Below are 69,579 nucleotides of genomic sequence, written 5' to 3'. Positions count from 1 at the left end.
TGCTGGAAGCCGAGCTACCCAGCCTGAGTGGCAGGGCCCGGGCTGTGGACGGACTGGTGACTGCAGGGCGGCCCGCCGACAGTGAAGCTTCTGGTACTCCCGCTTTTAGGTAATTTGGCCTTAAAACTACCTGGGGTATTGTCTGTTGGGGAATGGCCCTTGGCAGGCCCCCTGGAAGAAAAAAAAAAACCATTAGGGAAGAAAATAAGATTCCGCAAGACATTGTGCGGCCTTACGTTTAGCCCTTGCCATTCCCCATGGAGACTCCTCTACTTACGGGAAGGATAGCCTCATGCATTTGCCAGCAAAGGCGGCCAACGAAGGAGAGACATATGGATCCGAAAGCCCCACTCCGGTAACTAAGGAGCGTATCTATGGATACAGGTCACTCTGACCCCTAGACCCACCTGGCCCCCCGGAGGCATTCCAGATGGTGATTGAACCTAGTCGGTTAAAGTACAGAATGGTTCATTGGTTCCTAGGTGCACTGTCTCTCTGAGAATGTATAAGGCGTGGGTTTCTAAGGCCCTCTTGGCCCCCTTCCTGGCACCTCGGACCCAGGCGAACGCTTTTGTTCTTTAAAACCACGAAGGGTTCAGGGAAAAAACTAAGAGGTTATGTCCCTGTAACTGTTCCACTTGAGGTGTTGAGAGATAAATGGCCTTTCGTGAGAACAGCAAAGCAAATGCTTTACACATTATAGATAAACATAGATACATGATAAAAATAAAAGAAATTAATCAATAAGCAAAGGGCAGGAGGGGACGTTACGACAAAACAATCATGTTATTCCTTATTGGGTGATTATACAAAGGGACAATTTTAGAATTGGGTAATGTTAGAAAAACATAGATGACGTACAAGGAAATCATTCGCATATATAATGCCGCGTTTACTGCAATAAATCGGCCAGTTCAACACACTGCTGTTGTGTGTCCATTTTTATTTTAGTTTTTTATTTTAGTTTTTTGTTTTTGTTTTTATTTTTGTTTTGTTTTATTTTCACTTTTTTGCCGACGCCGTTCATCCTTCGGGAACCCCCGGACCTGCCGGAGCTGGACTCCGGCAGGGGTGGCTCTTATCTGCTCGGGGACCACACCTTAATCTGGCTGAGACTTTCAATGAGTGCCCCTCTCCCCACGTGTCAGAATGTGAGCATTTCTTTTCCTGGGCTGGTAAGACTCCCGAGAAGAATCTTCCTCCCTTTATTCTGAGCGTTGTAACCTGGCCACCAGCGTTCTGGGGACCTATCGATGAGGGTCGAGGGTCTCAACGCTTGTAGGAGAACTCAGTTCTAGTAAGAAGGTCCTGCTGTCAGCAGTACCTGGTGCCCCTTGTCCCAGAGACCCAGCCTTGCCAAAAATCAAGTGCCAGTGGTCTGCTGGAGGGGATCTCTGGGGATCTGCCTCATTCCTGTAACAGACATCCAACAGACTTGTGCTGGCCCACCGCAACGCCACCTTCCAGAAGCTGAGCCCTGGGGGGTCATCCCGGGCAGAGCTGCCTCTTTCTCCCCTCCTCCACTGACAACTTAAGACTCAGCTTTCTCGGGACTGCTAAGTGGGGAACCACATGGCTGTGTGATTTCCAGCTCCTAATGTAGTTAGTGTTACTGTCACCTTCCCGCTCCTCTTTGCCCTTGTGGTTCTAAGCATCTTTGGTCTGTTACTGTCATTTTAGTGGCGTATAGAGAAGGAACAGGTAAATGCAACCCTCTGTTGGACTGATTCCTCTATGGTCATCAAGATACCCAACTGTGTTCATTAGAATATATGTCTGCTTGGTGTGAAAGAGACCCTCTTGACTCGAACAAGGGAAGTTTCTTTCTGTTACTCAGTCATGAGTCTCGGCTGGGGTGTGGGGGAGAGGGTGGCTCTGCTCCTGGGGGCCCAGGCTCCTGCAGTCTTGTTCTGCCTTCCTTAAGGTGCTGCTGTCATCCGCTGGTTCATGATGGCCACTCCCCCGCCTGCAGCAGAAGTCACGGGAAGGGGACGAGGGGCAAAGGCGGGTCCACCGGCTCCCCTTTAACTGCTTATGCCCAGAGCATCATATACTTCGTTCTACTCATCTTTCACCGGCCAGAAGAACCCAGCTGAGTGAGCACACCCAGCAGCAAGAGAGACTGAAAATGGCAGTCCTTCCCTTGGAGATCATGCACCTAGCCGGAAATCAGGCCCAGCAATCACGTGAGCCAGAAGGAAGGAGTAGACATTGAGCAACTCCCAGCAGCCTCTACGGTGTTGCTGAAGACGCCCACCTGGACAGGAGGCCATCCTAGACCCGCACAGTGAGAATGTGCCTCCCTATGCTCCTCCCTGCAGCATGCCGGCCATCGTGTGCCGGAAGATGGTTAGCCGTGGAGGGGCCTGGCTTCCCCTGATAGCGGGGGCGCCTGCGGGCAGGCAGGGGCCCCTGGAATCTCGCAGGCGCAGGACCCAGATTTGGGCACCAAGTGAAGCCAGGAATTTCAGGAGTCCTGGGGTTGCCTGAGCGTGTTCATTCAGCTCCCGAGGGAACACCCCTCGGCCTGGTGAAGGGAAAAGCGATAGCAGGCCTCTGCTGCTTTTCTAACCCTGCCTCACAAATGACCACAAAGTCAGGGCTTAAAATAATGCCCAGTTCTTACATTTTAGCGCAGGTCAAAAGTCCAGGAGGGCCTGAGTTCTCTGTCTAGGTTTTACAAGACCAGAATCAAATGTTCAGCCAGACTGGGCTCTCATTCCGAACCCGTGGTAAGAAGCTTCAAATCCCCCTCCAATCCAATCTCTGATTCCTCCTCTGTGAAGAGCAGAGAACATTCTCTGCTTTTAAAGGGTTCATGTGACTGGGCACCTGGGTGGCTCGGTCAGTTGGGCGTCCAACTTTGGCTCAGGTCATGATCTCATGGTTCGTGAGTCCAAGCTCGGTGTTGGGCTCTGTGCTGACAGCTCAGAGCCTGGAGCCTGCTTTGGATTCTGTGTCTCCGTTTCTCTCTGGCCCTCCCCCACTTATTCTCTCTCTCTCTCTCAAAACTAAATAAATATTTTAAAAAATTAAAATATTAAAAAATAAAGGGCTCATGTGAATAGATTAGACACATCCGCTTGGCCTCCCTTCTGTCATATAACTTAACATGATTATGGGGGTGGTATCTTACCATGTTCACATGACCCCCCCCCCCCCGCCACTCCAAAGGCAGGAGGAGTATAGAAGGGTGGGGGTCAGGGTGCCTAGGTGACTCAGTCAGTTGAGCATCTGACTTCGGGTCAGGTCAAGATCTCACGGGTTCAAGCCCCACATCAGGTTCTGTGCTGACAGCTCAGAGCCTGGAGCCTGCTTTGAGTTCTTTGTCTCCATCTCTCTCTGCCCCTTCCCCACTCACGCTGTGTCCCTCTCTCTCTCTCTCAACCTCAAAAATAAATAAATATGAAAACAAAATTTTTTTTAAAAAGGGTGAGGGTCACTGGGCACCATGCTGAGAAATCGTCCTACGACAGAGGCCCCTTCATTTCTTGTTTCCAGTTCCTTGCTTCCTGCCCATCTCTCCCAATCTGCCTCCTCCTCTACCATCCATGCGAGGCCGAGGCAAACCTGGGCCTGGACGAGGATGGTTGCTCCCCAAGTCCTTGGGGCTGTGGGGGGGGGGGGCAGATAAGGACTTGAACCTCTTCCTTGCAGAGACTCACCTCCTCCCATCACAGCTGCACCAACCTTGACTAGAAACCAAAAGAACATTTTGTGAGTGGATCCATACTGGCCTCCCCTTTGCTCCCTGAGCCTACAGCCCACCTATGGGGAGGGCGCTGCCCAGCTTGGGAGACAGGAGGAAATGACTGCACCTGTCCCCCTCCCTGCTTCACTCGGACAAGGGGGGTTTCTTGGGAAGGTGGCTCCCACAGCCCTGAACTTGGTGAGGATTGCTGGGGTGTCCAATTCCAGATGTAAATGACCTGCCCTGAAGGGATTTGCATGCCTCCACCTCAAGTTATCTGGAGACAGGCTTCAAAGTCCTTGTTTCAGAAAACCCAATTATTATCACATACCGTTTTTGCTTTGTGGGTTTTTGGTTTGTTTTTTTTTGTTTTTTTTTGTTTTTTTTTTGTCTGTCTGTGAATTGGTTGGTTGGCTGTTTGTGGGGAGATCAGAACTTTTTCTTTCTCTCTGCCTTCTAAGGCTGGTTTGTTTCAAACAAAACCAAACAAACCCCCGCAGATGTCTGCTGCAGCCCTAGGGGCTAGGACTGCAAAAGATAGAAAGATGTGCAGGAACGAACTCATCCAGCTCCCCAGGAAGAGAGACTTGGGGTGATGGTAAAAAAAAAAGTTAAACCAGAGGGGCCACCTGGGGTGTTTGGAGTCAGAGACTCAAGAATCAAAAGCCTGGATAGAGGGGCATCCGGTGGCTCAGTGGCTAAGCATCTGACTCTTGATTTGGGCTCAGGTCACGACCTCCTGGTTTCGTGAGTTCAAGCCCCGCGTCGGGCTCAGGGCTGACCACGTGGAGCCTGCTTGGGATTCTCCTTCTCTCTCTTCCCTTCCCCGCCACTCGTGCTCTCTCTGTCTCTCTCAAAATAAATAAATAAACTTAAAAAAATTATTAAAAAATATTTACAAAAAAAAAAAAAAAAGTCCAGTTAGAAGGTATTTGCTATTTGACATTATTGTTTGGCAGGAAAGGTGACGCCAGGCTGGCCAGGAGCTTGGCCTATCTGGTCCCCTATGTACACAGAAGGCCCATGGGAAATGGGTGCTGTTCACCTGGTTAGCCTGCTGCTGGGCGCCCACACTTGTCATCCATGCAGAGGGTGGCCAGGTCCTTCCAGAAGCTGCCCCTCCCTGAGGCCTCCTCCCTAGACCAGATTTGCATTTTGATTCTACTTCCTATCCCAGGCTTGAGAGCAACCCCACCTCCTGGTCTAGGGCTTTTGGCCAACGTTCCTTTAATCATACATGAGGGTCAGTGCTGTCTTCCTCCGCGGTTGTTATGATAATTAAACCAATTGGTAAATGTTAAGTGCTAAGCATAGAGAGTAGGAGGGCACAGTGTCTGATAACATCTAGCTTTCTTATTATTTTATGGATTGCTTATCACAAGCTCGGGAGTCCTTAAGTTTCTAGCGAACAGGGAGGGCTGCTGGCTGTGGCCCAGGCCCTATTCCTTGTCACACTTCCAAGCACTGAGTGGGGGCCCTAAAAGGGGAGGTTTGTTCTCCAGGGTCAGTTACCTCCAAGTGGGGAGTATTAGACACTCACCTACTGTCATTGACAATTTCAAAAACGTGGTTCTCAGTGCAGAAAAAGCAATAGAATAAGGTCGGCAATGCACTATTCTGCATATAAATTAAACTTGCAAACAAAAGCCAACACCCATTTGCAAAAATAAATACGGTATGAAAAACGGATACACATTAAGCATATAAGAAAGGTTGACTTTGGGGGAGGGGGGGAGTTATTGGCAGGGGAAGTGGGCTAAAAAGAAAACCACAGGCCCAAAATGGCATCACTTAGGTTAAAGCCCCAAGTGTAAACCAAGACTTCACACCCAACCTGACGGCAGTTTCAGTGCCCCAGGAATATAAGCCTTAGCCGGTCAACATGGGAATTTCACTGAGAGCACTAGGAAATTTACTGATGGACCCCTTCCCTTCCCCTTAGGAGGGTGACCTTGCCTAAAACAATGGACTCTCTGCTAATAATTTTTTTTCTGCTCTCTCTCTCTCTTTGCCTTTGAGAACTTTTCGTGTTCCATAGACCTGCCAGTTGGGATGTTGCCAGATTCATGAACTGACTCATAATAAAGCCAACTAGACCCTCAGTTGAGGGCGCCTGAGTGGCTCAGTGGTCAAGCAGTTAAGTGTTGGATCCTTGACTTCAGCTCAGGTCATCATGTCAGGAGTTTGTGAGATTGAGCCCGAGTCGGGATCTGCGCTGACAGCAAGAGCCTGCTTGGGATTCTCTCTCTCTCTGCCCCTCCCCCACATACGTGTGTACGCACACATGCTCTCTCTCTCTCAAAATAAATAAATAGACTTTTAAAAATTCTGTTAAAATGTACTCGGTTGAGTTTTTGTTATATAACAGAGGTTAAAGGGAAAATAAGCAGCAAGAATAAATAGCTAAGACGGGAGACAGAGCTCCCAGAAACTAATGAAGAAAACAGGCCCAAACTGAAGAATTTAGTTAAAATCAATGCTCTGAATCTGAGACCCCACAGGGGTCTCAAACTGCTATGAAAGCCTGGTTGGACACCTAGGTAAAAACCTAAAGGAGGTAAAGCCAGAAATGGACTCTGTCCCTCCCCGTCTACCTCCTCGCTCCACACCAGCTCCTCCCTGAACACTCACCTGTGGACGGAAGTCCGGCGAGGGCACTGCCACAGGCTGCCGAGGTGGCTTTGGCCAGGCTCACTGCCATCACCTTGGATGCTGCCATCTTAGAAGCCAGGGAAGAGGCTAAGGTGGCTATCTGGACGACTTCCATGGTGCAGAGAGTGACTGGCACCCACCAGATTCAAAACTGCTGAAAGGCTGTTAAACCACAAAATTCAACCCAAGTAAATTTGGAGATCTAATTGGCTTTATTAAGCAAATCATGTATCCGCCTGAAGGGACTTCATTACCTCCATTCTGACCTCAGTTTTTCCTTTCTAATTGATTAGGTTCCTCCTTACAGCTTATCTTTTTTTTTTTTTAATTTTTTTTAATGTTTATTTTTGAGAGAGAGAGACAAAGCGCAAGCAGCAGGGGAGGGGCAGAGAGAGAGGGAGACACAGAATCTCAAGTAGGCTCCAGGCTCTGAGCTATCAGCACAGAGCCCAATGCGGGGCTCGAACTCACGAACCATGAGAACATGCGATCATGCGATCATGCGATCACGATCTGAGCTGAAGTTTGACACTTAACCCACGGAGCCACCCAGGTGCCCCAACAGCTTATCTTTCAACTCAGGCTGGAGACCGTGGGCCAAGCATCCTGCTGTGAGAACCGGAAACTATCCCCTCCAGCAATAAAGACCCCAAGACTGACCCCAAGACAGTGAGGACCTGACCTTGACCGACCATCTGCAGTACTCACGGACTTTGTCCACATTTTCCATATCTAAACCTTGAAGTATTTTGGCACTTTAGAGACGGCCTTTGGGACAGTAATCCACTGTCTTCCTGATGGTGGCCTCACTGAAATAAATCCCTTTCTTGTTTCTCCACTGCTCATCTCTCTGCTTTTGGATGTTGCCAGTGGTGAGTGGCCAAGCCAGAGCTGTTTGGGCTCTGCCCCCACCCCCAGAGCCAGGTGCTCTTAACCCCCCGAGTCCCAGTTACAGGGCAACAGCCCATCTAGCAAGTAGAGAGATGCCCTGAGAAGCTGCACAAAAACGAAGGCTTTCCTGTAAGAAGGAGAGTGAGGCAAGACATCATTAGCAAAAGAAAAGAAAGGATTGTTTCAGGCCTGGACATCTTTTTCAGGAGAAGGGAACGTCAGGGTTTGTACCTGGCAGATGACTTCACTAGGGCTGATCACATTCCTGGGAGAGGTTGAAATTGTAATGAAGTCTTGGTGCGCTGTTTGGGGCGGGGAGGGCAATGAGTCCAATCTGGGTTTGTTTCTTTTTTAACAGGGTGGAGTTGGATGGGGGGGAGGGGAACACCAGAACTGGGGGTGTGCCTGCAGCTTTGAAAACTCAAGGGGTTCAAGCGGTCCCGAGGGGCTGTTCTGAACTTCTAACGACAGTGATAAGGGAGCATAAGGCAAGCTAACACCCCACAAACCGCTCTCAAGTGGGATCTGAGTGAAATAATATTCCTCAGGCACTCCCAGCAGCCCAAGAACAAAGGACAGGACAGAAAACAAAAGGTTAAACTGATTAGAGTCTCCTTTACTTTACAAATATCTTAGTAATACTTTAAGAAAGGGGCCATCTTATTATTGGCTAATCTCCAGGACCTCCCTACTATCTTAATGCTAATGCCTTGCTAGAGGGAAAATCCACTTTAGCTTGACAATAGCTAGGCTTCCAGTAATCTGTGAGTCTTCTTTGGCATGAGGAAATCCCTTTAAGAAACTTCCTCTTGTGGGGTGCCTCGGTGGCTCAGTCCATTAAGCACGGACTTTGGCTCAGGTCATGACATCACCTTCAGTTTGAGGCCCACGTCAGGCTCTGGGCTGACAGCTCACCTGCTTCCGATTCTATGTCTCCCTCTCTCTCTGCCCCTCCCGTACTCTCTCTCTCTCTCAAAAATAAATAAACATTAAAAAAAATTTTTTTAAAGAAACCTGATCTTGACTTTATCGGCCCCAACTCCATAGCATATAACCAGTTATCCTGCACAACCCCAGGGCAGTTCTCTCTGCCCACGGGTCCTGCCCCCCGTGCTTTCCTAAAATCACCCTTTCTGGACCAAAGACTTCTTCAAGAATTCTTTCTTGGCCGTCAGTTCTGGACCCCCCCCCCCCCCCCCATCACTTCAAAACTCCACCAGGCAGCAGCCTGGAAAGGGTTAAGGGAGGCTGGCGAGTGGACTTCATTTCTCCAACCAGGCTGCTTCCTTCCTCCCCAAAACCCCAGCACCAACTTCTCAGCTCTTCCCAGGACTTTCCTAAAGTTCCACAGAGCCGTTTAAAAGATGCCAGAATTAGGAAATAAGAACCAATTACGCCTTAAAGGCATAGATTGTAGTCAAGTTGCTCTAGGTTTCTGTTCTCGCGTCATCTCGTCATCTCGTCACTTAAGATGATGAGAAAAGAGAGCTTACGATCCCCATTTTATAGATGACGACACATGTCTGCCACAGAGCTGGCAGGTGATCTGCCCCAAGTCCAGCTGCTTCCAAAGCCTGGGCTTGGAATGGTTCTGATTTGGTTCCTCCTGACGCTTGTCTTTTTCCCCTGCTTAGCCAATTTCCACCCAGGCTCAAACAAGGCTCATGGTGTCAAAGCCCCAGAGCCCAGGGGCGGTTGGGGCTGGAGTCCCTCCCCTCCCCACCCCAACTGCCCTGATGCTGAACGAAAGAACCTTCACCAAATGGATCCACAAGAGCTTCCCTCCCACTCACGGAGCCCCCGCCCACCTGCCATCAGAGGTCAGGGGAAAGAGCCCCTGCCCACCCCTCCCTGTGTTACCCAGAGAAGCAGACTTTCTCAAAACGGGTCTCGGACCCAGAAGTCTGAGCCTGAAACCTTGGATGTGTTTCCAGAAGATCTGACTCAGGATATTTATAACACGACTCCCTTCTGACTGAAGCACAGCCAATGAGGTAGGTTTTGTTTTTACGGGAAAACGAAACTGTAATAGAACTGTTAGGCTTTTGGGCTTGCCAGGCAATAGACATTGTGTGTTGGGGGGGGGGAGGGGGAGGGAGGGGGCGCCAAACTGGATGTAGTCATTCATGTTAGGCGGGGATGTGAGCAGTCAGCTGTGTTGTAGTGCAGACCAGGTGTCACCGAAACCGGCACCTGCTAATGACCCATCTAGAACTGAGAAGCAGCGGTAGCCAGAGGTCTGCCAATGTTACAGGATGCTGGTCCTTGTCCCACAGAGTCCAAGAATGAATCTTGCAGACAACAGGGAGTGAGCAAAGCAACTGAATTTATTGAGAGAAAGCCCAACTCAAGAGTGAGAGGGTTCATGACTGGGTAGCCGCCGAGCATTTTTGTCCCTGACTTTTTTTTTTTTTTAATTTTTTTTAAATGTTTATTTATTTTTGAGACAGAGACAGACAGAGCACGAGCTGGGGAGGGGCAGAGAGAGAGGGAGACACAGAATCCGCAGCAGGCTCCTGGCTCTGAGCTGTCCCGACGGAGCCACCCAGGCGCCCCAGGTTGCAGTATAAATATCACAGGTTGGTCCACCCATCTAACTGCTTTATCTGTTTCAGTAAATACTTTTACAAAGGCTTGGGAAGGTTTTACTTTCCTTCTGGGTACTTAGTTTCATTTTAGCTTAGGGGAGGAAGGTTAAACATTTTTTTAACAGGCACACGTGGGTGGCTCAGTCTGTTGAGCATCCAACTTCCGCTCAGGTCATGATATCGCAGTTCACAGGTTCAAGCCCCGCATGGGGCTCTGTGCTGACAGAGACTTTGGATTCTGTGTCTCCTTATCTCTCTGCCCCCCTCCCCACCTTGCTCACTCTGTCTCTTTCAAAAATAAATAAACATTGAAAAAATTTTTGTAGCGTGTTTTGCAACTTGGCCAATTTCTGACCGAAGCACTACTGTGTAGTTGTGTTTTTTTTGTTGTTTTTTTTTTGTTTTTTTTTTTTAAGCTGAGACAAACAGTAAACATTTCTGGCAGGATTTGATGCAGGCTGACTGGGTCCGGGGACCCAGAGAGGATCCCAAAGGATCAGCCAAGATGGTCCTTGGCATCACACAGGGTAGAAATCAAACACAGGCTGAGCAGAAGCGAGAGCAGAGTTTATTGAATAGGGTAAGTGATAGAGTATAACAGATGGAGTGTCTGGGAGACTCAGAAGGGAAAGGAAAGAGAGAGAGAGGGAGACTCGCCTTTGCTTGGGGTCTAGGGTTTTTCCTGAGGATGTGGTCCAGCGTACATGTCTTCTCAGGCATCCAGGAACTGGTCAAAACAAGGATGAGTGCTCATGTGTCCTCCATAAGTCACTTATGCCCTGGAGCCAGGGGTCCTGGGGTCAAGGTGTCTGGAGTCAGAGGTCTTGGAAAATGTACATCCAAATGACTACCTGGCCCAGTCACTCCTTAGATATTATCCATTGTGCTAGAAGACCCCAAAGAAATCATTAACTCCTTGACCTTTACAGGGAGGACATTCATGATCTGAACCATAAGGCATGTGTAAGATGGGGGTGTAAGTAAAAACCAGTTCTTTCCATGAGATCCCTCTAGTTTCTCTGTCTTATATTGAAAAAAAAAAAAAAAAAACCCTTGGACTCCAGAGGCACTCTCAGAGAAGGTGCAAAAGATACTTTGTGTTCTTTTTCTACAAGGTACTGCAGGCAGAGATCCAAGAGAGCTGACTCTGGTAGGAATTTTCACCTTTAGCCCAATCTGCTGCTCTGATATTTACCAGAATTTGACAAGGTTTTGTTTGTTTGTTTGTTTGTTTTTTTTTCTTAACGTTTACAAGGTTTTGTTGTTGTTGTTTTTTAACATTTATTTATTTTGTTGAGAGACAGAGAACGAGCAGGGGAGGGGCAGAGAGAGAGGGAGACAGAATCCAAAGCAGGTTCCAGGCTCTGAGCTGTCAGGACAGAGCCTGCTGCTGGTCTCAAACCCCTGAGCCGTGAGATCAAGACCTGAACTGAAATCAAGAGTCAGATGTTTAACCAACTGAGCCACCCAGGCGCCCCTAATTTGGGGACTTTTTTTTTTTTTTTTTTTTTAATTTAAGGACTTTTAAGTGCACTTCTTAAATGATCTTATCTAATTGGAACGTTCCTTGTGGTGGCCATTGTAATTTTCCTCAAGGGCTAGCAGCAGTTTGCTAGGACCCTAGCTGAAAAAGGGGTGCAATCCATGTTTCTATCTAGCCACAGTTTGGGGCGCCCAACCTGATGGTTACCAAGACAGTTTCTCAGGACACAAAATAAGCTTAGTAAAGATTTTGCCATTTTGGCAGATCCTTCTAGCTTCCGGGACTACAGTTCTTAGACGTTAAAAAAAAACAGGTGTGCCAGAAAATGGACCACGTGACTCTTTAGAGTTTAAGGATATTTTTGGCTAAGACTTTGGGCTTCCCAGGGCTGAGCAAATCCCTGCAAGGGGTGTGCAGCTGGGTTGAGGATTGTACAGTGTTTTACAGTGTTCCTCGCCGCATGGAAATTTTCTTGAGGCTGGCCGGTGACCTAGTGTCGATTTAACCTGTGCCATGACCCACTTATCCTAACGCAGGAGTCTTTGGGTTTGGGAGTGATCGCTCTAATAGCTCTTAGGTTCTTGACCCGTGCCCACCAATTTTTGTGGCTTTTCGGCTTTGGAGACGCCTGTTAGCAATAGCTTTTGTCTACATAAAATAAGGTGCACGAACGTGTGTGCCTAAGCCCACCAGCGGTAACCAAGAGGTGACGGGCCAAGAGAGGTAGTGCACCCCACCAGCGATTCCATTGTGGACGAAACCAGCAGACCAGGAAGTGGGGACTGCAGACTGGAACTCCGGAAAGGAATCCCAAAGAGCTGGGGAATTGCGACCTGAACCAAGGGCCAGAGACTCAAGTTCCAGAATTGTCTGCCAGCTCTAGCTGACCTGCCAAACCTGGGACTAGAAAGCCAATTAGATGCGGGAGCTCAATGCAAAGAGAACAGAGCTCAGAACTGAAAGGAACTCGGCCCTAATCCCATAGGGAAGCATGGGTTGGTGGTTAACAGCATGATCTCTGAGCCAATGGCCTGGGTTGGAATCCTTGCTCGTTGTGACCTGGGAACAGTTCATTAGTCTTGATGTGCCAGAGTGTGGTGACACAGGGACACTCAGAAAATAGACCTATTATTCCATTTATTGTTTCTAGTGGAATAAGTTCCACGAAAGTATAGATTTTCTTTTTCTCTTGGGTTAGTACTCAGGAGCTCTGTAAGTGGGTTTTGAATGGGCGCATGAATAAGGAGGAGAGAGAGGAAAGCGAGAATCTCAGTGTGAGGTTGAGGAGGAAAGGAAGGGCAGGAAATGAAAGAAATGGCGGAAAAGGGGGGCAGGACATCCTTGATTGTCCTAAGCAAAGAGGCTTTGCCTCTTATGCAACACAAAGAAATGAGGTGGCCAGACCCAGGGCCCGGCCCAGCCCTCTTTAGCTTTGGAACAGCAACCCGAACAGTTTGGCAAAAACTGGTCCAGTCTCACTGAGATCCTGCATAACCACCGTCCTTGGGACAAGCGGGGGAGAGGTTTGCAGAGCTAGCTTGCAGGAAAAGTCTCTGGATGGGTTGGTATTGGCTCTGCCTTCCTGGCGGCATTCATGACATCACGGACATTCCCCATGGGGAGAAACAGGCAAAGTGGTTTCTCTGAATTTCCTGTCACTAGAAGACAACTAGAAAGACAACCTGTGGGACAGGAAAAAGGGGTTCCATGAGACGACATCTGCCATTAAAAGCACCATGAACAAGGATGAGAGCAAGTGACCTACCAAGGGGGAAAAAAACCCAAACCTTTGCACTGTTACTCTCTGCATTGTCAAGCGTTTTTATGAATCAGTTTTTGAAAGGAACTATTTATTTTCTTTCTTCCTTATTCTTTTTTTAAGTTGGCTCCATGACCAGCAGGGAGTCTGACATGAGGCTTGAACTCATGACCCTAAGATCAAGACCCAAGCTGAGATCAAGAGTCGGACACTTAACTGATGGAGGCACCCAGGTGCCCTTGAAAAGAACTTTCTCCAAAAAGAAACCCGAAGACAAGAAGAGGTAGTCTCCAAGGAGAGAATTACATATGGCCAATAAATATATGAAAAGATGTGCAATCTCACTAATAGTAAAATTGCTTTTTAAAGCAGATAACTGTGTGTGTGTGCGTGTGTGTGTGTGTGTGTGTGTGTGTTGCATCTATTATTGGTTTATTAGTCAAGGTTTAACTACAGTAGCAGAAGTCACTCCAGCTCACTTAAGCACAATGGGTTTTAACACAGGGAATTAGGTGCCTTCAAATAGTTTCAAGACTGGAGGAGGAGGTTCAAGGTTGAAATTCCATCCTCAGAATGACACTGAAGACCTGGACCACCAACGGTGCAGCAACCACTACCAGCATCAAGAAACAGACATCAAGGGGTGTCTGGGTGGCTCAGTCGGTTAAGCATCCAACTCTTGATTTGGGCTCAGGTCTTAAGCATCCTGCTGTTTCTGGAAACCAAGGTCCCACTACTGTGATTGGCAGCTAATGCCCTGTCCCCCTCCCACTTTCCAGTTCTGGCACAGGGGGGACTATGTGGCACCATCCAGGTTATGCACAGAACTGGTGCTACACGGGAGTCTGGGGAACATGGACGTTAGCTCTCCGTCGTGGAGAACTTAGAACAGGGAATGAAAGAGAGATGATTGAGAACCTCTTCAATATCTGCGGCAGGTAGTAATTAACTGAAAACACGCAGTGTTTGCCTGGGCAAAGAGAGGCGAACCCTCTCCTGCTGGGCTGGGTGGTGTGTATTCTGAGGCATACTTTCCGGCTAGCAACACGAGACAGATAATAAAAGCTTCCATTCCATTTGACTCAGAAATTTTGCTTCTTGGAACTCACTTTAAGAAAAGAGTCAGACACACGCACAAAAATATCAGCCCGCGGATGGTCATCATGGTGTTACTGACGACAGCAAGCCAATTGTTTGAAACAATAGGGAATATGGAGTAAAAATTTCGTGCCTCCACAAAATAGAATTCTGTGCCACCACTGATGATAGAGGCAAAGGCAGGTTTGCCATGGAGTGAAAAAAGAAATCTGAGCTCGGGGACCCTTGCCTGTGCTGGCTCCTTCTAAGACCCCGAGAGCGATTCTGGTCATGTGCTCACATCACTAGTCTCACTATTTGCAAAAGTATGATATTCTAAAAGTAATTGGCTAAGACAGTTGTCTCTTTCCAATCGGACTTCCCTCAGCCCTACTCCCCTGGTTTTGGATGACATTGTAATTATAATTTTTTTAAAAGAGCTCTCCCTCCCCAATTATGTAAGCTTCAGGCCTCTAAAACCTGGATCATTATGATAAGCCTGCCCTTTAATCTCCATCACCAGTTTTACCCATCTCCCATCCCCCCACCGTCTGGTAACCATGAGTTTGTTCTCTGTAGTTAAAAGTCTGTTTCTTGGTTTGCCTCTCACGGTCTTGTTTGTTTTGCTTATTTATTCCTTAAAGTTCACGTATGTGTGAAATCAGATGGTGTTTGTCTTCCTCCGACGGATTTATTTTACTTAGCATAATACCCTCCAGATCCACCCATATTGCTGCAAATGGCAAGATTTCAGTCTTTTTCATGGCTGAGTAATATTCCATTGTGTACATATACCACATCGTCTTCGTCCATTCGTCTGTTGGACATTTAGGTTGCTTCTAAATTTTGGCTAATGTAAATAATGCTGCAATAAATATACGGCTGTGTGTATCTCTTTGGATTCATGTGTTTGTATTTTTTGGGTAAACAGTAGTGTAATTACTGCATCCTAAGGTAGTTCTATTTTTAACTTTTTTTTTTTTTTTTTCAACGTTTTTTATTTATTTTTGGGACAGAGAGAGACAGAGCATGAATGGGGGAGGGGCAGAGAGAGAGGGAGACACAGAATCGGAAACAGGCTCCAGGCTCTGAGCCATCAGCCCAGAGCCTGACGCGGGGCTCGAACTCACGGACCGCGAGATCGTGACCTGGCTGAAGTCGGACGCTTAACCGACTGCGCCACCCAGGCGCCCCTATTTTTAACTTTTTGAGGCAACTCCATACTGTTGTCCACTGTGGTTGCATCAGTTTGCATTCCCACCAATAGCGCGTGAGGGTTCCTTTTTCGCCACATCCTCACCCACACCCGTTGTTCATTGTGTTTTTGAGTTTAGCCATTCTAACAGGTGTGAGGTGATAGCTCATTCTAGTGATCTGTATTTTCCCGATGATGAGTGATACTGAGCATCTTTTCATGTGTTTGTTGGCCCTCTGGACGTCTTCCTTGGAGAAATGTCTGTTCACGTCTTCTGCCCGTGTTTTTAATTGGATTATTTGTTTTTTGGGTGTTGAGTTGTATCAGTTCTTCTTTTTGAGTTTTTTTTTTTTTTTTTAAGTTTATATATTTTTTGAGAGAGAGAGCAGGGGAGGGGCAGAGAGAGAGGGAGATCGAGAATCTGAAGCAGGCTCTGTGCTGACAGCAGAGAGCCTTACGCAGGGCTTGAACTCATGAACCACCAGATCATGACCTGAACCAAAGTTGGAAGCTTAAAAGAATGAGCCACCCGGTGCCCTGAGTTGTATCAGTTCTTCCTATATTTTGGATACTAACCCTTTATTGGATATGTCATTTGGAAATATATTCTCCCAGTCAGCAGGTTGCCTTTTAGTTTTGTGTCCTTTGCTGTACAGAAGCTTTTTATTTTGATGTAGTCCCGCCAGTTTATTTTTGCTTGTATTTCCCTGGCCCTGGGAGACATTTCTAGAAAGATACTACTACTGCCTATGTCAGAGAAATTACTGCCTGTGCACTCTTCTAGGATTTTTATGGGTTCAAGTTTCACATTTAGGTCTTTAATCTATTTTGAGTTTATTTTTGTGTACGGTGTAAGAAAGTGGTCCAGTTTTCATTCCTCTACATGTTGCTGTCCAGTTTTCCCAACTGGACAGCGCTCTCTTTGTTGAATTAGACTGTCTTTTTCCCATTGGATATTCTTTCCTCCTATGTTGAAGATTAATTGACCATATAATTGTGTGTTTATTTCTGGGTTTTCTCATCTGTTCCATTGACCTATGTGTCTATTCTGGGGCCAGTACCATATTGTTTTGATTACTACAGTTTTGTCATATAACTTGAAGTCTGGAATTATGATACCTTCAGTCTTGTTTTTCTCTTCCGAGATGGCTTTGGCTACTTGGGGTCTTTTGTGGTTCCATAAAAATTTTAGGATTACTTGTCCTAGTTCTGTAAAGAATGCTGTTGGTATTTTGATAGGGATTGCATTAAGTCTGTAGATTGCTTTGGGTAGTACAGACATTTTAACAATATTCACTCTTTCCAATCCATGAGCATGGGATGTCTTTCCATTTCTTTGTGTTGTCTTTGATTTCTTCCATCAATGTTTATAGTTCTCAGAGCACAGGTCTTTCACCTTTTTGGTTAAGTTTATTCCTAGGTATTTTATTATTTTTGGTGCAAAGTATAAATGAAATTATTTTCTTAATTTCTTTTTCTACCACTTCATTATTACCATGTAGAAATGTAACAGATTTCTGTATATTAATTTTGTATTCTGCAACTTTAGTGAATTCATTGATCAGTTCTGGTAGTTTTTTGGTGGTGTCTTTAGGGTTTTCCATAGACAGCATCATGTCATCTGCAAATACTAAAGTTTTACTTCTTCCCTACCAATTTGGATGCCTAGGACTTCGAGTACTATGCTGAATAAAAGCGGTACCCTAGATTTGTCTCATTTTCCATGACTGTGTTGAAGAAGCCAGTCGTCTTATAGAATATTCCACAATCTAGATCTGCCTGACTGTGTCCTCGTGATTAGATTCAGGTTAAACAGTTTTTGGTAAGAATACAATGTGAGCAATGTAGTTTTTTCAAAAACTTTTTAATTTTGAAGTAATTGTAGAATTACAGGGAGTTGCAAAGCTCGTACCCAGAGGTTCTACGCCCCCTTCACCCAATTTCCTCCGGTGACTACATCACCTGTAGTGCTAATCCAAGATCAAAACTAGGAGATTTGCATTGGTAGAGGTGTGTGTAGAGTTCCGTCATTTTATTACACGTGTAACCACAATTTCAATCAAGACACAGAACTATCCCATCACCGCAAAGATTTCCCTTGTGCTACTCCTTTTGAGTCACACTCGCCCTCTAACCATGTCCTCCTTCCTAATCTCTGGGAACTGCTAATCTGTTCTCCATCCTATAATTTTGTCTTTTCAAGACTGTTATATGCCCTTTATTTAATTTTTTGAAGTTTATTTATTTATTTTGAGAGAGAGAGAGAGAGAGGGAGAGCAAGGGAGGGGCAGAGAGAGAGGGAGAGGGAATCCTAAGCAGGCTCTGGACTGTCAGCACAGAGCCCCATGTGGGGCTCGAACTCACGAACCGTGAGTTCATGACCTGAGCTGAAACCAAGAGAGTCAGACGCTTAACCGACGGAGCCACCCAGGCACCCCTGCGATATGCCCTTTAGACGTGGGCTTTTTTTCACTTGACATGATGCCCTTTAGATACATCCAAGTTGTGTGTACCCACTAGTTCATTCCTTTCTAATGTTGAATAGATGTACCATAGGTTCCCCCTCCCCCAGCTTTATTGAGATATAATTGACACACAACATTGTGTAAGTTTAAGGTGTACAACCTAACGGCTTAATATATGTAGATATCACAAAATGATTACCACATACCACACTTTAACCATTCACCTATCTTAGGACATTTTGGTTGTTTCTAGTTTTTGTAACAAAGCTGCTATGAACTATGAACAGATACTATCTGATGAGGTCAGTACTCATTGTCACTTTTGGTGCTAGGTTCAATGACAATGGATAGGGGGAACCTGTCTTCAAGCTAAGGTCAACTGTTTTCTCATTCATTTATCCACAAACAGCTATGACCCCCTAAGTCAGCCAGACACGGACTAGATATTTTAGGGGACACCAAGACAAAGCTGAGGGGAATTCCTTGGGGGAACTTGTAATCTAAGAGAAGTTAGACAAGAAGGTAAATCTCCCAATCAAATACAGAGCTGAAAGTACTATGCTTTATACAGAACACTCGGGGAATCCAAAAGAAGGAGATGCTTGTTGAACTAAATTATTGTTAAGTCTGAATTATACTTCACTCAACCTTGGCCACAAGTTTTAAGCAATGTTCTGCAAAGACATTCTCTCTCCCAGCCTCTTCAATTTCGATCCTTTTGTACTTTGAAGCAGGCTTTGAGCTAAGTGTCATGAAACTGATGTTAAGACAATTTCCTTGCTAGGTCTAACACTCTCCAAGGAACCAAGCAAGGAAACTCTGCACTTACCATTTTCTTCTCAGTATTTGTGCCTTCACTAAAACGGACTCAGACAGAATGCCATTTTAATGTCTCATCCATAATAATCAGGGGGAACAACACCCTGTTGTCTTGTGAAAAAAAGAAGACACAAAAATGCCATCTAACATGATGTCAAAATTTCCACCTCACGTGCAAATTTATAACTTCTCTCTTTTCCCCGGCTTAGGTCTGATCCAGGCTCTGAAACAAAGAGCTGGGGAGAGGGGAAGTAATCTGCTCCTCACCTCTCTTTCTTTTACTTCCTCCCCATGCAGCTGCTTTTGGGGACTTCAGGGTCAACTGAGCAAAGCTGCAAGGAATAAAGGGGCAAAAGACTCCCTTAACTTAGCTGGTGCTTGCAAATCTGTCTTGGCTGTCCCACAGAGTTGTCTCCTCCACCATGGAAGACGCCCAAACAAAAACTACCCTTTTCTCTCCTGGAATGCTCTGATGGTTAATTTCCTGCCTCCACTGGGATGGGCCATTGTGCCTGGATATTTCGTCAGACATTATTCTAGATGTTTCTGTGAAGGTGTCTTTTTGGATTACATTAGCATTTAAATCTGTGGATTTTGAGGAACACAGATTACCTTCCACAGTGATGGTGGGCCCCATCTAACCAGTTGAAGGCTTTAATAAAACAAAGACTGCATCCCCTCAGTAAGAAAGGATTCTGCCCATTGGCTGCCTTTGGACTCTTTGGCTGGCCTACCTTATCTGAGTTTGAATATGTCAAACCTCCACAATCACTGTGAGCCACTCTCTTAAAATAAATTTCTCTCTGTATATACATATCCTGTTGCCTCTATTTCTCTGGAGAACCCTAATACAGATGCTTTTGTCAGTTTTTCAGAGGCCTCCACTGAGAATCTCCACTATGCCCCATTTTGACTCCTCGACAGGTCCCCCAACTCCCACCACAGGGGCTCTATTTCTAGCCTGTTTCTGTTGAGGACCCTTTTCCCACCACACAGCCCTGTTAGGCAAGGTTCTCTCAGGACAATGCTGCAATACTCCAACATGTGTAACTAGCTCAGAGGGGACAGGACCCTTTGTCCTGCCATGTAGTAGGGACATGCACCCTTCCTCGTCACAGTGTCATCTAGACAGCTTCAGTCTCTAGGCATCAGACTGCTTCAGACACCACTTGGGCACAGGCTTTATGCCATCCAGCCTCTTGGGGACCCTGGCAATGTTCCTCAAGAAATGAGTTAAGTTCTGTCCCATGGTGGTTCCAAGATGGGGTGGGGAGGCTCACTTGACCTAAACTTTATGAATTCCTTTAGGACTTTCCAAGATCACCAGACAGGGACACCATATGGGAAATGTTTCCCAGGTGATGTGGTGATGCCCACATTGAAAGGAACATCATCTACCGTGAAGCCGATTTCTCTGCATATAACAAAGGAGTCAATCTAGCTTGGTGATTAAAGCATGAGCTTTGGAGTCAGGGCAACGTAGCCTAACCATCAGTGAGCAACGGGCGAGGCATGAAAAAACTTGACAAAACAGCCCCTCCGATACAGGCTGGTTGGGGCTGCAAATTAGATGCTAAAACGTTTGCAAAAGGCTCCAGGCACGACTAGGTACTTCATTCGTGGACAGCCACTGCACTGAAGCTAGACCAAGAATACAAGAGGGGCGCCTGGGTGGCTCAGTCGGTTGAGTGTCCGACTTCGGCTCAGGTCATGATCTCGCAGTTCGGGAGTTCGAGTCCCGCGTCTGGCTCTATGCCGACAGGTCAGAGCCTGGAGCCTGCTTCGGATTCTGTGTCTCCCTCTCTCTCTGACCCGCCCCCGTTCATGCTCTGTCTCTCTCTGTCTCAAAAATAAATAAACGTTAAAAAGTAAATAAACGTTAAAAAGTATTTAAAAAAAAATACAAGAAAACTTGCGCTCCGGCGCAGGGGCCGACACTGAGCCGTTGGACGCTGAATGGCAGAGGCGCTTACCCAGCGAGCGAGACGCAATCGCACGTCTGGGAGCGCCAGGCGCTCCCCGCCCCCGCCCCCGCCCCCGCCCTGCAGAAGTCCGCGATGCAGCCATAGCGAATCACGTAGCGGCGCCTAGCTGGGGGCGGGACTTCCTGCCGCAGGGCGCATGTCCGTGAGTGCAGGCCCCGCCCCGGAACTGCGGACGACGCTGCAGCTGCGGGAGAGCGGTGGAGGTGTGCGAGGCGGTCGGCCCGCGTGTGTGAAGGAGCCGCGGAGGCTTCTCCAGGCGGTCAGTACCGGGACTGGGGTCGGCCCGGGGCTTCCGCTGCGGGTCTGTCTAAGCCGCTGGGTTCTCGGGCCCCGAGAGGGCGGCCGTCGGCCCCGCGCCGGGGGGCCCCTGCAGTGGGCCTCCTGGCTCGGTGGTGGCCTCGGTTTGTCCGCTTCGTGCGCTTGTCTTGCCTGAGGCGGGGCGAGCAGCTCGCCCCTCTGGGCCTGAGCACCCCCACCGCCGTCGTCGTGGAAGCCGGTGGTTTGCGGTTGTGGCGTCGCAGGTGCGGTGGGGGAAGCTTCCTTGCGTGCTGACGTGCTGAGCGCTCAGCCGCCATGGCCAGCGGGTGCTGACGTGCGCCACCTGGTAATGGTGTACCGATCCCCTGAGACAGACCCCTTCGTCATCCCCATTTTACAGGCGAGGACACTGAGGCTCACAGGGAGTGAGACGTCCGCCACAGACCCAAATTTGAACTACGCTTCACCTTTATCCTTCCTTCCAAGATCTGTCCTTTTTCCTGGCCTTTCTGGAAAGGGAGGAGATGGATCGAGTTCCACTCAAGCGGCCTCCGTTGAAATGTATGTTAAGTGACTTAAAATGTAATGCCAAAGCTGGATGGGCAAAGGCCAGAATGGTGGAATAGGCGTTTTGCCTTCTTGGAGCGAGGCGTGAGGAGGAGGAAAGGTCTGTGCCCGGATCATAAAGCCGGCCTCCTCTCCCCTCCCTCCAAGCCTCCTCATTCTTAATTCGGCCTTCAAAATGGCTTGGCTGTGGAAGGCTTTTTTCTCCAGGCTCTACGTAATTTTCTTTATTTGCGTAAAACGTTTTTGTGACTTAGATATTAGCAGGCGCCTCTCCCTTTTTAAAAGATGAGAACACTGACGTTCCGAGAGGACTAAGCGGAAGTGTCCATGGCACAGAGGCAGTTAAGTATTGGATCTGGAATCCAAACCAGATGCAGCGTGTGCCTGCCCATCTCCTGTGTCCCCTCTGTTCCAGGCCCCGCTGCCTGATCTGTCGCTATGTTTCTTCTCTAACTTGATCTTCTCTCTGTCTGTGTCCTCACTTCTTTGCAGGGCCTGATACGCTCAGAAAATATTTGTTGCCTCAGAACCCTGTGCTTCTCAGTTGCCAACTTAATGGAACATTTCCTTCCTTTTCTTTTCAGTAACCATGAAGTTGAAGGAGACAAAATCAAGGCCAAAGCCGCCAAGCTATGGCAAATTTCAGACGAAGGGAATCAAAGTTGTGGGGAAATGGAAGCAGGTGAAGATTGACCCGAATATGTTTGCAGATGGACAGATGGATGACTTGGTGTGCTTTGAGGAACTGACCGATTACCAGTTGGTCTCCCCTGCCAAGAACTCCTCCAGTCTTTTCTCAAAGGAGGGGCCCAAGAAGAGAAAGGCGCAAGCTGTTTCAGGAGACGAGGAAGGAGAGTCTAGCTCCTCAAAGAAAAAGATGAAGTTGAAGAAGAATAAAGACATGGAGACTAGAGGGACCGGTGCCGAGAAAGAGTCTGAGGTCAGAGACGCTGCGCCAGAGCCCCAGGGACATGGCACGGTTTGTCCTGATCCAGAGGTAGAGGAGATGGTATCAGAAAGCTCAGCCCAGACTGTTCCAAAAAAGAAGAAAAAGAAGGGGAAAAAAAAGCCGGAGTCTTCCCAGAGTACTATTCCAAAGGTGCCCAAAAAGGCAAAGACATGGGTGCCTGAAATGCATGACCAGAAGGCAGATGTAACAGCCTGGAAAGATCTTTTTGTACCCAAGCCGGTTCTCCGAGCGCTCAGCTTCCTAGGCTTCTCTGCACCTACACCAATCCAAGCTCTGACCTTGGCACCTGCCATCCGTGACAAACTGGACATCCTTGGGGCTGCTGAGACAGGTAGGGGCATCCTTAGCCGGCCAGGGCAAGATTGCTTCTGGGTTGAACTTGCGGCTGCTAACAGGTTGGATGGAGGTGGGAGAGGGGAATTTGGGGATATAACCACAGAAGCAGTGTTGGATGAAGGTGTTTCAAAGTTAGCCAGCTTTGGGCTGAAATCTGCCACTTTTAAAAAAAATTTTTTTTAAGTGTTTGTTTATTTTTGAGAGAGAGAGGGAGAGGGAGAGAGACAGAGCAGGAGCAGGGGATGGGCAGACAGAGGGGGAGACACAATCTGAAACAGGCTCCAGGCTCTGAGCTGTCAGCACAGAGCCCGACGCGGGGCTCAAATTCATGGACCTCGAGATCATGACCTGAGCTGAAGTCGGACGCCTAACCGACTGAGCCCCCCCAGGGACCCCTGAAATCTGCCACTTTGTAATTGGTACCTTGGACAGGTCACTTTATCTCTCTGACCCCTATAGCTCCCAGCAGTACCTACTTTTTTTGCTTTGTGGGTTAAATGTAAAGTTACAGTAACTTACACAGTGTATTGTAAGCGATCTGCACATGGTAGTTTCCCGTTCTTGAGCATTTCTAAACGGCCCAGAGGGGTAAAGTAGGGCTAAGTTCAGCCCTCCCGAGAGGTAGGTCTTCATTAGCGTGAGGAATAGGGGTCTGATTCACAGGAGTTGTCCCAAGGTACGAGGGCTGCTTTGGGAGTTGGTGAGTTCATGTCCTTGGAGAGATTTGAGTGTGTGGTAGATAACCATTAGGTGGATTTTGTAGGTAGGTGTTGGCATGAGGTACTGTTGGGTCTAGGCACTGTTGAAAGTTCCCTCATTCCCTGGGCCATCTAAGGCTTTGTGAAGCAATGGCAGGTTGACTTGCCCTCCATAGATGAAACTACCGACCGGAGGGCAGAGCTTGTACTACCTGGAGCTAAGTCCGGCTAGACCGGAGGTAACCAGAAGAAACGTACATGTTACGTGAGCCATGTCTGTAATTTTAAATTTCCTAGGAGCCATGTTTTGAAAAGGTAAAAAGAAACCGGTAAAAATTAATTTTAAAATATATTTCAGTTAATGTAATTCATTGTAAAATTATGAGATGTTTTATATTCTTATTTCTTTTTTTTTTTTTTTTTTTAACATTTATTTGTTTTTGAGACAGAGAGAGACAGAGCATGAACAGGGGAGGGGCAGAGAGAGAGGGAGACACAGAATCCGAAGCAGGCTCCAGGCTCTGAGCTGTCAGCACAGAGCCCGACGTGGGGCTCGAACTCACGGACCGTGAGATCATGACCTGAGCCGAAGTCGGACGCTTAACCGACCGAGCCACCCAGGCGCCCCTATATTCTTATTTCTATAGTAAGTTTTCAAAATCTGACATTTTGAGCTTGCAGCTCAAATGTAGAGTAATCACGTTTTGGGGTGCCTGGGTGGCTCAGTTGGTTAAGGTCTGACACTTGGTTTTGGCTCAGGTCATGATCTTGCTGTTCATGAGTTCAGGCCCCACATCGGGCTCTGCACTGACAGTGTGGAGCCTGCTTGGGATTGTCTCTCCCTTTCTCTCTCTACCCTTCCTCTGCTCATGCTCTGTCTCTCAAAATAAATCAATAAACTTAAAAAAAAAAAGTAAAACTCTTACAAAGTAACCGTATTTTAAGTGCTCGATAGCCATACATGGCTAGTGGCTATTCTTTTGCATAGGACTAGACCATCTGGACACTCTGTGCCTTGGATTTCTGGAAAGAGTGGTCAGGGTACTAAGGGTGAGGTCCTGTATAAGAGTCACATGGATGGGAGAGTAAGGAAGCCTCGGGGGAATGGAACTAATAATAATAATTTAGAACATTTTCTTAGATAAAATGTATCAGGCACTGTGTTAAGTACGTTACATTGATGAATTCAGTTCTTACGACCACCCTGAGATAGGCTGCATTATTCTCGTCTTACTGGTGAGGAGACTCAGCCTCACAGAGGACCGTGTCCCTAAAACTGCACAGCTGAAAAGTGGTAGTGCCTGGATTCTAGATGAGGTCTGTGTGCTCTTGAGCATTCCGCTCTACTGCTTTGGTATGTGCGGAGGCCTGGAAGTGGGTTTCCGGAAGCAGAGGCAAGGTTGTGCGACACACTGTTGCCAGACCCTGACATTTGGATTCGTACCTCAGCTCCTATCAGGTTATCTCTGTGGCATGCTGGGATTCTGCAGGCCTAAGATTCACAAAGACTTACGGGGCCGTGAACAAGCTGCTCCCCGCACGGATAATGAATGTTTCCATCACCCCCACAAGATGCTTTGGGCCCTTTTTGTAATCTCTCTTTTCCTGGGTCCTGCTCCTTGTTCATTCCCAGACAACTTCTGATACGCTTTCTAGCACTGGAGATTAGTTTGTGTTTTCAAGACTTGTATATAATGGAGTCGTACAATATGGACTTTTGGGGGAGGTGGGTGTTTTGGCTCTTGCAGCATAGTTTGAGATTCAACCATGTTATTACAAGTACCAATAGTTCATTCCTTTTTATTGATGAGTAGTATTCCAGTACATGGATAAAGCACAGTTTGGTTATCCATTGATGGGTATTTTTGTTCTTTGTAGTTTTTGGCTGTTACAAATAAAACTATTGTAGGGGCGCCCGGGTGGCTTAATCGGTTATGTATCCGACTCTTGATTTTGGCTTAGGTCATGATCTCACAGTTTGTGCGTTTGAACCTTGCATTGGGCTCTCTGCTGTCAGCACAGAGCCCACTTTGGATCCTCTGTCTCCTCCTCTCCCTGCCCTGCCCCTGCCCTTCTACATTTTATTAAGACAACTTGTGTGCGCGCGCATGCGCTTTCTCTCTGTCTCAAAAATAAACAGTAAAAAAACACCTATCATAGATATTGGTGTATTAGTCCTTGTATGTGTATATGCTTTCATTTCTTTTGGGTAAATACCTGTGAAATGGCTAGGTGTTACGGTAAGTGTAACTTTTTAGGAGTTTTCCAAACTGATTATACCATTTTACATACCCACCAAGTTATGAGAGTTTGAATTGGTCCATGTTTTTGCCAACACTTGGTATGTACAGTCTTTAACCCTGGCTAATCTTTGAGCATCTTTTCAAGTGCCTGTTTGTCGTCCATATTCCTTGGTGGATTCCTTGGTGATGCCTTGGTGGCGTCTTGTCAGTTCTCCTGCCCATTTAAAAAAAATTTTTTTTAATGTTTATCTGAGAGAAAGAGAGTGCAAGCAGGGGAGGGGCAGAGAGGGAGGGAGCCACAGAATCTGAAGCAGGCTCCAGGCTCTGAGCTGTCTGCACAGAGCCCAACATGGGGCTCGAACCCATGACCCATGAGATCGTGACCTGAGCTGAAGTTGGACACTCAACTGACTGAGCCACCCCGGCGCCCCTGATGCCATTGTAAATGGCAACTTAAAATTTTCTATTTCAGGTTGTTGCTAACAAATAGAAATATGATGTCTTTGTATATTGACTTACACCCTCCAAGTTGGTACCATCAAGTAGTTTCTTGAAGATTACAGCACATTTTCTACAAAGATGATGTTATCGTCCAGCCTAGATGCCTTTTATTTTTGTCTTATCGCAGTGACTAAAATCTCCAGTACAATTTTGAATTGAAATGGTATAGTGAGCACTATTGTTAAGCATCATCATTAAGTATGATATCAGGTTTTACTTGCCTTTTATCAGATTAAGAAAATTCTCCTCAGCTCCTACTTTGCTGAACTTTTTTTAAATTTTTTTTTTAATATTTATTTATTTTTGACAGAAAGAGAGCACAAGCAGGGGAGGGGGAGAGAGAGAGAGGGAGACACAGACTCCAAAGCAGCCTCCAGGCTCTGAGCTGTCAGCACCAAGCCCGATGCGGGGCTCGAACTCACAGACTGCGAGATCATGACCTGAGCCGAAGTCGGATGCCCAACCGACTGAGCCACCCAGGCGCCCCTGCTGAACTTTTTTATTAGGAATGCTTGTTGGGTTTTTTGAAATTCTCTTTCTACATTTATTAAGATAACTGGTTTTTTGGGGCACCTGAGTGGCTCAATCAGTTGGGCGTCCAGCACTTGATTTCGGCTCAGGTCATGATCTCACAGGTTGTGGGATTGAGCGCTGAGCATGGAGCCTGCTTGAGACTTTCTCCCTCCCTCTGCCCTCCCCTGCTCGCACTCTTCCTCAAAATAAATAAACATTAAAAAACAAAGATTAGTGGTTTTCATTTTGAGTCTGTTGATAATGGTGAAGTACACTGATTTTCAAATACTAATCCAAACTTACATACTTGGGATAACCCAAACTTGGTCACGGTGTGTTATTCCATTTATATATTGTTGGATTTGATTTACCAAACTTTGTTGATAAGTTTTGAATTTCTTTTCATGAGATGTTAGCTTGTAGTTTTCTTATAATGTCTTTGGTTTTGGAGTCACAGAGTCATTCAGGCCTCAGAATGACTTGAGTATTCTCAATTTTCTGAAAGTTTGTATAGAATTGGTTTTTTTTTTTTTTTTTCTACCTTATTTAGTAGAATTTATCTGTGCCTGCACTTTTAGTAGGATGGGTTTTAACTACAAATTTAATTGCTTTAATATATTAGAATATTTGTGTTACTTATTTTTCCTTGAGTGATAATTTTCTTTGCAGTTCCATTAGTTTTTGTTTCCTGTGTTGTGAAGCTCTGTTTTACTTGTGTTTACGTGTTTAGGACTGTTACATCTTTTTTTTTTTTTTTTTTTTTTAATTTTCTTTTTTTTTCAACGTTTTTTATTTATTTTTGGGACAGAGAGAGACAGAGCATGAACGGGGGAGGGGCAGAGAGAGAGGGAGACACAGAATCGGAAACAGGCTCCAGGCTCCGAGCCATCAGCCCAGAGCCCGACGCGGGGCTCGAACTCACAGACCGCGAGATCGTGACCTGGCTGAAGTCGGACGCTTAACCGACTGCGCCACCCAGGCGCCCCGGACTGTTACATCTTTTAAATGACTTTATTCCTTCCATTATGAAATGGCCCTCTTTATCCCCAGTCTTCTTTTTTCTAAAATCTTCTCTCTCTCATATTAATGTACCTTTTCCAGCTTTATTTTGATTCATGTTAGCATGGTGTGGTTTTTTTCATACTTGTACTTTTTTAAAAAGATTTTATTTTAAAGTAATCTTTACACCCAATGTATGGCTTGAATTTGCAGCCCTGAGAATGAGTCACATGCTCTACCAACTGAGCCAGCCAGGCTTCCCTCATACTTGTACTTTTTTTTTTTTTTTTTTTAAATGTTTTTATTTATTTTTGAGACAGAGAGAGAGCATGAGCAGGGGAGGGGCAGAGAGAGAGGGAGACACAGAATCCGAAGCCGGCTCCAGGCTCTGAGCCATCAACACAGAGCCCGATGCGGGGCTCGAACTCACGGACCGCAAGATCGTGACCTGAGCTGAAGTCAGACGCCCAACCAACTGAGCCACCCTGGCGCCCCCACACTTGTACTTTTAACCTACTTATGTCTTTGTATTTAAAGTGGGTTTCTTGGAGCTTCCAGATTGATGAACATACCTGTGTGCTAGGAGGGTGGTGTGCCCCCATTCCACAGGGACAGAAGCCCTTGCACTTGGGACCCTTCCAGACCTTGCCCTATGTACCTCTTCACTGGCTTTTCATCTTTATAAAATATGCTTTATGTTAAACTGAGACTTGCAAGGAAAAAAATAAAATGGCATCCTTGTAGACAGCATATACTTGGGTCTTGCTCTTAAGTCTGACAGTCTTATTTGTTGAGGTCATTTATATTTTATTTGATTATTGGTAATGGTTGGGTTGTAATATGTTGTTTTGCTATTTGCTATTCTCTTTTTCCTCTTCTTTGGGATTGAATATTTTTTGTGATGACATTTTATATCTTTTATTATTAGCTGTAACTCTGTTATTTCCTTTTAGTGGTTGCTTTTGGATTCATAGTATATATCTTTAATATGTTATGCTCTTCCTTCAAGTAATAATATACTATTTTATATATAGTACAAGAACCCTACAAAAATGTATTTCTATTTCTCCTCTCCTTTGTGCTTTTTGCTATATACTTTAGAAATCCAAAATGCGTTTTTATGTATAATAATTTTAAGTTTCAATAAGTTTAAACTTAAGTAATATGTTTACATAAGAGAACGACATCTTTCGTATTTACCCATGTTACCATCACCATTTTTGGTGCTCTTCCTTTGTACGGATCCAGAATCGCATCCAGTAGGCATCTTTTGCACGGAAGATGCTCCCTTTAGTACTTCCTGTAGTCCAGGTCCTGCTGATGATAAACTGTTCAGCTTCTGTGTGCCAAAATGTCTTTATTTTACATTTGTTTTGAAAGGAATTTCTGCTAAGTGGAGAGTTCTGTGTTGTCAGATTTTTTTTTTCAGGTGTTCAAATAAAGATGTAGTACTGTCTTCTAGCTTTGATGGTTTCTGATGAAAAGTGCCATTTTATCTGAAGTGTTAATGGGTCTGTTTTGCTCTCTTACAGTTCTTGCTCCTAGTATACCTTGTTTTCTTGTGGGTTATTTTTTTTTTTAACTGAGAGCTGCTCATTTTCCTCTGAAAATTACTAGAGAGAATTCTTTGAGGCTTATGATAAAGGTTTCTTTCTCCAGAGATCATTTATTTGCTTTTGCTTGGGGCATTATAACTTTGGAACTACTTTAAATTCTCAACTTGCGGTGTCTTGTTGGTTTGTATTAACCACCTAGAGGATGTGAATTGGGGCGTCGTATACATTCAAAGGTCAGTTTGACAATGTTCAAACGTAGAGAAAAGTGTGCTGATTTAAAGTTTTCTCAAAAACTAAAAAAATTGTCTTCTACTCCCACCTTCTCCATCTAAGGTCTTGGAAAACTATACACAGGTTTCCATTCCTCACACCCTAACGTCGTGTTGTTTCTTCACAACAGTGACAACACGCACGCGCAAAACTTGTCGATCTGTTTAGAGTTTCAGTGCGTGGACTTTGTGTGTAGTTCACATTGGTGACCTTAGGCCTCAGGGCTAGTCTGCCAGACTTTTTTTCGGCTTTTAATTCCAGATGCCTCTGGTTGCAGTGCTGTGGGGGAATCTGTGCTGGGTGGAGGAGCTTTGGCTTGGTCAGCCTGGCACTTGGCCGTTTCAGGATCCCTTAGTCTGTGTAAAAGAAAGAGCCCGAGAGAAAAGGTATGTGCGTTTGTTGATTCGCACCGTTTCCGTTTCTGTTTTTGTTTTACTTCTAAGGAAGTGGAAAAACCCTTGCCTTTGCCATTCCAATGATCCACGCAGTACTGCAGTGGCAGGTGAAAAAGAAGCCCACTCCGACTCTAGGGAACCCAGGAGCATTACCTAGCGAGGCCGGGACCGAGGCCGGGACCCAGTGTGGAGTTTTGCCTGAGGAGATTGGAATTGAGGGAGAAGCCCTGCCCGGTGAAGCTGGACTGAAGGCTAGAGCGCCACCCAGCAAGATCAAGACTGGAGCTGCCGTGTCGGACCGGGCGCTGCCCCTCTGTGGTGATGATGCTGGTGAAGGACCTTCTTCGCTGATCAGGGAGAAGGCCATCCCCAAGCAGGATGAAGGCAAAGAGGAAAAGCTGGAGGAAGAGCAGACTGGAGGGTTAAAGCAAGAGCTGGGTGGCAAAATCGCCACCTGTAAAGCACATCCGAAGCGCCCTTTGCTCGGACTGGTTCTGACTCCTACCAGGGAGCTCGCTGTCCAGGTTAAGCAACATATTGATGCCGTGGCCAAGTTTACAGGTGAGGTTTGTTTAATTCCAGTCAATAAATATTTCCGAGGATCCTAGAGGATCCTAGATGCCGGGGTGGCAGAGGTGAATGAACTGTGGCTCCTGCCCTTTAGGGGAAATCTTTCTCTCCTGCCAGAGAATTAAGCCTTACAGAAATTGTTTGATGCTTTGTCAGTTCTCCTAAGAATGACACACAGCTAATGCCGTTCTAGATGCATGGGTAGTTAGTTATTTATTGCAAATGGTGGATGCTCAGGGCAGAGACGGGCAAAGTGTAACGATAGTGCAGCCATACCCATTTGTTTACATTGTGTCTGTGGCTGCTTTTGCACTATCAAGGCAGAATGAAGTAGGGGCCATTTAACTCACTAGGCCAAAATGTTTACTATCGACCCTTTAAGAAAAAGTTTGCCAGCCTCTGGCTTGGGGTGTTGAACTTACTCTTTGAGGGAATTCCTTTTGGGATGGGCTGCACAGTGTGAATTTTAACTTTATACTAAAAGCAGCAGTACTTACCAAACTCTTACCGTGTGCCAGGCGTTTTGCTAAGCACTTTGCCTGCATGATCCTATGTGTTCTTTCCACATTGGATACCTTGAGAAGTCCTCCACGAGAGAAGAGAACAGAACAGTAGGCTATTAGAGGAGGTTCAGAGTCATTCTAATTGAGGGGGATGGCAGGGTTTCTAGGGAGGTGTGTGATAGTTGCAGAGTGACATCTTTCCCAGCATTGTGCGCTGCCGCTCAGTTTTCCGGGAACTTTGGATGTAAATATGCCTGGGTTTGAATCCAGGTCTTCTGTTGTTGATAGAGGGGAGGGAGTAGAAAGAAATGAGGTTGGGGAAGCAGGCAAGGCCTAGATCATAGAAGACTTGATGTGCCTTCTAGGAGTGACACCAACGGTTAGGCCAGGCCCACTCTTTTAGCGCCATCCAAAAAGAGACGGGAGCTGTCCTGGTGGTTGATCGCCTCTGCTAATCTGGGAGCACCTATGTCAGCCATGGCAGAAAATAAGCAGCCAGACTGAATAACAGGGTCTCTCATATTTTGTGTACCATAGGAATTAAAACTGCTATTTTGGTTGGTGGAATGTCTACGCAGAAACAGCAGAGGATGCTGAACCGCCAGCCCGAGATTGTGATTGCCACTCCGGGCCGGCTGTGGGAGCTAATTAAAGAAAAGCACCCTCATTTGAGCAATCTTAAGCAGCTCAGGTAAGTGACAGTACCTCTCCTTTCCCTTTCCCTCCCTTTCTGAAGTGGACCTGGGGTGGCATGGTAGTATATGCAATACCTTCTCCTTACCACTGTGTGCCACAGTGTGGTGCCAGCCAGACTTGGGCCTTTAGAAAACCCAGTGTGCATGAGGAAGGTTAGTTGAGGCCCTGGGGGTGGTGGCATGTGTGTGTGTCTCTGTTGAGAGCTGCGATGGTAGTCGAGTGTGCTGTAAATGACTCCTGCTACTAACCAGGTTATGTGGATCTGTCTGGATCTGCAGGTGCCTTGTGGTCGATGAGGCTGATCGGATGGTTGAGAAAGGCCACTTTGCTGAGCTCTCACAGCTGCTAGAGATGCTCAGTGACTCCCAATACAATCCAAAGAGACAGACCCTTATTTTTTCTGCCACACTGACCCTGGTACATCAAGCTCCCGCTCGAATCCTTCATAAGAAGCACACGAAGAAAATTGACAAAACCGCCAAACTTGATCTCCTCGTGCAGAAGATTGGTATGAGGGGCAAGCCCAAGGTCATTGATCTCACCAGAAATGAGGCCACAGTGGAGACACTGACAGAGACCAAGATTCACTGTGAGGCTGATGAGAAAGACTTCTATCTGTACTACTTCCTGATGCAGCATCCGGGCCGCACGTTAGTGTTTGCCAACAGCATCTCCTGCATCAAACGCCTCTCTGGGCTCCTCAAAGTCCTAGATATCATGCCACTGACCCTACATGCCTGCATGCACCAGAAGCAGAGGCTCAGAAACCTGGAGCAGTTTGCCCGTCTGGAAGAGTAAGTCAGGCCTGTACCCAGAACCCAGGCTCTAGCCATTACATCAAGGTTGCCAGGATGGTGGGAGAGGGTGGGAAGCTACCTTCTGACATGGAGGCCTTATCAGTAGAAGGTAGCCCTTTTTTGCACATCGTGAAATAGGCTTACTCTCACTAATGCATTTAGTTGCTAATAATGCCCAACAGAAACTTTCTTAACAATGAGTAATGGTAGGGGCTCCTGGGTGGCTCAGTCAGTTAAGCCCTTGATTTTGACTTAGGTAATCTCATAGTTGTAGGATCGAGCACAGAGCTTGCTTACGATTTTCTCTCTGGTTCTCTCTCTGCTCTTCTGCTCCTGCTCTCTCTCAAAAAACAATAATGAGTAATGGTGATGATAATACCAACTGTTATTGAACACTTAATGATATAGTAAGTATTATGCTGGCGTTTTAAATACATGACCACATGCATTGAATTCTAACATCCTTGAGAAGGAGCAGAATAGATTCATGGTTAAAAAGAGAGAATCAGATTGCTTGAGGTCAGGACCTTGGCTGTGCCACTTCTAGCTGACCAAATTACTTCAGTTGTGTTTCACTTCTCTCATAATTAGCATAACAGTATAATAATAGAAGCTAATTGAGAGGTTGTTGCATAGGTTAAATTAATTTATACATATAAAGCATTTAGAACAATGCTTGGCCCATAGTGTGCACTTGCTAAACGTTAGCTTTAATACTTATTTCGTATAATTTATTATCATTATTCTCATTTTATAGATTGAAAACAGTAAGATCTAGGAAAGCTTGCCCAAGGTTTCTCATGAAAGTGACTTTCTCTGAAAGTGACAGAGCTGGGCCTCAGACAAGCGTGTCAGGCCCAGAGTGCATGCTGTGTCCTACTGTGCTGTTACTGTGCATCTCTTTTTGGGCCAGACCGTTGCTCAGACAGCAGTGTGCGCGTCGTCAGGATAAGGGCCTGTGAAGGTTGAGGTTGAGTCTAGATTGACTTCTGCACTGTGTTTTGTCCAGTTACAGAGTGATTAGTTTCCAGAACAAGTGTCTGGTTTACCTCCCTTGGAATGTTGCCAGATAGAATTTAGTGGTTTACTTGATCAGAGAGTAGGACACGATGGCCCATGGACCAAATCTGGCTCACTGCTTGTTTTTATAAGTACAGTGTTATTGGAATACAGCAAGGCCCATTTATTTATTGTTTCTGGCTGCTTTTGCACAGAGAACAGCAAAAGTTGAGTAGTTTCAAAGCCCAAAGTGATTTACCATCTGGCACTTTACAGAAAAAGTTGCCGCCATTGACTTAGAGCTGCGGTCTAATGTTTTATAAATTTTAATTTGCATACATTCTTATGCCCTACATCAGAGCTACAGGGAGTGGGGATTCTGAGAAGTCCAGAATCTTACGTTTCGAAGACATACATACCTCAGGTGCTTTTGACTTTCTTTGAAGTACGCATACATTAAGAAACATTACCCAGTGAAATTATGTCATGCTTACTATGAACCGGGCACTGTTCTAGGTAATAGAACAGTGAATAGTGCAAAGTCCTTACTGTTATGAGGTTTATGTTCCAGTGGAGGGAGATGATAAATTGAAAAGCAAGTTTGTAGTTTGTAAGGTGATGCTGAGTGCTGAGGAGCAGAGTTGTGCAGACTGTGGGGTATGGTCAGGGAGGTTTCTCTAAGAGGGAGGGGTTGTAGCAGAGTGTGGACAAAGCAAGGAAACCGGAATGTCTGAGGAAGACCTTGTAAGGCCTAAGGTGTAGCAAGTTTAATGGTTTAGAGGCCGGGGCATGTTTGGCACGTTTGAAGGAAAGCAAGGATGTGTATGTGAGGGAAGTAAGTGGGACGGTGATAGAAGACGAGGTCTCTGACCTAGAATGGGCTTGACCTCATTTAAGTTACTGAAGGTAGCCTTTTATTGCAGGGTGTGGCTTGTCGATTGTGGTCAGCGAGACCCCACTTTGGATCCTGGCTTCACAAGTGAACGGCCGTGTTTATGCCTTGGGAGTTAATCTGTCTGAGCCTCGGTTTCTTTATCTAGTGTATTCAGCAGGTGGTAAGAATTTGATTAATGATAGCTGTTAGTTGTTATTAACGAGCTTTGTCTCTCCACCACAGTTGTGTTCTCCTGGCAACAGATGTGGCAGCTCGGGGCCTGGATATCCCTAAAGTCCAGCATGTCATCCATTACCAGGTAGGGCAGTAGAGACTTTGTTGTGCTAACTGGGGAATTTTTTAGGTGAAGGTTTGGGGAGGGAGCAGGAGGGAGGAGGAATTGTTGGTCCCAGGGCCTCATGCAGCAGAGTACCACTGGCGTCTAGTGACCGACTAGCTGCTGTCACTTTCAGAATACTCATGAGATTTCTTTTTTTTTTTAATACGTAATTTATTGTCAAGTTGGCTAACATGCAGCGTATACAGTGTGCTCTTGGCTTTGGGGGTAGATTCTCGTGATTCATCGCTTACATACAATACCCAGTGCTCATCCCAACAAGGGCCCTCCTCAGTGCCCATCACCCCCCCCCCCCCCAACCCCCGCCCGCCCAGTCAACTCTCCAGTTGTTCTCTGCATTCAAGAGTCTGTGAGATTTATTCTTCTTTTTTTTTTTTTTTTAATCTTTTCTAATGTTTGCTTATTTTTAAGAGAGAGAGTACGTGCACGCAGGAGTGGGGAAGGGGCAGAGAGCGAGGCACAGAATCCGAACCAGGCTCTAGGTTCCACGCTGTCAACACAGAGCCCCACTCGGGGCTCGAACTCATGAACCATGAGATCATGACCTGAGCCGAAGTCGGACCCTTAACCGACTGAGCCACCCAGGCACCCCTCATGAGATTTATTCTTAAAAAACCTCTTGGCATTTCTGATGTCACATCGTCCCTTTCTCTGATTTGGACAAACTAATTGATACTTACTGGCAGGTTAGAGTCTTGTTTTCTTTCATGGAATGGGCATAGTAGCATGTAAACTGGCTATCCTGGTATAGAGAAATAGAAGAGTGTGGTAGCTTAAGACCTTCCTGGGCTTAAATCCCAGCCATGTAACTTTACACAAGCTATTTTAATCTCTTTAAACCGTATGTTTTTATTTGTTAAATGGAAGTTATTATAGTATCTACTTTTCTAAGTTTTTTATTTTAATGTTTATTTTTGAGAGAGAGACAGAGCATGAGTAGGGGAGGGGCAGGCAGAGAGAGGGGACACAGAATCCGAAGCAGGCTCCAGACTCTGAGCAGTCAGCACAGGGCCCCAAGTGGGGCTTGAACTCACAAACTGTGAGATTATGACCTGAGCTGAAGTCGGATGCTTAACCGACGGAGCCACCCAGGCGCCCCTCTGAGTCCTTATTAAAGTGAACTAAGTTATTATGTGTGAAGAGCTTACAAAAACAGAAGGCACATCCTAAGCACGTACTAAATGTCAGCTGCTATTGATACTGACATTAATTAGTGCATGGACCTGGTGAATATTAGCATAGCGTGGTGGTTAGGAATATGGGCTCCAAAACCACACTTGGAGCGTTTGAATGCTTGTGGCCTGCTTCATAGTTGGTTAGCTTTGGGCACGTTACTTGGCATCTCTGGTTTTCAGTGTCATTGTTTGTAAACTGGGAGTCATAATGCTGCTGAAACCCTAGGGTGATGATGAGAATTAAATGGGCTCCTGCTGATGAACACCTCCCACAGTGCTAAGTACCCAGTAAATGGTAGCTATCTGGCGTTACTATTTCTCCTTTCTAATTCCTCATGCTTTAAAAAGTCTTTCAGGCTGCCAATTCTGTTTTGCAAATCTTTCTTCATCCTTTTTTGGGCGAAAGAGGCTGAGTCAGTCCTTGTGGGAGATATCCAGATGAACAAAGCATAATCCTGGCCCCAGAGAAGTATCAAGTCCACTAGAGGAGATGAGACGACCATAGCCGTAATTTAAGGCGGAAGGTGTTAGAAAGTTGTAAAATACAATGGGAGAGGAAAGTAACTTCCAGTTTGGGAGGTCGGAAAGAACTTCCTAAAAGATGCTTTGCATTTAAGAATGGGGAGGATCTGGGTATGTAGAGGTGGAAGGAGGAAGGAACGTGTGGAAGTGGGCAGTTGGCCATGAGTTGGGGCGTATGTTGGGAAGAGAAAGTGAAGAATGGCTGGTAGACCTCATTTCTAGCACCATTATGAACGGTTCATAGCGGCGCTGAGAGCTGCATTGGAAATGATCGTGTTATCTGGACTCGGTGGAGAAGGCTGTTGTTGATCAGCGGTGGGTGCCACAGGAGTGGGAAGGGATTGTCAGTGCCCATCCACACCTGTGGGTGACATGTCCAGTATATATTAGAGTGGAGGCAGTGGAGCCCAGAGGTCAGCATAGACTTTGAAGTTGGACTGCTGTGGTTCAAATTGTGGCTCCACTGTTTATTAGGGGGTATTGCTTAACATCTGTGTGTTTCAGTTTCCTGGTCTGTAATACGGATAATCACGAAAGCATCTATTTCGTGTTGCTGTTTGTGAGGAGTAAGTGAGATAATACATGCAAATGCTTAAAATTGCCTGGCCCGTTGTAACCACTCAGTAAATGTTGGTTCTGATTACCATGTTCAATCATTCATGTAGAGTTACTGAAGAACCCGTAGAGTTTCTTTAGTTAGAGTGGGAATTATGGTCAGAGCTTTGGCTCAGGAAGATTACAATGGCAGTTTTGGGTTGGGTCAGGGAAAGTGGGGAGGACGAGAGAAGAAATAAGAAGTGACTGTCATTGTTCTTTTGGGTGGTCACGAGGGTCTGGAAGCAGGGGAGGGCAGAACAGGGGCCATGGGAAGGCAGACCCTGCACAGTGAATGGGCTGAAGAATTAGGACTAAGGGAGAAGGGCTGGATCGGTCCACATTGCTGGAGAGGTTTCTGCTGCCTGACTGGGAGGGAGGGAGGTGCAGCATTGGGTTGCTGGCCCTGAGGGGAAGAGCACGTTGGGTGACGGCCACACGTTGACATCCCTGTTCCACCTTTGGCAGGTTCCTCGCACCTCGGAGATCTATGTCCACCGAAGTGGTCGAACTGCTCGGGCCACCAATGAAGGCCTCAGCCTTATGCTGATTGGGCCTGAGGATGTGATCAACTTTAAGAAGATTTATAAAACCCTCAAGAAAGATGAGGACATCCCACTGTTTCCTGTGCAGACAAAGTACATGGATGCAGTCAAGGTAGAAATAAGTGTTACAAACCCAGTGCTAACGGAAGGGATCACGCCGCAGCCTCACCTTGCTGGGAGGCTCTGGCAGTAGGAACCTTAGAAACTAAGTAATGATTCTGCCAACAGCTAACAGGCAGATGCGTTAAAAAAAGGAATGGGGACACTGGATGTGGTGGGAGAGAGAAATTGATGAGTGTGAAAAAACCTAGGGAATTTTCTTCTTGAGCCCTTTCTTCACTGCCTGCCCCTGGAGCCTCTGCCACTCCCTGTCCACTGGACAAGGACCATGAGCGTGGCTGCCTGGACATTGCATCCGGTGGTTGTAGGGAAGTAAGGTCAGCTTGTCTCGCTGAGGCACATACTAAAGGTTTGTCACATTCCTGAAGCAAATGCCAGTAATTCCTACCTTTGGGGTTTTACATTTTAACTCAGTATGCATTCAGCTGAGCAGGTGCTGCTAACTGTGGGCCATCGTGTGTCAGGTACCAGAGCGGGGTGGGTTTTCTTCCATAGAGATCCACTGGCTCGTGAGGCAGGCTGAGCCCGTGCTGAAGTTTAGGTACAAATGGAACACCATGGCACTGGTGGGCATTGTGGTTATATTGGTAGGAGAGGAGGTTTCCTCCAAGCTTCTCGCCTGTAGAGAGGTAAAGAGCAGACAGAATTCCAGGAATTGAGGGAGCAAAAGCATGGAACACTTCAAGGACTGTTGGTTCCTCTGGCTCGAAAGGAGTGTTAGCTGTGTGGGGAAATAGAGTGGGAGGTGAGCTTGGAAGAATGGAGATGACAGAGGATTTCCCGTTAGGAAGGTCGGGAGCCACCCTGGCTTCCTGTGGCTCCTTTCCCCCGCACCACAAGGTCTCTTCCATTTGTCCCGTGTTTCCTGTCATTGCAGCCTGGCCCCGACACCCACAAGCAGGAGAGTTGAAATGTTTTTGGCAAAGGACGACATGGAAGAGAGAAGGCGGTTCTCTGACTTTGTCGACCTCGTGATCAGTCACAGTGGGGCCCTAACTCAGGACTATTGGGGTGTTTCAGGGTCCCAGCTCAGCTTGGGAGCTATCGGTGGTGTCTGGGGAAAAGAGTTCCCTCTGGACACCTGGAGATTGGCAGTCCAACTGCGGTGAGCTTCAGCAGGTGGGGCTGTTCAGGTTTGTCATTTGGAAAGCTGGCTCTTGTGATTTCATGTGTTCGCACTCGTGCGCCGATTGCCCTCTTTGCTTTTGTCAGGAACCAGAACAGATTCATTTTGATGGGAGCTGATCTCAGGGGCTTTTTTGAAAACCACAACTTCTATGAGCCTTTGCTTCCTAGAGGCTCAAGCTTCTGTCAAATGAACACTCTCTACTCCTTTCCCCCAGGAACGAATACATTTAGCTCGGCAGATTGAGAAAGCTGAATATCGGAACTTCCAGGCGTGTCTGCACAACTCTTGGATCGAGCAGGCAGCAGCTGCCCTTGAGATTGAGCTGGAAGAAGAGATGTATAAGGGTGAGCGGGCCGGGTGGGATTTGAAGGATACATTCGGCATTTTCCCTTCAACTTTTGTCTGGTTGGAACCTCCTCACAACCATGGGTCCTTTTAAAATGAGCAAGATGCCTTTTCTTTCTTTGTAACAGGCTTTAGTCCCAGATGGGCCTACGGCCCTTGGCCTTTGTTCCCTCTGTCTTATTTGTCTGGAGCCTTCGGCTGCCTCCTTCATGTGGAAAGGCAGTGGAGTATAGCAACATTAGGGGTAGGCTCTGTGGCCTGGCAGCCAGTGCCGGTCCATTCCCTTAACTGGCTGTGTGACCAGGTTGAGTTCCTTAACCTCTCTTTTGTACCTAGGCTGTCATCATGTATAAGATGCAGGTCCTAAAGTTCCTACCTCCTGGGGTTATTGCAAAGATGGCTTGAGTTGATGAGTGTGAAGTGCCTGTCACAGTGCCAGCAAATAGAAAGTATTTGGTACATTTTAAGGTATTTACGATCATTATTGTTACTGTTTATCATCTCCTCTGACCTTCATGGTCTCCGGACATAAACAGCAGGAATTACTGTCCTTTTACATATGGAAACTAGAGGCTCACGGAAAAGGAGCAGTTTGCACAGGGAAACAGCTCTACTACTGGGCCTTTCCTGAGCCCCTATTCTGAATGTGGGCAAGAGCCTAAGGATCCAGGGATGGCTCTGTGTGGTCCCCGCTCTAGGAAAGCTCTTGAGTCTAAGAAGTGGTAGAACCAAATCTAGAACTGATGACACCAGAGTTAGATCCAGTGTTCTTTCCATCCCACAGGTGGGCAGCTCAGCTGAGGTGTTGGCTTTCTCGGTGCCAAAGCCAACAGATTGGGAGGCCGACTTAAGCTGTCTGCTCAATATGGAAGCTGGGAACCAAACCAGTGGGCTTGGTGACAAGGAGCTGTTCCTTCTGTTAGCTCAAGCGTGGGCTCTTGACAGGTCAGGCCCTGGCTTCCCTTCCCGAGGACAGGCTGGTGTGGAGGCCTTGACTGTGCCGGCCTCCACAGGTGCAGTCAGTGCTGGTGGTGAGGTACAGGAGAGCTGGGCTGCAGACGGTGTTCACAGTCTCCTGGAGGCTTTGTACCTATTGAGTCACAATGGTCATAGGAAGAAAATTGGTCTTCAAGTCAGGAAACCTGGGTTTTAATCTCAGTTTGACAGCTAGCTAGCTAGCTAGCTAGCTCTGTGACCTTCAGCAAGCGACCTTGACTGTAAAATGGAGAGGATTCTGGTCTTAGAGACTTTTTTTTTTTTGAGTGAAGACAACGGTGGCCCTGAGTATCCCCCTCCTAAATGGTGTTGGAAGTTAGCCAACACTAGCTTCCATAGAGAAGTTTTGAGCCTTGGTTCTCCAAGAGTTCTAAAACATTTTCTTAAAAAAAAAAAAATTTTTTTTTAACGTTTTATTTATTTTTGAGACAGAGAGCATGAGCAGGGGAGGGGCAGAGAGAGAGGGAGACACAGAATCCGAACCAGGCTCCAGGCTCTGAGCCGTCAGCACAGAGCCCGACGCGGGTCTCGAACCCACCAACCGTGAGATCATGACCTGAGCCGAAGTTGGATGCATAACTAACTGAGCCACCCATGTATCCCTAAAACGTTTTTCGTCACAAGTATCCATCAAGGGAAACAAAATGCTTCTACAAATCACAATAAATACGATGTTTTGTATTGTGTTTTAAGGAAGGAAAACTGACCAGCAAGAAGAGCGTAGGAGACAAAAGCAGATGAAGGTCTTGAAGAAGGAGCTGCGCCATTTACTCTCCCGGCCGTTGTTCAAAGATGACCTGAAAACCAAGTATCCGACTCAGTCTGGCAGGCTGCCCACGCTCACGTCTGCCCCGAGAGATGGTGAGTCTGCTTTGAGCTGCCTGGCCAAACAGAAGAAGAAGAAGCAGCAGCAGCAGCAGCAGCCGAAAGAGCAGCAGCAGGAACAGCCGCAGCCAAGTACAAGTGCAGATTGACCACCCTCCAGGTCAGAGTCTGTGGGTGACGGCACGTCGTTTCTGTGCTCTCTGGTTGTATGGAAAGCCCGCCCGCTTTGCGTTCCACTCCGCTGTCCGCCCCGGGGATAGAAATCTCCCTGTTCCTTGCCAGCGCCCACTGCAGGCGAGACCTCGTGCACATTCGTGTTGTTTTGGAGTAAGAATTCTGTGCAGCAGCTTATATGTTTCTGTATTCCAGTGTGTACGGGCTTCTTGTACGTTCAGCTTGGTTTTCTCAATTAAAAACGGTAGTCAGAGCCGGCGCGGTATCCTGAGTTTTTGGCTGGAACGTAGCCACGCTAATCCTTTGGCTGCAGATGCATGTGGGGGGTGTGTCATCCCACTGGACGGTGCGGATGGAGCAGCTCGCCTTCGCTTCGTCGCTGCTTTTCTCCACAGCAGACGCCTCGCGGCTCTTCAGCTCTCTACCGCTCACTCACGGCTTTTGCCTTGTCTGAGCCACTCCGCAAGATGGGCCGAAAGAGGCTGCCGTTCTCGGGTTCCAAGAGAATACAGGCGTCCTTAACGTCGGAGCCGCTTGTGGGGAGGCCGGTGACGGCACGCCGAGTCTGGCACGGCGAGGCACTCGGGCTCTGGCGCCAGCCGGTTTCTCGCGCCTTTTCGCTCCCCTCCCGTGTGACTGAACGGATTGTCGCCCGTGGGTCCCACGTGCCGCTTCCCTTATCCTGAGCCTTTTATACAAGCTCGTCCCTCCGCCTGCTTTCCTTTCCCATCCCTGAGCACTGCGGTGTGTGCTTTGGGTCCCTGAGCCCCCAGGAGGACATAGTGTCCTGTGGCTCCCACAGTGGCCGTGCTCCCCCTCTTCCTAGCACGTGGCACGTTGTATTGTCTCTGCGAAGCTCCTGGACAGCATAGGCTGTTTTTATGATCCCTTGCAGCCCTGGGGCTTAGGTCAGGGCATCGTGTAGGTACCTGCTGAGGGAACTAGCGACCTTTTGGTGCCACCCGAGCTCTCTCTGGCTTAGTCTCGGTGAATAGCCACAATTGCCAGAGAAGCATAGATTTCTTCACAGCTAAGCCTGGGCTTCTAAACAGGTGTCTCCTCGGCTTCACGGTTGACAAGGTTGGCGGGATGGCGGCGGTGTTCTCTCGGCCCCCCCGTGTAACTACAACGGGACCCCTGGCCTGAACTCAAAATCGGGGATCCCTGAGTGTTGACCAAGTACTAAACACCGGTAGGCACTTTCATGTTTTATCATTTAATATGACAAGGTCCTGACGTACAAGTCCCAGTACCTTTTTGTAGTTGAGAAGGTGGATACTGAGCAGTTAAGACGGGCTCAGGATCGCAGAGCAGCCAGGTGGCAGACCTGGGGTTAGAACTGTGAGTAGTAACTTATGGGCTCAGGGCAAGTTCAGAAAACTGCTTCAGTCTTAAAAGGACAGACAGCAGCGTTGCCCAGGAATGTCTCCCCAGGGTCACCAGTGACCTGGAGAGGAGATTGTAGTAGAAAACAGTCCTAGTCTGAGAGATCAGTTCTTCAGTGACAGCTGCTGGAAGAGGCAGGGGACTCTCCATTATCTGAATAGTACAGGGGAGGTTTAAACAGGTTTAAGGAATCTTAGCAGCACCTGAGTCGTGAATGGATCACGAACAGATCCACTGATGTCTGTTGACATCCTGTTCTTGTCTCCTAACAGGAGATTGTTTTCATTTTTTGGTGGGATAATATGTTAAAGGGGTAGGTTTTTGTTTTTAATCTTTATCTTTGAGAGAGAGAGACAGCGTGTGAGCAGGGGAGGAGCAGAGAGAGGGAGACACAGAATTGGAAGCAGGCTCCAGGCTCCGAGCTGTCAGCACAGAGCCCGACGCGGGGCTCGATCTCACGAACTGAGACCATGACCCGAGCTGAAATCGGACCCCCAACCGACTGAGCGCCCCTAAAGGGGTAGGTTTTTAAAGATAAGGTTAGCCCCCCAAGCAGTTCTCTCTGACTTGAGGTAAAGCTTTGGGGAGTCCTGTGGTTTCTTTGGCACCTCCAGTTCAAGGGCAGAACATCCTGAGTATCTGGACCTTCCACTAGAGGAGGAGCCCCTCTCCCCTGCTGATTTACTCATACACAGAAGCCCTGTGGGAGAGCTGATCTTCAGTGCATGCCAGGTACCAAATACTAAGAAACTAGGACAAAAGTTGTCACGGAAACCATTTTAATGCTAAGAAAACGTTTCCACCAAGTGCTGGAGAAGCTGTCGGGCCTGGCCCATACCCCACAGGACCTGGGCTCCCCCGCCCAGGGTAGCTACTCAGTCACAGCCCCTGCCCCCACTTTGGTCGGGGTGAGAATGTTTCTTAGCCTTGTCTACTGTTTCCGGACACTTCCCTTTTGGGAAGCCAGTTTCCGTCCTAAGGTGGCATTTCTCCACATTGCAGCAAGAGTTCTGCTGCTCCCCTACTTGTGGAGCACTGTGTCAGGTCTCAAAGCTCTCCTCACAGTCTTGTTCCACTTTAACCAGTGATCCTGTGATGTGTAGGTATTGTTTGTTTCACCAGTGTGAGAATTGGGGCTCAGAGAGGTGAAGTACTTGGCCAAGGTCAAATAGCTCGTAAGTGAAAAGGTGGGATTTGAACCCAGGCAGTCTGGGTACAGAGCCCCTCTGTGCTTAAAATAGGAACCTAGTTAAAAGCAAGGACAGTTTGTTCTTTTTGTTGTTAAACATTCCCATTTATAAAGTTCCCTTTGGAAAGAAAGTAATAAATGTGCAGTTGCAAGGACAGCCTCTCAAAGCAACTTCCCTGCCTGATTTTGGTTTGGAAAGAGATGGCTTTGTGAGGTGGGGTGGAGAATTATCCAGAAAAGTCATGCCAGCATGACTGGCTGCTGCAGACAGGCCAAATGATTTCCATGAATGATTGGATCTTAACAAGTTACTGAATTCTGCAACTTCCTTTCTCCACTGGTGCTTTGCCTTCATAGAAGATCTGAGTGCAGACATGAAGGAAGAAAGCCATGGCTTGGATTGGGCCAGTGGTTTTGGGAAAAAAGGGGAGAGTGCAGAGTAAGAGCATGAGCATCATTTGCCTTTCTCTAACGTTCTGATTCTAAACTAGTAGGATCTCTCCTGGGAAGAGGGTCCCGTAGGAGCGCTGGCGGACTCTCAGACCTGGAAGCACAGAATAGGAAGTCTGAGAGGGAATTTCTCCAGCCGGTCTGCCAAAGAGAAATCTGCTCTTGTGAAGACACCACACATCCTGAGAAGTGGCAGCCAGTGCTACTAATGCTGTGCCCGAGAGCCCAGCTGGAGGCCCGGGCCATCTCGCAGCCCCTCGGAGCAGGGCCATTCAGCTCGGTAGTGTATTCATACCCTTCAGTTTGAATATGGTGATCCTGATAGTCACAAGTCCTGTAATGGCCTCCTTCCCATCCCCCTTCTTCCAGTGTATTGGTCATAGACCCTGGCAGGGTGGCACATAACCGATTCAGAGATCAAGGTCAGGTTTACATTCCTGTGGAAAGGTGACATAATCACTGAGCGTGAGCCCTTGGGTTTAAACTCGAGCTAAGGGCTGCAGGGGAACCAGGGTCCCTGCCTGGAATTAAAGCACCCTAACATCTGTCTTCACAAAGGCAGAAGTCAGTGTTCCCCCACCTCGGAGCAGTCTGCTGCCTAGTTCCTGTGCACGGTCTGGCTGGCAGCAGACATGCACTGTAGCACCAGTGGATTCTCCTGAATCCCTGCAGAATGGAACCTGTGAGCAAAGTCCTTAGGTCAGGGAAGTACCCCCTGTAAGAGCTCGCCACCTGTACCCCAAATCAACCAGGGCTCTTTGAGGTCCTGGGGCAGCAAGGTGACGAGATGTTAAGGGGCAGGTCCAGGCGGATGAAGGAGGCAACTGCCAGCCAGGGCTCTAGGCTTCCAGGCAGTTTCCACAACAGAAATCTCCCCTACTCCCCATTTCCTTGTCTTGTCTCCATTCTTTCCCACCTGATTTCCCGCCAGCCCACAAACCAAGAAGGGGGAAAAAGAAAAGCCACAGCCAGCCTTGCAAAACTCGTCTGCCCTGCCCAGCTGGAGTCTATGGCTGCGTGTGGGGTCTCCACCTGGAGGATTATCTGGGTTCTACTTGCAGGCTGTGATGGGGATGGTGAGACCACTTCCTGGTCTCAGACCCCAGTGTTCCTTGAGCCTGTGCTAAGGTGGGGCTGGCTGCTGAATCCTGAAGGGCCTGCCCAGGGGCAGGCAGTCCTGGACCTGAGAGAAGTAGAGGGGCCACAGCAACTTGAGCTTCATGCTGAAGGCCCCTTTCTAGACTTTGGCATAAAGTCTTTTTTTCCCCTCAAGTTAGGGGGAGGGAACAGGCCCATCGTGAATGGCTGGAACCATGCTGAAGTCCTTACGTTCAGGTTGGCCTCACCTGGCCAGTGCTTCAGTCCGCCATCCACCACAGTCCAGTCCAACAGCTGACTGGACTGGATTCTTTCTTGTGGAACTGGTAAGTCACCGAGGACGGCCGATCTTGAGCTTTTCCTCCCAACAGAGAGGTACTACCCCTGGTGAAAAGGACACCAGAGGACCCTCTTTTTACACAACAGAATGTCAGCACTGGCAGCATCCTTGTCCAGATGAAGAAACAGGCCCAGAGAGGGGAGGCGACCTCCCCAGGGTCTCAGGGACCTGAGAGCAGAGCCAGGGATTCTGGCTTCGTAGCCCTGAGTTAGAAAGCATTTGATCCTCCATGAAAACAAATACTAAGAATATCACCAAGTTACCACAGTCCGTGACGGGTGGGCCACATTGCCGGCCACTCGGCCCAAAAGGCTGTACGTTTTCTAACCGTAGTCTAAGTTGCTTTAAAAAACTGCAAAGTCAGAATGTTCCATTTGGAATGTGGTCCCGTTAGGTGGCAGGCTCCACTGCGTGTCCCAAAAGTAATTCACATTTATCGGCTGCATACAGGATGTTGTAGTGGGATGTTTTATAGAGCAGGTAAACGGAAGGGGTGGCAGCCTCGGGGAACACGTGGTGGTTCAGGGCCGTGTCCATCTCGTCTACATACTCCACCTGTAGGGCGATGTTCAGTGCCTGAGACAGGGCTGTGATCTGGATGTGGTCACACTCCATGGCCATGGGCTCCACTTCCTGCAAAAGCCAAGACGCAAAAACCCAGTTTAGGAGGGAGGACAAGGGAGAAACCCGGCCCTGGCTTTGGTGGCCCCGGGTCACAGCGTCTGTGCTGGGAGGTCATCTTAACGACAACTCATCAGGGAGGAGGTAACAGCCAGGAATCTGCTAGGACTGCGAGGCCTGAATCTAGATCTGGATTCTGGGGTCTAGGTGTGTGTGGGAAGAGCAGCCTATACTACCTTGAGGAATCGGGAAGGGGCCACAGGAACATTTAAGCTTGGCTTGTTAATGCACAGAACCAAAGAACGTCAGAGCAGAAGAGGACTGGCGTGAAGGGATTTAACAGAGGCCAGGCGAGTGAGTCCAGATGCTGAAGAGGCAACAGAGAGAGGCAGAGATGGTGGCAGGCTGGCGAGTGGGTCCCCCATGACTAGGGCAGGTGCCTGCCCCTCGGCTCCCGCTGATTGTTGCCACGCAAGAACAAGGCCCCGAGAGCCGGATCTTGGAGAGGACTCCCCTTCGTCCTGAAAACTGCCCAACGTTTAAATGTTGGCTACGCTTTCAGATAAATGCGTCGTAGGCCAAACACATCTTAGGACAAATGTGACTCTGGGGCTGCTACTCCGCGGTTCTGTAAACGGTCCAATCCGAGGCCCTCACTTCTCAGATGGAGAACCTGAGGCCCAGGCAGGGACAGTACTGGCCCAGAGCCCCACAGTTCAGGCAGCTCAGGTAGGGTCTGTTTCTGGCTTGCTCGTCTTGTTCTGCAGTTACAAATGCAGCCGTGACTTCAGGTCCCCTGCCTAGGGATGCTGGTGCTCAAGTCTCTTGAGGGCAGAGGGCCTTGCCCAGCACTTCCCTGCAGCCCACACGCGGACTTGTCTGTCCTCCCCAGTGTGTACAATCCCAGGAGGTGGGTGTTGCACAGCAGAGCCCGGGCCTGGGGACTGAGTCCCCAAAGCCTGAGACCCTGAGCACCTACGTGAGTGCAGAAGTCCTCGATGTCCGTCTCCTCATCGATGAAGTGTCGGAAGAAGTCTGCGCGGTTCTTGATGAAGGCCGAGGTGAGCAGGCGCAAAAACTGCACGATTCGGTCAGAGGTGCTCTGGTCATTGAACACCTTCAGCAGGCTGGACACCGAGCCGTCCTTCTCTACGAGTTCCACCACGCTGTAAAACTGCGCCACGGGCTATCAGTCACGGGAGGCCCGGGCAAGCCCCGCCCTCCTCCGAGGGGCCCTGTCCCCAGGATCCTCCCCTCCGTGTGGATTTCTGTTCTTAAATCCTCAAGTTGAGGTACCAAACTAAATCCATCTGGGACCAAAGTAAGAAGGGTACTCTGCCATGAGCGCCTCAGCCCAGAGCCATGTCTGGGGAACAGCAGTTGGGGTCTCCTTCCATCACTGTGGTGGTTGGGGTTCTTATTTACAGATTCAGAACTGAATCCTCCAACCCCGCCCCCTCGCCCCCTTCACGAGGGGGTCAGGGGAGTAGGGTGGAGAGGGAGTGCGTGAAGGAGGCTGGGGGAAGTTTCCAGCTTGGGAGCTACCTCCCAAAGGAGGTACCTCCTCTCCAGGAGGGCAGGGCCCCGTCCCCCCCACATCCCCACAAGCAGGAAGCAAGTGCCGGTCCCTCCCCAGCTGGGAGGAGCCGGACGGGCAGAGCCACAGAGCCGTGGGCCGTGACGGGCTCCGGCCAATGCCGGCGGCTGTCTGCTCGGCCAGTGTGGGAGAACCTGGTCCCTCAGCCGTCCTGCCCAGGTTGACTCACAGCATTAAAGAAGTTTCGGAACTTGTGCTCTTCAAAACCGGCAGCCAGAAGGTCACTTGGGGTCTGCAGGACGCGCTCTTTGAACCTGAAGGGGGTGGGTTGGGGCTCACGCGGAACGCTTCTGGAGCACAGCTGTGCTGGTCAGTGCCTCCCGCTCTCACCCGCTGCCCCTCACACACCCGAGGAGGCGCGTGTCACTAATAGCTGAATGCCCACCTTTCACAGCACCTCCCTGTGGATCCCGCACGGACTTTGCTGTCCTCCCCAGTGTGTACGATCCCAGGAAAGGGGGTGTTACACCCATTTCACAGAATAGGAGATTGGGGTCATCACCGTCCACTCCCAGTCACGTTGAACTCTGTCCCTCCTTCCCGTCCCCATGGTTCCCGCCGTATCCTTACCATCTGCGGCCTGGGCCACTCCCAGCCTTCCTGTGCTCCTGGTCCCCTCACAGGGACCTCTGGAGTCACCTAGCACAGCCCTCTCCCTCAGGACACGGCTCCTCAGCACAAATGTCTGGCGGGGTGGGCCCTGCCTAGCTCCCCAACCTCTCCTCCCTCTTCACTTTTCAGCCTCCCTCCCCCCACCCTCCCCAGCCACTCCCATTCGCATTTCACTCCGTAGCACCGGTCCCCTCAGCCAGTGGCCTGTACCTACTCACAATAGCTAACTGTTCAATTTCCAAGATTTGGCAGCCAGTTATTAAACAGCCGTTATTTAAAAATCAAGGTGGGGCACCTGGGTGGCTTAGTCACTTGGGTGGCCGACTTCGGCTCAGGTCATGATCTTGTGGTCCATGAGTTGAAGCCCTGCATCAGGCTCTGTGCAGACAACTCAGAGCTTAGAGCCTGCTTTGGATTCTCTTTCTCTGCCCCATAGTCTCTCTCTAATTTGAGTATACTTTAAAAAAATAAATCAAGGTATGTAGGGGTTGCCTGGGTGGCTTAGTCATTAAGCATTTGACTTTGGCTCAGGTCATGATCTCACAGTTCAGGAGTTCCAGTTGGGCTCGAGCCCCGCTTCTGTCTCTCTCTGCCCCTCGCTCACTTGTGCCCTCTCTCAAAGAAAAAAAAAAAATCAAGGTATGTAAACTTAACGATAAAATGAATTCTACTGAGACACACAGATAAATATCCAAACTCAGTTTCCTAACTATCTCTGCTTTTGAGGTACAACGTCTGTCATGGACTGCACGACATATGCTGTAGCTTGTGTTTCTTCCCCCCCCCCCCATCGACCGACCCCATGACAGTAGCTTGAAAACTAGTCACAACAGGAGTATTTATACCACAAAATGGGCCTTCGTGCCCTGCGGCCGTTAAACCTTTGCCGGCACTGACAATCCTTCAGACCCGTCCAAAGGCCCTTGATCCCCCTCTCTGCTCCCACCGTGGGCCCCCAATGGCACAGCCCCCTTCTGAGACCAGTGCTGGTACTCGTGGGGGTGTGGTGAGGAGCCCAGCAGCTGCCACGCCCCCCAGACACAGTTTAGCAGCGGAGATGATGAGTGACAGGTCACTGGGCTGGAGGGAGGGTAGTGGCCCACACAAGGAGTGGGGGGAGGCTCTGGGGAACCGGCTGGCACCGGCCAAACTGCAGCCCTGAGAAGGGAGGCCAGACTCTAGCGGGACATGGGGGACCCGGGTCGGGGGGTGTCATGAGGGACTAATGGTATGAGGAGGTGGTTTAGGTGCCTCATTTTGGGAGAGGGGGTGGTGAGGAGAGAGGGATGGTGTGTGTGTGGAGCGGGGACATCTAGACCAGGAGGTGAAGGCCTGCTGTGGCCAGGGCAGGCGTGGGGAACACCCTGCTGGCAGTTGCTCTTAGGCTTTGGGCCCCCTTCCCTCCCTGGGTTCCCTGAACCTCGGCCGCCTTCCCACATTCATTCTTCACCTTGACTGCTGAACACCCCCCACCCCCCGTACCAAGCACTGAGGAGCGGCACACGGGCCCAGCCAAGTGGGCAGACACCCCAGCCGGGGCTCCCACCCCTTGAGGTGAATGTGGCAAGGAGGACAGCGTTGGGACGTGGAACACGGGCTCTCTAGGCTGTAAGGCAGCTTTCGTGTGACCTTGGGCAAGTCTTGTAACCTTCCTGAGGCTCCGTGTACTCGGCTGTAAAACGGGGTAACACGAACCTCGTACATACTACTGCCCCCTGGATACCCCCGCTGGAAGGCTCACAGATATTTTGGACCCTGCATCACCAGAACAGAGCTCCCCATCTTCCTTCGTCCCCTTTGCGGCAAGCGGCTTTCCCATCCTGGGAACGCTCAGGCCGAACACCCGGCAGCCCTCCTGGGCTCCCCTCAGCTCCGGCACCACAGCCACCAGCCACCCCCACGGGAATCTGGAACCCGACCAATTCCTTCCACCTGCTCACGAAGCCAGCGTCCTCTCCTCTCCCTGAGCACGCTCCTTGCTGCAGCCTCCCAGTCTGTCCTGCGGGTAGCAGGCCAGGCGAGCCTCTGCTCAAACCCTCAGCGGCTCCATCTCATTCAAGCTGAGACTCAAGGTCTCTATAGAGGCCCACGAGCCCCCCCACCCCTCACCTCCAACCCCTACTTAAAACTGCAACCCCCCAGCCCCAGACAACCGGGCCGCCTTCCCCGCCTAGTTTTTTTCCTACGACACTGAGCAGCACCCGGCACCTCACATGTTCTCTTTTCTGCTGGCCTGCCTGCTCCACAGGCAGGGAATTTTGTCTCTTCTCTGCTGCATCCCCAGGGCCTGCAACAGGGTCTCTGTGATGCCCTGCTGGGTGATGACTGCAGGGAGGGAAGAGGGTGCCCTGGAAGGAGTGTAGGGTGAAGGTAAACAGCATGCCGGGCTGGTACAGACACATAAGGGCCGGGCTTTGCCAGCATCACCGTGCTGGGTCCTCCCAACAACACCCTAAGTGTGCAAAATTATCCACCTTCCACAGATGGTGGAAACGGAGGCTCAGAGAGACGGGGTAACTCACCCAAAGTCACACAGCAAGTAAGCAAGAGAGTGAGGTCTGGCCTCAGGGCCCCGGGCCTCGGCATGGCACAACTCTGGGGGACACGGGTGGCGGGGGAAACCCCTGTACTGTACTGTCTCAACCCTCAGGGCTGCGGGGAGACGGCAAAGTGGGTCTGGCACCAGGGTCCACGGATCCAACCCAGGTGCTCTGTGACCTGTGTCTGCTCTGGTCCCGTATGCGTCGCAGAGTGGCCATCAGACTCTCAGGGCAGTGAGAGCTCCAAGGTCAAGAAGCAGGTCTCTTAGCTCCTTGCTGCTCAAAGTGTGGTCTGAGACCCAGCAGCGGCGGTGCCTCCGGGAGCTCAAGAGAAACAGAACCGCGGGCCCTGCCCCAGACTGGATCAGAACCACACCCGACAGGATCCAGGCGGGTTGAACAAATGGTGACGCTAGAAAAGCCCTGACTGAAGCCCAGACAAAGGCCTAGAGGGTCGCTCTGGGGGCAGCTGCTGGACAGGGGCCTTCCTCGGCAGCCCGTCAAGAACCAGGCCCGACGAGCTAGACGCCTGGTTACGCGCACCCAGAAACGGGCGGCCAAACGGGCAGAGCTCCTTCGCTTTCTCCTGGAATCTTCAGGAAGGCAGCCGGCGCGACCCACCCAGGCGGACTCGGGCCAGAGGGCTGGCGGTACCCGTGAGCTCACTGGTTCCACCCCCGGCATTCGGGCTGCCCCCACCTCCGCCACGGCTGCCCACTCCCGGGTGAGGCGGGCTGTGCCCCCGAAAGCCGCCCGGTGGGGGTGGGGTGGGGTTCGGGGCCCAGCGCTCCCTCGAGGCCACTCACCTGAGGACGTCCCTGCTCTTCCCCAGCAGAGACTCCAGGTAGGAATAGCCCAAGGCCCGGTAGAAGCAGTTGCCGTCCCCCTTGGTCTTGCGGATCTCAGTGAACCTCTTGCTGAGTTCCTGTGGGGCAGAGAAGGAAATGGGGACATCCGCAACACCGCTGACCCTCGCGTCATGTCCTGTGGGGACCCAGGCCCCCGTGTCCCCTGGTGCTCTCAGACCGGCCGCCCCTTCCCGGTCTCCCGGCTTCATCACAGAGGTTAAACGATGCTGAGCACGTCCTTGTGGCGGGAGTCTTGGCCCGCCTTCAGGCAGCCTACAGTCTGCAAGAGACAGACGGACGGACAGAACAGGGGAAGCACGGGGGCGTCTCAGAGAAGTGGCATCTACACCAGACTTCGGAAGTCTGGGAAGGCTTCCTGGAGGAGAAGTGGTGTGCGTGGCGGGGGCGGCACGGGTGAGCGGAGGCCTTGGGTGGGGTGTGACTGGAGGGCCAGGAGTCTGCAGAGCCGGTAGAAAAGGCCTCCGCAGACAGAACCAACCGTCCGCCCAGTCCTTCCAACGTTTCTCAAAAGCTGCGGCCTCCCCACGCCACCCACCTCCGGCTCTGCTCCTGACTGCCCATGAAATGGCCCGGAGTCCCCCTTGCTGCCTCGTGGGGCTATAGTCGGGGTTCTGACAGCAGGGCACGGACTTCACGGCCCCGGGGAGTCCCTGCTCCCACCACAGCGACGAGGAGGCTTGGAGCTGACGGGGCCCATCCCAGGCAGGCCAGCAGGAAGACCATGCTCCGTGGGGAACCCCACCTCCTCTCCTGAGTGGGCGCCAGGGCCCATGGGTCTGTGCCACCCAGCCCCCGCCCCCGGGGGTGCTCCCCACAGCTGCAGGACAGAAGCAGAGTTCTGCCGCCCCCCAGAGATGGACGGCGCCCAGGCTCCCCCTACTGCCCTGGTTCTGTGAGCTGTCCCTGCATCCTTCCAGCAAACTCCCCATTTGCGTAGCCCAGCTGGAGTGGCCCTTCCCCGCCGAGAGATGGCCTAACGCCGTGGTTATGGATGCAGCTGGCGAGAGAGACCAGGCTGCCTGGTCCGAACGCAGCTCGTCCACGCACTAGCTGCGGGACTGTGGACCTGTCATCTCATCTCTGGGCCTCGGTTTCCTCAGCCGTCAAACGTGGATGCCACAAGTACTGACCCTGCAATATCGTAACGAGGTCTCGGTGAGTACGTAAAGCACTTAGGACAGCACCTAGCTTTAAAATAAATCACGGTCTATGTTTCTTTGGGTGTTTGTTTTGGCAACTAAAAGATTTCTCATTAAGGCAAATGCCCAACATCGAAATATTCTGGGAGCCCTTTAATTTGCCTGGAGCCCAGCCCCAGTGCTCAGCCTTTCTGCCTTCAAAGTGGTACCTTCACCTCTGGTCCCAGCTCCAGCCCCTTTGATCCAAGATCCTCTCCTCCTGAACCTCTGCCTCACCTGGATTTTCCTCTGGTAAATCCTGTTTTCAGGATGATCCCGAAGAATTGACAGAATGTCACATTTTTCTGATATTAGGTCGAAAGATGTTTCACTCTGAAAGAAAAAGCAGCAAAGCTGTGACCATTTCAAAGCAACCGATGGACTTCCACCAAGGAGGAAGCCTCCGAACTGCTAGTCACGTGACCTAGTGAACGTTACCTTCCCACAAAAGGCACGCGTGAGGACGCTCCCAGCATCCTGGATGCCCTGTTCCCTGGACAAGGCTAGTCGGGGTCCGCCCCATCCAATAACTTCCGGCTGGGTTCATGTTAGAGCATCACCCCTCAAACGTAGTAAGCCTTCATGCTGGAGCATGAGGTGTCCCCTCGTCTCCTGTCCTTCCTGCCTCATTCATTCGTTCTTTTGTTTGCCAACAATTCCTGACCGTCCAGCTCGCCCCGAGCGCTGTGCGACAAGCCAGAAACAAGTGAGAACCTCCGGCAGAGGCGCCACCTACCGGTCACAGTCCACACTGCAGCTCGGAAGGAGTCGGTCCGCTCCAACCCAGAGGCGGGGCTCTGCCGGGAAGAAATCTGCAGGGAGCGGTAAGGGCAGGAGACCTCTCCGTTTCAATAGCCAACTCCCTGCCAGCCTCCTCCCTGCCTCATGCTGTTCCTGCCCAGACAAGTGGGAGACGCACCCCTGCCTCCAGCCCACCCCCGGAACGGCTCTGATCTCAGCACGAAAATAACGGAAGAGGAACTGGTGTTAAAGCCATGTGTTGTTGAATTTAAGGTAAGCGGCCCCGGTACCTGCACTCAAACAACCCAAGGAGACAAGTTACGCCACAGCACGCAGGTGAAAGGTTGGGGTTACTGGGGATTTCTGGGAATGGAAATCCAGTTTCCCATCAATTTGCTGCCGTCATTTTCGACAGAGTCGTCACCACTTTGACTTTACGCCTCCAACCGCGTGGCCCTTTCCCGGGCAGCCTCTCTGCCTCCCCATGGACTCGACAGTGACCTCAGCTCCGCACCACAGGGCTCACAGAGGAGCCTTGAGGTCACAAGCCCCTTTCCACCTGGAAAGGCGGCTGGGTTTCTGATGATTAGATTTCTCCAAAGATCACCACCGGAAGCAGGAAGCTGGGTCACGAGATCATACGATGAGGTGGAAGGGACTCGCAGGGCTACCCGTCTCCACACTGGACGGACTCAAGCTTCTGTCTCACAGTGAGCTTCTTTGGCTCTGATTCCTGTACCCAGCAGCCAGGACAGAGGAGCGCTTTGGCTGGTTCGGGACATTTCTCGGGGCCCGGATGCTCCCTGCCATCCAGGTCTCCGAAGCCACATAGGCCTCCCTTGGTGTAGAACATCTACCTGATTCCCCAGGGCCCCTCACAGGGCCTGGAACAGGGCAGGGGATGAGAGGTTTGTTAAACGAATAAAAGCCACCTCCTCCATGAAATCTCCCTGGCTGCCCCACCCCATCCAAGTCCGGCTTGGGCTCTCCCTTGAGCTCACACTATATTCCTTCTCTCCCTTTCTGGTGACCCCAAACATGCCTTCTCCTGGATTTGGGGGGGGGGGGGGAGTCAGGCCAACCGGAGAAAAACCTAAGAGTGGAGAAGGAGGATTGTGTTGTCCCAAGAAGAACAGGAGAAAAAGGGTTTCTAAAGGAGGGAACAGGCCCTGCAAATGCCTGGGTGGGGGTGGGAGGAAGAGATTCTGAGTTTTCCTTCTGGAAGCTTCCATTCCATATCCATCCTTCTTTGCAAAATTAACTTAGCTTCGGGCTCCTTCCTCACGTCGGCTCTGACATGACAGGGGCAGGGAAACCATCGGAAGTCCAATAACCATTTGGGGGCAGATGCTGCGGGGTTGCTTTTCCATCGGTCACCACCCATTTCCTCCCTACTTAACAGGGTTCCTGTTTTACTCCAGGCAGAGTGGTAGAAAATGACTTTCAGTTTTAGATAAAAGGAACCAAGCTCACAGGTCCTACCCCTTCCTCTTCCTTCCTGCCTTCAGTGCAGATGCAATGTCCGTATTACAGCAGCCATCCTGTGGCCGTAAGGCTGAAAGCCAATACACAGAGAATGGTTTGATGTTCTGCTGCTATGCTAAGCCCAAGATGTAGGAAAGGAGAGGCGCCATGATCGTATACCCACTACGTGCCATGGTCTGGGACAGAGCCTTACATATCCCCGTTAGCACATTTAACCCCCGAGAACAATTACCCTACCCGCTCTACTGACAAGGTCAGGTCCCTCGTGCCAGGAAGGGATTTAATGCAGATCTGACCGAGACCCATGGAAGCTCTACCAAGCCAAAACTGCTGGGCAGACAGAGCTCCTGAGGGATCAAGGCTGCTAGACTGTGGCCCCAGCTGGGCAGACAGCATAGCTCTCTACCAGCTCACGGTCTAGCAGTATCCCCCAAGCCGAGGACACTCGTCACGGGGGGAACAAGAGACGGTTTACAGGTGTTGTCCGCACATAGGGTTAAAAGACATTGAGGCATCTGGAGGGAAAGTTATTCTCTATTCAATTCCCTTCCAACCTAATCACGCCAAGGAGAAAGTTGGCTTCTAGTATACCTTTAATGCCTTTAATGCTCTACTAGCCTCTTTTGACCAGCGAGCAGGGAGCCTAAATGTGTTCCATTTTCTTTTTCTTTTTAAGTAAGCTGGATGCCCAGTGTGGGGCTCGAGCTCACGACCTGGAGATCAAGAATCACAACTCTGCCAGCTGAGCCAGGCAGATGCCCCCAAGTATTCCATTTTTATTTGTAATCCTTTTTAGTTGTAACACAAGCCAGCTTTGGGGGCACCTGGCTGGCCCAGTCCATAGAGCTGTGACTCTTGATGTCTGGGTCATGAATTCAAGTCCTACGTTGGGCACAGAGCTTACTTAAGAAACAAGCCAGCTTTGTTAACTTCCTTGGCGTATCTTTAAAAGTTGACGTGATTTGATCTATTCTAAATCACGGAAGATTTCTGTTACTGACATGACAACAGTTGCTGGCGAGCAGTTGATTTTGCGCTCCTACTGTGCGCTAATGGAACAAATACCCACGGGACCCCGTAAGTTTCAGAATAGGAAGTCCACCTTTGCTGCCTGGGGGGAAAAGTAAGGTGGCACCCAGGTATGTTTAAACACAGCAGGTGCCCCGACTCTGCAGCACCCTCTCGCCCACAGTCTTATTTTACTCCCGAGTCCCATTAACCACCTCACTAACAAAAGTCCGGTTCTGGGTGGCTCAGTCAGTTAAGTGTCTGACTTTGGATTTTAGCTCAGGTCATGATGTCACGGTTCGTGGGATCAAGCACCACACTGGGCTCTGCACTGACCGTGGGGAGCCTGATCGGGATTCTCCCTTTCCCTCAAAGATAAACATTTAAAAAAAATAATAAAGTTGGCATTTGGGGCAAATTTACGTAAGCTACTTAATTTAAAGGGAAACTGTCAAATAGCACTTTGGGGGGGGGGGTTGCTCTCGGCACTGAGAGCCAAGCTCATCACACTTGGGGTTAGAGAGACCCGCGGTCAACACTGGCTTCCCCTTCATTCCCGTTGCCAAGCCCCATCTTCTATGGGTGGTCCCTGTGGTATGTTGGTCAATAGGTACCCGTCTTTTTATGGCAGTAAAATATACCCAACATAAAATATACCCCCATAGCCACTTTTAAGTGTACAGTTGGTGGCATTAAGTATGTTCACGCTGTTGTGCGACCATCTCCACCATCCCTTTCCAGAACCTTCTCTCTATCCCCACCTGAAACTCTACCCATTAAACACCAACTCCTCATTCCCTGCACCCCACGCCCCCATCCCAGTCCCTGCACCCACCATTCTGTTCTTGGTCTCTGAATTTGCCCATCCTAGGGACCTCATGTAAGTGGAATGTATTCGTTTTCTTCAAACCATGGAGTTGTTTTCTGTTTGCATGCGTTTTATTTTGTTTTATTTTTTAATTTACATCCAAGTTAGTTAGCTATAGTGCGACGATTTCAAGAGTAGATCTAGTGATTCATCCCCAATGTATAACACTCAGTGCTCATCCCGACAAGTGTCCTCCTTAGTGCCCCTTCCCCATTTAGCCCATCCCCCCCCTACCCCTCCAGCAACCCTGTTTGTTTTCTGTATTTAAGGGTCTGTTTTGTCTTCCTTCCTGTTTTTACATTATTTTATGTTTGCATGTGTTTTAAACGTGTATACATATTATTCTACAGATATCGTGGCCTTTTTATTTTTCTTCACTCAGTGCTATTTAAGATTTAGCCCTCCTGACAAATGGTTGCCCAGTGGTCTTCCTCTTTCTACCAGGGGTGATGTAGCCTCGGGTTAGCTCCAGCGCCCCCTAGTGGCCACAGGTGTATTTATTGGGCTACGGGGCGGGGGAGGGGTGGGCAAGAGGGTTTCTACCTTGGAGCCTTCAAGTCCCAGCCTGGCAGGCATCCAGAAGGCCCAAGTCAGCTGAAGTCACCTCCCCACCAGCATGGCCCTGGTCACAGCTCTGGGGAAAAACTAGTCTCAAACTCCAGGGAGAACCCAGGCACAGCCTCAATTTACTGGCCCATAAATCAGGTAGAATGCTCTGGGTTTGACACTGGCTAACTCTCATTGATGCTTTTTTTTTTTTATTTTATTTTAATCGTGGCTGAAAACTTCCAGGATGTTACAGAAAAAAGGACAGGCCACGCCTGACAATGTCCCGTCAGACCTAATCAGGCCCCCTGCTACGGTTTTAGCCCTTAACTGCTGGTTTGCAAATAGATGGTAAATAAGTCAGGCGGTTGGCAACTCTGTTCGGAAATGGCGTGTAGCAGGTTAAGTCGAGGCATATATTTCAAAGGGAGAAAAGGACATTTCTCCCATCACTGGCTCTTACCCAGCAGCCCTGGGAACCAGCCCCGCTAGCATGTGAGTTTGGCATTCAGACCAGGTCCGAGTCCACACTGGGAGCCTGGACACGGACTCCCTAGCCTGGTGTTCACCTGTAGCCTCAGAACCCAGGTGGAAATTAAATCACCTACCCGGGTGAGCAGATCCCGCCTCGAGTCTACACCCCCTCCAAACTCAGGGAAAGGCAGATTCCCCATTTTCCTCTGGTCTTCTCTCCAAAGCCTCTCTATAGACTGAAAACCCGGCCACGTAGCCCCAAGAGTTGCCTCCACCAGCCTCAGACCAGCCCTCCACCTATACCCCAATCCACGCATCCAGCCACTTTGGTTCGAAGCCCTGAAAGCTTCTGGAGAAGATGCCTTCCAGCGGGGATGGGGAGGTCTGATCCCACAGCTCTGCACCCCTGCCCGTGGGGACCCCACGTGCCCAGCGCTGTTCGAGGATCTCCAGGTACCCCGGGGAGATGATGGGATGGGCTGACATGGGCTGCAGGACAGGGAGGGGCGGAGCCGAATGGAGGGGCTCTGGCAGCTCTGTCCAACCAGCCCTAAAGGCTCGTCTCATGACATGACGTGTGACCCCAAGCAAGACCCCTGCCCTCCCATGAGCTCTCAGTAGGCTCCTCCTAGAATAGGTGCAGCTCAGGGTCTGAATCCAGACTCCCTGGGCTTTCAGGAGAAACGAAACAGTAGGAGAGTAAAACCCCAAAAGATCACGGTCCTTGGTCACTTTGGTTCACGAGTGTGTGGACCCCAAGTGCTTGGAACAGCCGCTGGTGCCCAGCAGGTGCTCAGTGACAGCTTGGGGAATGAATGAAGCCACCTCTGCTGGGCATTCACTATGGCAGGTGCTGTGGATTATCTCATTTAAGCCTCACAATATCTGTTTTACAAACAGCAACGGAGGCACAGAGAGGTCAAGCCATTTGCCTGAGGTCCCACAGTGCGGTGATCTCAGGTAGGGACTTGGACGCAGCTCACCCAGCACATCAAAAGTATTCAACAGACCCGGCTGCCTTTCTGCACCTTCTCACCCTCCACGAACAGAAGCTACTTGGCCCTGACACGTGCCCTCTTGTCACATCCCGCCAGCTCCTCAACTGTCAGGCCTCGGGCTCACGCCTCTATCACCACCGCCCCATCAACGTACCCTTTAGAGCATCTGTGGACACCCCCTAGCCCAGGCTCTGAGGTGCCAGGAGGGCTCTCACAGGCCGACCCTGGGCCCCGGCGGCCAAGGCCGGCCCTCAGCCAGCCGGACCTCCCTCCACGGCTGCTGCACCAGCAAGGCTGACCGTGGGCTGACTCAGTCTCGTTAACCAGGCCCAGCACCCCAGAAGCCCCAACTCACCGCGTGGCCTGACCTCAAGCCACCAGCTCCTTCACAGTAGAGGCCAGAGCCTCCAGGGCCACCTGCCAACAGGGCTCAGAACCTGGCCCACCCCCCCTCTCCTCCCAGAAGGTCCCCGTTGCTTCTAGAGGCACCCCGAGGGCTCCAGGCCTGGTCTTGACTGCCTGGGGCCGGGATCTCCACCATGACTGCTGCCGGAGCTGGAAGGAATGCCCTTTGAACTGTCTACATTAGGGTATGACGTATAATACATGAACGTACAGAATGATCAATTTTTTAACAGGTGAGTGATCAAAATGTTTGGAGGCCAAAGATTTAGAAAAGACCTAGTGCCCTGAACTGGTTTCCTGTCACCGCTGTGACAAGCTAGCACAACCTCAGTGACTTAGAAACCACAAAGATTTAGGGGCGTCTGACTTCAGCTCAGGCCACGATCTCGCGGTCCGTGAGTTCGAGCCCCGCGTCGGGCTCTGGGCTGATGGCTCAGAGCCTGGAGCCTGCTTCCGATTCTGTGTCTCCCTCTCTCTCTGCCCCTCCCCTGTTCATGCTCTGTCTCTCTCTGTCTCAAAAATAAATAAACTTAAAAAAAAAAAACAGATTTATTATCTTGCATTTCTGAAGGCTCTGGGGGAAAAGCCATTTCCTTACCTTTTCTCCTTTCTAGAAGCTACCTGCGTTTCTTGGCTTCGTGATCCCCTCCTTCCACTGTCACGACTCCTCACTCTGGCCCTCCCGCTTCCCTCACGTCACTCTCCCCACCCACCCCCCGCCTTATAAGGACCCTTGTGATTACATCATTGGACCCACCTGGGTGATACAGGGCACTGGCCCATCTCAATACCCGTAACCTCATCACACCTGTGATGCCCTTGTTGCCACGTGAAGGAGCCCGTCCCCAGGTTCTGGAGATTTGGTGTGGACATCTTCAGGGGGCTGCTGCTCAGCCCAGCACCCGCATGCCCCTTCTCGGCTGTTCAGCTAAGGAAACGGGGAAGGCCCTGCATCCGGGCTCCCGCCCTTCTTGGCTCACAGCTGTTGGCTCACCTCGCGGAGACCCCGAACTCAGACCCCAGCCACCCCTCATTTGACACTGGCCCTCATACAACATCGCGTAAAGGACCCTCAGATCTTCATCTCTGGCCCTGACCTCTCCCTGAAGCTCCGGCTTCAAACGGCCACCAGCCACCAGGATGTTTGGCCGGCATCCCCCGATGACCGAGCCCTAAGAGTTCTCTCGCTCCACACCTGCCTCCCCGCCAGGGGGCTCCAGCTCCCCAAAAGGCCCCTCCATCCGGCCAGAGCTCACGCCAAACCCAGGACCCCCGTCGGCTCTGCTTCTGGGTCCCGTCCGAGCTGCCACTCTCCGCCCCGTTGACCTCCTAGCTTCTGCTCCGGCCCCCCTTTCCCACCATCCTCCACAGCAGCCAGCACAGGCCGCTTAACATGAAATCCGGCCGAGGGCACAGCTTCCCTCCCTCAATTCCCTCCAGGGGCTTCCCTCACTTCGGAAGAGACTCAACCCTCCGCTGACCACCTCCCGGGTCCTACAACATCGGCCTCACTGACCTTATTCTCCCAGGTGGTCTCATCCGGCCTGGCTTCCTCCAACCCCGTATCCTTTGCATGGACAGAGACGTCATCCAAGTCAACCACCTTTTTCCTTGTCAGAAATACGCTACGGTTCTCGCTCCCTCTCCCACCGGCAGAATAAAACCCAGATCCCGCAGCATAGCCTGTGAAGCCTTTCTCAGTACATTCTGACTCGACCTGCATGTCTAGACTCCTCTCTCTTCCCTCCTCTCAGCTCCCTGCATCCACACAGACCTTTCCCAGAATATTCCATTCTTAGCCAAGTTTCCAGGCCTTTAAGCAAGCTGTCCCACCAGGCCTGGAATGTACTCTTCCTCAAATCCTTCCTGAACACTCCTGTATATGCTTCAAAACCCCATGCAAAAGACCCCCTTGTGAAGCCTTCCCTGATATCCCCTGCACCCTCTGAGTGTACCAGCTTCCTGCCGTGCTCCCAAAGCCCTCGGTCAGGCCTCTTAGGCCATGACCAGTAGCTCAGGAATTGCTTGTGTCCAGCTCTGTCTTGACCAACAGGCAGTGAGTTCCTACGAGAGGTCAGGCCCCTAATCTGACTCACCTCTGTCCATCACGGGGCCTGACTAGGGTGCCTGCCGGGGGCTTATTTGACAAATAAAAGAACAAAGCATCGAAGGGCCCTGTTCGCCTCGGACCCTCACTCATTTATTCACCAAATGTTAAATGCATTTTGAGTGAGCCCCCTCTACCTACAGCCCCTGCCAGCGGCAGCCCCAGGCCCGGACTTCATCCGGGCCCCTGCCTTCCTAAGGGGCCCTGGGACCCTTCCTCAAGCTTAGCCCAGTGACTTTGAAACGGGAGAGGGAAGAAGACGCTTTATTTCCCAAGGGCATTCCTCTGCTCCCCACACATCCAGCACCATTCACACCACGTGGAAACATCACCACCACACAGCCCACATAGCACGGTGCATGGCTAACAGTAGGTGCTCAATAAATGCTGGGTAAGCAAAAGAGAACAGACCCTGCGCAGCCCTCCCCCACCCCGTGATTCCCAGGCAGGCATCCTATTCGGTGCGTTAACCACTTCACCCCTCTCCGAGGCACCCAAGCCCTCCCCATCACGGGGTGAAGGGTTGGTGCTTTTTGACCCCATTGCCCTCCTACTTCCGGTCTTGGGAATCCGGTCAGGGGGAAAGTGGAGTCAGGGGCCTCCCCGTGTAGCACAAGGCCCAAAAGTTCAGGGCCCAGCCCCCACCCTCCCGGCCCTCTCAGCTTCCCAATGGCGGCCAGAAGGCATGCCAGCCTCCAGCTCCAGGGTGGCGTTTTAAACCCATCATTACCCCAGCCCCTGCCACTCCCTAGTGGGCGATACAGAAGCATCTGGCCCCTTCCTGGCGCAGGCGGGCCAGGGCAACCCCTGGGCACCGGGTAGAAGCAGGAAGTGGATGCTTCTAGATGCCCCAGAGGCCCTCCACCACGCCCAGCAGCAGGCTGGTTTGTCAGGACAGCCCCGCCTTAGGTGACCTGGCTGCCCACGCCAGACGCAGAATGTGCCAGGCCATGACCAGGCTTTGACCCGTGCCCCGGCCCAGCAGCATCCTGAAGGGGTGACCATTTCCCTGCGCAGACATGGGAGGGAGGGAAGGAGGCCAAGAAGAACCAGACATCTGTGTACGTCCACTTCCAGGACTCTTGTCACAGAAACAGACAGAGCTAGTTAGCTGGGGCAAGCTCTCCACACGCGGCGACTGGCAGGGTCCTCGGGGCAGCCCATTGTACAGATGTGCAAAACAGTGCTGGGCGCGGGGGTGGGGGGAGTGGTGGAAAGACCAGTCAAAGCCTCCTGGCTTTCCAAGGGGTGGAGGTGGCATCTGAACTCAGGGCTGTGTGACCCCAAGCCACCTAAGAGCCCTTACGCTCTACAGGCTCCCTGGAGCAGGGGCCCCAAGACGGAAGGGGTTTCCGGGAATCACACACCTAGTCTCCCTTGCAGACTGCCTGACCCCTCACCGCCCCCACCCGCGACCGGGAAGGTGGACTAATGTAACCACAAAGAGCACTGGACTGGGAGTCCAGAGGCTTGGGTTCAAGTCGCAGGTCTTCGACAATCAGTCCCAGCCCCCCTCCCTTCTCTGGGCCTCAGTCTCCCCACCTACCCAAGTTCCAGGTTTGGCCTGGCTCAGAGTGCCTCTGGGGCCATTTCTGCTCCAACAGTACTCTGCATCGGGGGTTCCTCCAGTCTTTCCTTTGCCTGGACCCCTGATTCACGTGCCTCACACCTTGAGGCAACCTCTCCATGTGGGTCCTAACTGCAAACACCACCTGTTGATCCGTGGGATGCGGAGGATGTCCAGCGACCCGCTGCTCCGGCAGCACCTAGGTCACGTGTGGGGCTTGGAGGGGGAGGTCTCCGATGGCAGAGACCTTGGGTGAGGGGGGCCGTGAGCTGCCCACCGAGGGGCTACTTAACAAAGGGGGCGACCCTTAGCCCTGGAGCCTCCCAGTTCCTGGCTCCCGTGGAGGACGCCAACTTTGCGCCCTCAGGCCGCACCCGCGGGGACACCGGGGACGTGAGAGCCGGGGACTGGGGGCCCTTGAGGCCGGGCTGGGTCCCCTTCCCGGGGCACCCACGGGGGACGGCGAGGCCCTTGCCGGGCCCTGCAAGGCCTTTCCAAGAAAGACGGGGGCCCCCAACATCCATCCCGACTCACTATTCCCAGAGGTCCGAACACTGCGGGACCCGCGCTGGGGGCCGAATCTGGCGCTGGTCCCCGGTCCCGCGAGCGCACCTGCGCCCGGGCGGCGAGCCTGCCTACCGCGCCCCGCTTCCCCTCCCCCACTACCCCCCCTCCCCCCCCCCCCCCCCCCCCCGGCCCCCGCCACGATCACTGACCATAGTGACCGGAGCCGTCGGGACAGGTCCCGCCCCAGCGAGGAGCGATCCGGTGCGGGAGGGCGCCGCAGGAACCACTGGCGGGCTCCGCCAGTAGGTCGAGGCGGGGGCCTCGAGGGCGGGGGGGCGAAAGGAGAATACACCCGACCGCTCCGCAAACCACAGGTTAGACCTTCACTGTGTCCCAGCAAGACACACGCTCCGTTATTGACGTCTGAGACGGGCAATCAGAAGTCGGAGCACAGGACGTCACAGAAAGTGGGTGGGACTTCACGCGCCTTCCGCCTATGCTTTAAGGCCCCTTTGACAGGGAACCGCCCCCTTTTAAAGACAGCGAAGGCTTTTAACTAGCAAAGGAGTTCGCCCAACCCAGAAAGACAGGTTTTAGTTTGTAAAGGCTGAAGGGCTTTTGACCAAAACTGCAAATTGACGTCTTCTGAAAGATTAGTTGGCTCTCATTAATTCCCTAAACAAGGCCACCTAAGTATAGTTTGCTCAAGATCAGAGGACAGGTGCTTAGGGAACACGTGCCCAATAACATTAAGTTACCTGCCTGCCCTTGTGTAGCTTCTAAATAATATTTTACCCACTCCCAACTCATGAATCAGTAGGTTACCAGGCACTCAATTAATGGTTGTTGAATGAATGAATTTCTAGGATCGTTGATTCTGTGCCTCTGGAATTGCATGGCTCTGCATGTATGGCATAGACGTGAATCAGGTTTGGTGACTCAGCCTGTATACAAGCTCGTTATTACTGAACATCAAACACAGGAATATGTCTCATTCAAACATTCATTCACCAGCCCTCCACCCCTAGAGGAGATGCTGTGGGTGGGGGAGGGAGGGTTTCCGGGGAAGGGGGGTCCAGTGTATTGCATGTGCCCATTTTACAGGTGTTAATATTTCCGGGAGTGTATTAAGCCATCCCCATTCCCACGCTCACTCTCCTGCCCCAGGCACCAGGCTCGGCTATTGGATAAACATCTGTGTCTTACAAGTGCGTATCATTTAGTAGGTGGGGAATTTGGGGTTTAATCATGGCTCAAGGAGCAATAACAGCAGAGGCTAATTTTTATTGAGCACTTACTGTATACTGGGCACTGTCCTCAACTCAACCCATATTATCCTACTTAATTTCCTCACAACTAGTGTATGGGGAAAGATCCTATTACTGTCATCTCTACGATCCCTGTTTTCCACATGAGGAAACTGAGGCACGGGGACAGTAAGGTACTTGCCCCAAACCACTCAGCACACAGTGGGATTCAGTCCCAGGCAGCCTGACTCTGGAGCCGGTTTTGAATTCATTCTGCTGAGGAACCATGCATGTGGTCGTGGGGATGTGTACTCCCACACCCCTATTTGCTTTTGGTCTTTGTTTTTTATGGCCAAGGGAGTCGGAGAGGTAACAGAAGTGCCCAGTACCGCTCAGCTACAAAGTGGCCCAGCAAGACTGGATTCCCCAGACTTTTGACTCCTCATCCAGTGCTCGCTCCAAGCTCTGTCAGGCTTCACTCAGGGCAGGAATCACCGAGCCAGGTGTGCTTCCACGGGGAGCAGGTGAGGAGTCTTTGCTGAGGAAGGGAGGGCAGGGCCCGCGGGGCATTGTCTAGGTCCCTGTGTCAGGCTTAGCCCTGGTCAAACTCGACATCTGAGGCATTTAGGGCCTCAAGGAGGAGGATCCCGAGTGAGCCGAGGCTTCTAGGAGCTCTTGGCCCACCTTCTGCCTCTCTCCAGGCCATGGAAGGTCCAAACCAAGCTGGCACCCACGTATGAAAGGAGCATCTGGAGCTCACAAGGAACGCTGGGCCCCAGACGGGCTCTAGACTCCGCCATTCACTGCCGTGTGGCCTTAGATGACTTCCAGGCCCTCTCTGGGCCTCTGATTCCTCACTTACTGAGAGCGTCGGACAATCTGAGTAGTTCGGAAAAACAAACAAACAAACAAACAAACAGATCCTTAAAAAATATTTTTAGTAGTGAGCCTTTTAAACAACAACAAAAAAATCTCACCCAGCATCTCAGTACACGTGTAATGGATTCTTTGCTTAACAGCGGCTGGAATGAGCGGGGGAAACAATGTCATCTCCTTCGTCCTAACTAATCAGCCTGCTTCCTGAGCTCTCTAAGGGCCACTTGGAAGACATCAAGAGTCCAGCTGGGGGGCGCCTGGGTGGCGCAGTCGGTTAAGCCTCCGACTTCAGCCAGGTCACGATCTCGCGGTCCGTGAGTTCGAGCCCCGCGTCAGGCTCTGGGCCGATGGCTCGGAGCCTGGAGCCTGCTTCCGATTCTGTGTCTCCCTCTCTCTCTGCCCCTCCCCCGTTCATGCTCTGTCTCTCTCTGTCCCAAAAATAAATAAAAAACGTTGAAAAAAAAATTAAAAAAAAAAAAAAAAGAGTCCAGCTGGTTTTCGGGCCGGGTCTGAGTGGAAAATGTGAACCGTCCTTTTGGGGCCTGCCCCGTGGCCCACGTGACTCCCAGTTTGGCCTTCCTCAGGCCGCTCAGGCCCAGAGAGTGCTCCAGGCTGGGTCCCCCAGCTTCGCTACGTACAGCGTACAGCGTGGCCCCGGCACACCTTTCTCCGCCCCTTGCTTCCTGTTTTGCCCACTTCCTCAAGAAGTGAGCTTAAGAAGATGGCTTCCGGTGCCCAGAACCTTCCCTGTGCTGCTCTCTCACCTCTCCGCCTTCGCGACTCCTGGAGGCCCGTTTCCCAGGCTCCGTGTGAAGTCCTCCCAGACTGCTGGGCTGGGCATGAACTCCTCTGAGTTTCCACCACGCTGTGCCTGTCCTCCTGTGGTGCTCATGCCTCATGGCTGTGACTTGGCGGGGGCGGTAGGACATGGTCATTACAAGTGTGGGCAGTGGCATGAATATTCGTGTCATAAAAAAAAAAACGGAAAAATCCGGCGGTGGGGGCGTGCCTGGGTGGCTCGGTCGGTTAAGCGTCCGACTCTCGATTTTGGTTCAGGTCATGATCTCACAGTTGCGCGTCCGAGTTCCTCGTGGCGCTCTGCACTACCAGCGTGGGGCCGGCTTGGGGGGTCTCCTCTCTCTCTTTCTCTCTGCCCCTCCCCCCCCAAAATAAATAAACTTAAAAAAATATTCGTGTCCCGATTCCCATGTAATAGCTCTTGAGCAAGCCACACCTCCCTGGGCCTCAGTTTCCTTGTCCATAAAGTGGGGATATTTGTACCTGATCTCAAAGGTCAGTCGGGAAGACTAAATGAGATGGCCATGAAAAGCACTTGACATTCTGCTTGGTCCCCAAACTTTGTGGGCTTTGCATGGTAGTTACTGGGGCCTGAGTCTCGTCCGACCTTGAAGCCTACGGGGGACAAGGTAAGAGCTTGCGTTCGGCAGGGAGGAGCCCCAAGGGGGTTTGTGTCCGTGCACCTGAGAGGGGGTGTCTGCCGTCTCCCTGGATCAGTGAGACAAACTTGGGGCTCGGGTGGCGGGAGATGTGGTAGTGTAGGCCCATCTTCCTGGCACTCTTTCCCTGCCCTGTAAACCACAGGCCTGGCGCGGCAGGGGGATCTGGGCTTAAAGTGCTTGCCCTTCCACGCAGGAGGTCCGCGCCCCCTCCTCGCTGCCCCTGCCCCATCGTGCACAGCCTGCTACTCCGAGCTGGAAAACTTGCTGGGATACAAACCTGTGTGTTGTTTCCCCGCTGGGGATGATCAGGAGGAACCAGAGCCAGTTAGCCCCCTTCCCCTCCCCCAAGCCGCCCCCCTGGAGGCCGTGGGCTGCCCTGGCAGCCTATCGACCCCCAGGAGCAGGGTTGAGAAAGAGGCTTTTATTCTTGCGAAAAGGTATTTCCAGGAAAAACGGTGGAAGTGGGAAGACTGGAGAATGGAGAGGCAGGTCTGGCTGAATAGGGAGAACATTCTGGAATCTGGGAAGGGGTGGAGGCAGGTGGCCCAGAGCAGGGGCACTGCTCACTCTCACGTCGCCCAAGGGAACACAGGACCCTGACCTGGCTGGCAGAGATCCCTCGGTCCCTCCCGCCAAGGTGCTGTGTACATTAGGTGCAGCTACAGGAAGGCCCTTCTTTCAACACTGGGCACAAATCTACCGCACATCCCACGGGCAGATGCGTGCCGGGCATGGACCATGCACATCTGTGCACAAAACTGACAAAAATCGCTGCCCTCACTCAGCTTCCATTTTCATGGGGACGTCACCGCCGGTTCCTCTGCGGTGGGTGACCCAGGACCACACAACCCCCACAGGGCTGGACAGAGGATGGGGAGGGACCCCCACAAATGTTTGAGATTCAATTTTCCACCAGCCCCGGGAGCTGGGACACACAGAGTTAACTTTAGTGCAGGGCCAACAGAAAGGAATGTGGTCTTTCTGGAAGAACCCTCAGAGAGGGCTCCAGGGAGCCAGTCCCACAGGCTTTCCAAAGGTGAGACAAGGAAATGGGGGAGAGAAATCATGTTATAAGGTTAGTCTCTGGCTCACTTTTCAGATGAAACATGACCCACAGCCCCAGGAGAGGACCAGATAGGCCAGTTTTCCAGCATATTGCCCACCTGCGCCCCCCCTCCCCCCAATGCCTGGGGTTTGAAAGCAAACATTTCTTCAGCTCAGATAGAAAGTGTTGTATCCCGGCAGCCTCCTGGGCTGGGCTGGAGGCACTCTCGGCTTCCAAGGGAAGAGAAAGCACTGGGTGTGGTTTACAGAAGGCTGCAGCCAGTGCTGGGTGGGGGGGCCTGGGCTTGGTGAGAGCTGCCAGTCCCAAGCCCTGTCCTGGCCATCCTGAGATGGGGTAGAGAGCCCAGCTCCTGAAGGTGCCCTGGTTATGAGACCCGGGGCAGGGTGCGTGACCTCTGTGATAGGCAGCCTCTAATGGCCCCCAAAGACCTGCCTCCTGTGCTCTCACCCTGCGTGACCCTCTCCCCTCCAGCGTGGGCTGGACTCAGTGACTGGCTTGTGAGGAAGATGACAACAAAAGTGACCGAATGTCACCTCTGGGATCAGGATACCCACAGACTGGCCTCTGTCTTGCTTGCTCCCCTGGTGAGCTGCCCTGTGGAAAGATCCACAGGGAAGGCGCTGAGGGAGACCCTCAGCCAACAGCCAGCGAGGAGCTGAGGCCCCCAGTCCCACAGCCCGTGGGGAGCTTCCTCTGCCAGCCGGCCGTGCGTGAGCCTGGATGCTGACTGTCCCCCGGTCGGGCCTTCAGGTGAAACCCCAGGCTGGACTGAAGCCTCGCGGTGAGACCCTGAGCCAGAGGACCCAGCCCTGCCCAGATGCCCGACCCCAGGAATAATGAGATAGATGTTCGTTATTTTCAGCTAAGTTTTGGGGTGACTTGTTACACAGCATCAGATGACTGATACAGCCTCTCTTGCTCTCAGCCACAGTCTGCTCCTCTATGAAACGGGGTTAATGAAACTTGCAACTCTGGGTAACTGTGTGGGTGACCCCCCCCGTCACCTCCTCACGCCCCCACCTAGCATCGTGGGTGTTCCACCCCACCGTCCTCTCTACTGCTCTCGTCACACAAGCCAGCGTCTCATCACCAACTATGGCAAGTGCTTCTGGGAAGGGAGAGGACAGGGTGCGGTGCAAGGCAGTAACCCAGGCCTTCAGCCTTGTGTGGAAGGGAGGGGAGACCCCATAGCCTCAATGAGACTGAGCGGG

General features: G+C 50.4%; 2 protein-coding genes and 1 long non-coding RNA gene across 5 annotated transcripts; 2 read left to right on the top strand and 1 right to left on the bottom strand.

Annotated features, from left to right (window-relative positions):
• Positions 1-9,124: 9,124 nt before the first annotated feature.
• Positions 9,125-41,389, top strand: DDX24 (DEAD-box helicase 24). 3 transcript variants are annotated; one of them, XM_078447885.2, is made up of 9 exons: positions 9,125-9,228; positions 22,015-22,731; positions 29,960-30,472; positions 31,522-31,675; positions 31,959-32,474; positions 34,594-34,669; positions 37,468-37,656; positions 39,008-39,137; positions 40,828-41,389. In XM_078447885.2, the coding sequence occupies exons 2-9, from the start codon at positions 22,020-22,022 to the stop codon at positions 41,106-41,108; spliced, it is 2,571 nt and encodes an 856-aa protein (XP_078304011.2). In that variant the 5' UTR covers positions 9,125-9,228; positions 22,015-22,019; the 3' UTR covers positions 41,109-41,389. The 3 variants fall into 3 exon arrangements, with proteins under 3 accessions (XP_078304011.2, XP_060476631.3, XP_081652113.1); XM_060620648.3 differs by lacking the exon at positions 9,125-9,228 and adding an exon at positions 20,750-20,864; XM_081795987.1 differs by lacking the exon at positions 9,125-9,228 and adding an exon at positions 21,347-21,424.
• A 2,491-nt stretch (positions 41,390-43,880) lies between these two features.
• Positions 43,881-64,141, bottom strand: OTUB2 (OTU deubiquitinase, ubiquitin aldehyde binding 2). The gene is made up of 6 exons (XM_060620650.3): positions 63,929-64,141; positions 53,251-53,346; positions 51,773-51,891; positions 47,984-48,068; positions 47,197-47,391; positions 43,881-46,229 (listed from the first exon to the last, which is right to left on the bottom strand). Exons 1-6 carry the CDS (start codon positions 63,929-63,931, stop codon positions 45,987-45,989), a joined length of 741 nt encoding a protein of 246 aa, XP_060476633.1. The 5' UTR covers positions 63,932-64,141; the 3' UTR covers positions 43,881-45,986.
• Positions 53,452-60,373, top strand: LOC132670252 (uncharacterized). Its single transcript, XR_013555969.2, has 3 exons — positions 53,452-54,027; positions 58,360-58,588; positions 59,036-60,373. It is a non-coding gene; the product is annotated as an uncharacterized LOC132670252 (long non-coding RNA).
• Positions 64,142-69,579: the final 5,438 nt, after the last annotated feature.

Source organism: Panthera onca, chromosome B3 (assembly GCF_046562875.1).
Source record: "Panthera onca isolate mPanOnc1 chromosome B3, mPanOnc1 haplotype 2, whole genome shotgun sequence".
NCBI classification, from domain to species: Eukaryota; Metazoa; Chordata; class Mammalia; order Carnivora; family Felidae; genus Panthera; species Panthera onca.
This window is presented reverse-complemented; position numbering and strand designations above follow the sequence as displayed.

Excerpts from the sequence above, each read along its gene's own strand:
- OTUB2 (XM_060620650.3), bottom strand. Across the intron at positions 51,892-53,250 it reads TTTACCAGAGGAAAATCCAG|GAACTCAGCAAGAGGTTCAC; the intron begins GTGAGGCAGAGG and ends TCTGCCCCACAG. Across the intron at positions 47,392-47,983 it reads TCCGAAACTTCTTTAATGCT|TTTTACAGCGTGGTGGAACT; the intron begins GTGAGTCAACCT and ends CCCGTGGCGCAG.
- DDX24 (XM_081795987.1), top strand. The coding sequence starts at position 21,388 with ATGGATCGAGTTCCACTCAAGCGGCCTCCGTTGAAAT. Across the intron at positions 34,670-37,467 it reads AGCATGTCATCCATTACCAG|GTTCCTCGCACCTCGGAGAT; the intron begins GTAGGGCAGTAG and ends CACCTTTGGCAG. Across the intron at positions 37,657-39,007 it reads AGTACATGGATGCAGTCAAG|GAACGAATACATTTAGCTCG; the intron begins GTAGAAATAAGT and ends CCTTTCCCCCAG.